Source organism: Coffea arabica, chromosome 4c (genome assembly GCF_036785885.1).
Source record: "Coffea arabica cultivar ET-39 chromosome 4c, Coffea Arabica ET-39 HiFi, whole genome shotgun sequence".
NCBI lineage: Eukaryota > Viridiplantae > Streptophyta > Magnoliopsida > Gentianales > Rubiaceae > Coffea > Coffea arabica.
In genome coordinates, this window is record NC_092316.1 from 50,061,254 (window position 1) to 50,133,342 (window position 72,089).

The window sequence follows — 72,089 nt, forward strand, 5'->3', positions numbered from 1 at the left end:
AGGAAGTCTACGAATAATCAAGACGTTCGTACATTTATTCTCCAATTGAAACAGCGGAAACAAAAAAAAAAGTAAATAAGACTAACAACTAGAAGTAGTTAGCCTGCTAACTTCTACTCATCTAAAGCCAGTAAAAGTCATCCTCAGGGTCTTCTACGTAAACCAATTCATACTCTTCCGAATCTGCAAAAATGGTAAGAAGTGGATTGAGCAACACATCACTCAGTAGGTAATATTTACCCCTCTGTTGGACCATGTACTCGTAACTTTATAGATACATACATATATAAGTACAACTCAAATCATTTGCATATTCTTCACATCCATAATTTTGAAAATAACGACATTTATAAAACAATCAATAGTAAAGAATGGCAAGGAATACAAAAGCACTTTATTGACAATCATCTTGGGAAATCGTAATGTCATAAATCACTTTGCAACAATTCGTATGTATCTTCATATCCAATCATGAATCATCCCATAAAACTTTATACATGAGAAATCGTAAAGTCATAAATCATTTCGTCTCAAGTCACAAATCTCTTCATATTCATTCGTAAATTAACTCATATCAGTTCATAAGTCTCATTTCAAATCAGTTCATAAATCATTCCGTCAGATCAGCTCATAACAAGTACATGTAATGACCGGCTACTGAGTACTCAGTCTAGAGATTTTACCCCTTCTAGGTGGGCGACCAATATGTTTCATGACTACAAATTGGTCTCATTTCATTCTTGGGTCAATCGGCTAGGCTTTATACCAGACTACCATGATTTTATCCATTGGTCAATCGGCTAGGCTTTATACCAGACTACCATGACTTTATCAATCGGTCAATCGGTTGGGCTCTATACCAGGCTATCATGACCTCACCAATCGGCTGGGCTTTATACCAGACTACCATGGCGATTAGACAGGACTATAGCCCCTATCGTCTATTCCATGACTGCTCTGAGCTTTACTTGTCAAACTTCATTTAATATACCGTATACATAAATCTTTGCTTTCATAAAAGATTCAACTCATTTTGTATATAAGAAACATATCAAAACATTTCAAATAAGTCACATGGTCCATTCTTGTATAGCAAAATATAACTTTCATAAATATCCAACCAAAGCATTTAATCAAACACCTTTCGAGTCAGCACAACAAAATACGGTTGAAAACAAGAATTTCACTTTGCACATTTGAAATCTCAGAAAGGTAAGTACCACCTACCTCTGTTTGGCTGCTCAAGCGGAACTACCTTAAATCCTTGTATCGCACCTATCAAATGCATAGGTTCACTAATTAGTTGTTACTTCTTATAAATGCATAAATATACAGCCTCTAAACAAGTCAAGGATTCGTGTCTAGTCCATTAAATGAACCCTAATAGCTTCTTCCTTAAATTGATGATTTCTATTTTTTGGAAAGTTTCTTAATTTGAAAAGTTTCTAGTTTTAGAAAGTTTCTTAATTTGGAAAGTGCTCATTTTGTAAAGTTTCCTAATTTAACAGAAAATAATTATTCACAATCCTGGTTATTATCCTCACTACTATCTTACTATATTTATTTATAATTTATGATTATCCATTATTATTATCACCATCCCCGTCATCGCTAATTTATTTTATTATCACTTATATATATATTAGATAGTCACTATTACCTTCCCCTTTATTTTCACTTTTAGGCGTGTGTAGGTGTTATTATTATTTGTATATATATCTACCCATACACTTATACATACTGACTTTCTATAATTGTTTTAGTTTATTCCACTCGTAATTATATCTTATTTTTTGTTTGTATTCTTCATTTATTTCCCCCACGTCCACATTATTGTTATTCTCACTATCATTGTTTTATTAATTATTATTTACTATTACTACTACCACTAGTATTATTATTATATTTATCTCCATATATATATATTTTATTATATATATTTATTATTATTATTGTTATTATTATTATTATTATTATTATTACTATTTTAAGCATTTCGTTTAGCAATTTAGCACTTACCTTACCTTGTTTGATGTGGCTTAAGACGGCTAGATTAAGATGTTTTAGATTTTCATTTAAGTATCTTATACGTAATTAACTAAGTATAAATTTATATGGCTAACCTTTCAATTCTAACAATTATTTTAAATTGGGTCCTGAATTTTAATACCTATGATAAACTATAAAGATGGACTAGTTATTTTCTAAAATTTATTTACTGCATATTTACTAAACCCGTACTGTATCTTTAACCCACGCATACTTGCCAATATATATATATATATATATATATATTTATATATGTTTACTTATTTACTATAGTCATTACTATTGATTAAAAAAAGATTTTTTTTTCGTAGGGTTACTCCACTGGCATTGCTTTGCCAAAGCTTTTGTCAAGCTTTGGTAGCCGCCATTCTTGACTGCTACTTGTTTGGTTGTTGCTGTCCTCTTTTTTTTTTTGCTCCGGTCTTGGGTTGGCCGAAAGGCCAACCTTTGCAAAATTCTTTCTTAGTCGCTAGAGATGGCGGCCCCCCACTCTTTTCTGTTTGTGCGCGTGGCATTGCAGAAGCAACGCCTAGCCATAACAGAGCAGCGGCCGCTGCCACTGCCTTTCTTTTCCCTTATCATTTTTTTTTTCAACAGATTCCAAATACCCTCTAATCTCAAGATTAAAATCAATCTCCTCTATTTCTATTAACCCAGATACGAATCTTATCAAACATATATCTATACCTATATAGCAACAATACCTGTCCATAAAATTCTTAGACCAATTAATACATCTACTAAAACTTAAAAGAGGGGTTTTCTTGCATGAACTCGAGACTTACAGGTTTAGGTGCCTAGTCGTTGGATCGATTGCCGGTGTTGTCTGCTTCTCCTTCTCTCCTCTCTGACGGCTCTTGTTCTAAGGAGGCAGACGAAAGAAAAGTAAGGCTAGGGTTATTTTCCTGTTTAGGGTTTTAATAAAATCCTAAACTTAGCACTATTTAATAGTAGGTGGCTTGGGTAAGAGTTTTTTTTTTATTAGACCCTTTACCCCATACTACAATTACCTTATGTTATTTCATTTCTTTCTTTTACCTAGCAAATTTAGTTTTTTAATTAATTGGAAAAATAAAATAATAAAATCGGTGCCAAAAATCGTGGGTTTTACACTACTAATTGCAACTCTCTCATTTTGCTTTCATAGTGACAGGGTAAATAAGCCCTGGCTGCCCCCCACATTAAATCTCTTAGGTGCTTATCCTTGAATTTCAGTTTGAAGTTAGCATACATGTGTCTAACACAGAATCGATGCTCCACTCCAGGATACTTATTCTCAATGCAATCAATTAATCCCTGACATAAAAACATAAATAATAGAATTAGTGAAAGGAGTGAGTGAGGAATAAAGGAAAGTAAATCAGATTGTAGTGTGCTGACCTTTTGTCTATCTGATAGAAATACCTAACCCCTTTCAATTGGAGTCCCAATGGCATCAGTAAGGCTGTCCAAAAACCACCCCCAACTATCTTTGCACTCAAATTCAACAAAAGCCATAGCAATTGGGAACATCTGGTTATTAGCATCCCTACCAATTGCAGACATAAGCTGCCTTCCCATGATCCCCTTAAGGTGACATGCATCCAGCCCTATTACAGGCCTATATGCATTTATAAAACCTTCTTTTTACAAAGTTGGGATTTTTCAATTAGAATAAATGCCACTGAACCTGAATTTCTTTGTAGAAGTGTAGCACAATAGTCTCTTAATCTTGCATACTGCTTTGCACATGACCATTTCACTGCTTCCTCTGCTTTCTCTCTTGCTCAATACATTTGAGAGTTTGTACAGTTCAGGTTATATTTCCTTTTTATGCTCTTCTTGAACCCTTTTACTTTCATATCCGGATGGTCAGCAATCTCCTCCATAAACATCCTAGACAGCCATCTAGAATTTGCACTCTTGTTCTTGAAAGACCATGGACATATATGAGGTACGCCTTTAATGGACTTCACTTGTAGTGTAACTTTGCTTCTATTATAGCCACTAGCATATATTCTCCATCCACATTTATTTGCACATATAACCACAGCTTTATCTTTGTCATTCTTAGTGAAGGTAACTTCAAACCCATTCAAAATTGAATACATTCTAACAGCAGCTCTAAAATAATAAATGTTGGTGTAAATTCTGCCTACAGTCAACTCAGGATTTTTTAGATCCCTTTCCATGTTAAACTCAGAAAATTCATGCTCCATGCCTTCATCATTTGAATCATGAACCGGTTTTAAGTATTTCATCATCACTAACATCTTCATCATCGACTAGTTTTCCATTCCCTTTGGAGTTAAGGTATGCATTATATTCTTCACTAATCAGTTCCACATACTTAGCATAATCAGGCTGTTTTAGGTGACAATCTACTTCACCACCATCCCTCTCTACATCATCTATAGGGTCACATGCATCATTTAAATCATCCCCATCTAGGAAAAAATCAAAGTCAGGGTGATATTCAACTTCCCTACAACCATCCCTATCACCTTCTTGTGAAGCATCTGAAGCATCACTTTCGGCCTCATCATTTTGGGGTTGTTCAGCATTAGGATTTAGATTTTGTTCACCATTAACCTCAATATTATCCTCTACAACAGTTCCATCAATATGCAAATCTTCTTCAGGGATCTCACCAACATAAAGTTGTATGATACTTTGAGTTCTATTTGCCTCAAACGTTTCTAGAATTATCTGTTCACTGTTTAACAGTTTAAGACCAATCTGAAGGTCAAGATTCCTAACCCTATAGTACACCTCTGTTTCATGTGAAATTTCAGCGTCTTTAAAAGCATCTCTTAACTCAAAAATTGACATCAAATCAGGGTCAACATCATCAAAATTAGCAACTTCTCCCCCCACATACTGTAAATTTGGGACATGGGCAAAATGGCCTCCCTAGTGAACCTCTAAAACATAGGTTTTAAAATCCATTCTTCTGTAATCACACAAAGGCAACTTTTTTAGTGCATGCATAGGTAATATAGAGCAGGCATCTTTTATTGTCCCAAAAAAATAAAAAAAATCCTAGTTTGTCTATGTAACAGCCGACATATAACCATCCAAAGTAAACAAAGAATCCAGCAAATTAATAATTAAAAAAGACAAAAGTTGCTAAAAACCCATCGTTTTCATCCTAACCTGATAATGACTTGTTATGAACTTCAAGGGACTGTAGACAAAGAAATTTTATTTAATTTATTTAGTCGAGATTTATTAAATTGATCTTGACTAAGTTAAATTAAATTATAGAAGTCCATTATGTTTTGGACCGTCGAATTGGGCCAATATTATTTGGGCTATTAAATCAAATTAAATCCATAATGTCCACTTAAGTTGGAGTGAATTAATTGATTTATTAATTCATAATGGACTATCTGGGTTGGCCCATTATTTAATCCCAAGTTAAATGGGTTTTTTGGGTAACAAGTGATCCAAAAAACAGGAAGATTCTAAGGGTTTTCTTGAAGACCTAGCCTATATATTTTGGCTATAAATAGAGGTCTTCCCCCAAGGCAAAGAGATAGAAAAATCCCTAACATTCGGAGAAGCTCTGTCAAATTTCCTCAAGAGCTTTCTTCCTCAAATCCAAGTCCAAGTCAAGTCAAACAAATCCTCCTGCTGTCGGTGTTGGAGACTCGAAGTTTCAAGTGTTTGACGCCATCATCAAATCAATCGTTTTCTACGCCGAAATTGTAGGAAACACCCTTTCGATTGGAGAACAAGTCTTTTCGGCCCTTCAATTGAAGCTATTCGAAGAAAAGAATCAGGGGATTAATTTCTTTGATTCAAGAATTTTCAGAGATTGTAACCCGCTTATTATTTGATTTAATCAATTTGATATTTGTGCAAGTTTTCTTGTCTTTTATTTCAGACAACAAAATTTGTGCTTACAAATTTCTGGCACGCCCGGTGGGACTATCTCTGCCTCTCATCTCTTTTCTTCCAACAACTTACCAGTCTCAAAATTCAATGGAGTTCAAGAAGGTGAACTTTTCTCTCGAAGGTTTAGTTGCTGATGTCTCAACCACTCAAGAGACGCAGTATACTGCACCTCTGACAAGGAGTAAGGCCAAGAAGTTAGCAGAGAAGGCCAAGGCGAACGTTGTGACTGAAGAAGCAAACCTCAAGATGCTTCTCAATAAGAAAGGAGCCCATGATGAATCTATTGATAGGCCAAGTGATTCGGCTGCCTCTGTGGTGATGCCCGTCATGATGACTAACACCACTACTGTGGAAGATCAGATCTCGAATCTAGTCAAAATTGTCGAAGGGCTAGTAGTGCATGCTCAAAGTCAAGATGCTAAAATAGTCAAACTAATGGCTATGGTGGAAAATATAGGTGAAAGTAGCCTTAGTATGTCCAAACAGAAATCCAAAGTGTCAGATGAAGGTGACTCATCATCAAGGGAGAAGGAGAAAGAGGATGCGAAGTCACAAGCCACGAAGGAATTTTCAATCTCCCCTGATGGCACTATTCATGTTGATAATCTGAAGGAGTTTATCGAGGGTACAATCAAGGACAAGATTGGTGGAGGTACCAAGTCATATAATGGTTACACCAAACCTTACACCGCTAGAGTGGAAAGTTTGAAAATACCTGTGGGGTATCAACCTCCAAAATTAGAACAATTTGATGGCAAGGGCAACCCTAAGCAACATATAACACATTTCGTGGAAACTTGTAACAATGCGGGCACTGATGGTGACTTGCTCGTTAAGCAGTTTGTTCGCTCGCTGAAGGGTAATGCCTTTGATTGGTACATGGATCTGGAGTCTGGAACCATTGACAGTTGGGAACAGCTAGAGCATGAATTCCTTAGTCGCTTCTATAGCACAAAGAGAACTGTCAGCATGACTGAACTCTCTAATACACGTCAATGGAAGAGTGAACCTGTCATTGATTTTATCGACCGTTGGAGGAATCTAAGCTTAAATTGCAAAGATCGTATTTCTGAATCTTCTGCGATCGAGATGTGCATTCAAGGTATGCACTGGGGACTTAGATACATCTTACAAGGTGTACAACCAGAAATATTTGATGAATTGTCCACAAAAGTCCATAAGTTGGAGATTAATCTTGATGGACAAGAACCGCCAGTTCCTGACCCTCACAAGGCCAAAGAGAGACAAGAAGCGAGGAAAGGGGGCAAGCCACCATTTAAGAATGAAAAGAAGGAGGCTATGGCTACAAGTGTAACGCCCTTTAAGGTTGTTCCCAAAACTGCCAGGAGAGAAGACAACAAGATCAATGCACATCAAGAACAAGGAAAGAGGAAACCAACTCTCAAGGAGATGCAGGATAAGGAGTACCCTTTTCTTGATTCTGATATCCCTGGTATATTTGATGATCTGTTAAGTATAAACTTGATCACGCTTCCTGAGATGAAGCGACCCAATGAGGCTAGGAATACTGACGATCCAAATTACTGTAAGTATCACCGATTGGTTGGGCATCCCATTCAAAAATGCTTTGTCTTCAAGGACAAAGTAATGGAGTTGGCAAGACAAGGAAAAATTCTCCTTGAAAAAGACAAGGCGAGTGTGAATCAAACGTCCATTGGTTCCCTGCAGTCCATGGAGGATAAAAGGGTCATGGTGCCTGTATTGCCAACAATTCAATTTGGATCACTTGATCCTATAGAAATCAAACAAGAAGGTGCTTATTCAACTCTTCAGGAACATGTATATAAAGATGAAAATGCGCTACAGCCTGATGTGGATGATGAAGGGTGGACTCTACTCACGCGAAGAAGGAGGCGAAAGTCTTATCCATCCAATAAGGCGAGCAAGGTCTTAACAAGAAGTATGGTGACCTGGAAGGAAAAAGAGAAGGACGGGAAGAAAACTAATGACTGTCATAATCTTCAAGGAGGTCGAATCTTCAAGCAAAAGTCGCGAACTCCTATCACTTTAAAAGAATTTTTGCCAAAAGAATTCTTTGATGTTGATGTGGTCGCAAGTCACACAACGCGAGTAGATCATATCGAGAAACAAAAAGATAATGCTCGCGAATCTCTCTGTGAGATGGCCCGTGCGTCCATTGGCAATGAAGAAGGTCGTGTGCTTACCAGCAATGAAGAGGTGAATGTCACAAGTATCACTTTTACTAGTGAAGACTTGTTGCTTGGGTCAACACCGCATAACCGTCCTTTGTTTGTGACTGGTTATGCAAAGGAGCAAAAAGTGAATAGAATGTTGATAGATGGAGGTTCCGCAGTCAATATTCTCCCTTTAAAAACTCTGAAGGAGCTTGGTATCCCGGTTGATGAACTCTCCAATAGCCGACTGATGATTCAAGGCTTCAATCAAGGAGGGCAAAGAGCTCTTGGGTCACTAAATTTGGAAATAGTCATTGATGACATGACGTCCAGAGCACTGTTGTATGTGATAGATGCTAAAACAACATACAATGTATTGTTGGGAAGGCCCTGGATTCATGAAAATGGAGTTGTACCTTCAACTCTTCATCAATGCTTCAAGTACTGGCAAAACGGGGTGGCAAGAAGTGTGAAAGCTGATGATAATCCTTTCACTGAGGCGGAAGCATATATCGCAGATCCCAAATTTTACATCAAAAGGCACATTGCGAAGGATAAAACTGAACAACCTCTATCTGGGGATAAAATCCAGAACCCCGAATCTCCAAATGCAAAAGGGGAGAAAGTGATGACTTCGAAATCAAAAGAGGAAGTTCATGAAGAAACTGATGTTTCATTGCCAAACAATGAATCAGTTGTCTTTCGCTGCCCTCCCAAATCAAGAGTGGAACATGGACAGTCACCTGCAATTCAGCATGAAACTCTAAAAGATTTGACTCTTCCGATAGCTCATCTTGATACAAAAAGGGCGTCATCTTCTCAACTTAAAATGTCTAACTTTTTAAGCAAAAAATCTGAAGTTGAACAAGACGCCGTACCAAAGTCAAGAACTAAAGAAGGTTTTGATCCTATCGCTTATAAGCTTCTCGCTAAGGCTGGATACGATCTCAAAGAATCTGCAGTGTTAAATGTTTTATCCCGTCAATCTACCAGTGACATGATTCATGGGTTGAATCCTACCCAAAAGATGTTGAAGGAAAAGGGATACGCCGTTGAAAATCCCAAATTTGGCCTTGGCTACTCCTCTCCTACACCAATCCGCATCAAGATCAATAGAGTTAGTAGCCAATATATTGCTGTAGAGGATGAGTCTTCTCAAATAGTTGGTAAATCTCAAGCTTTTCATGAAAAGGAGAATAAAATTCCACGGGTATCAGTTTTTAAGAGATTAGGACCACAAAAAAAGATAAAAATCTCAAAACTCTCATAAGAGTAAAGGAAAAATGGCAAAGTCATTGCAAAATCTTGAAGAACCTTCTGATTGGTCTCATAAATTTGGTAGCATCATTCCTTCGAGAATGAGAAGATGCACAGACCTTGTAATAAAGTGTGGGACTGAATTGAGGGTCAGGGAGCATACCGTGGTGTACACAACACCAAAAGAGGATGATGAAGAGAGTGTTGCTTCATGCAATCATATAACCATAATTGACGGTGACTCGCCTGAAGAAGAAGATGATGCTGAAGACGCTCCACCTGAATTGGAGGAAGGTGTTAAGGCTACGGTGGATGATCTAAAGGAGATCAATCTTGGTACTTCAGAGGACCCGCGTCCAATATACATAAGTGCTTCATTGAGTCCTGACGAAGAGAAGGCATATATTGAACTCTTGCGGGAATATCAAGATGTTTTTGCATGGGCTTATAAAGAAATGCCGGGTTTAGATCCAAAAGTGGCCGTCCACCATTTGGCTGTTAAAAAGGGAGTTCGACCCGTGAAACAAGCACAACGGCGATTTAGACCTGATTTGATTCCGTTGATCGAAATGGAAGTCAATAAACTCATTGAAGCCGGGTTTATTCGTGAAGTTAAATATCCCACATGGATTTCGAGTATCGTGCCTGTGCGAAAGAAAAATGGACAAATCCGCATCTGCGTCGATTTCAGGGATGTTAACAATGATTGTCCCAAAGATGACTTTCCTTTACTGATCACTGAACTCATGATTGATGCAACTACTGGGCATGAAGTTCTGTCATTTATGGATGGCTCTTCTGGATATAATCAAATTCGATTGGCACCGGAGGATGAGGAGCTCACTGCATTTCGTACTCCTAAGGGTATTTATTGTTATAAAGTGATGCCCTTTGGTCTCAAAAATGCTGGTGCCACATATCAAAGAGCAATGCAAAGTATCTTTGACGACATGCTTCATAAGAATATCGAGTGCTATGTGGATGATTTAGTTGTGAAATCAAAGAAAAGGAGTAATCACTTGGAGGATTTGAGACAAGTTTTCAATCGGTTGAGAAGGTATCAACTCAAAATGAACCCTCTCAAGTGTGCATTTGGAGTCATGTCGGAAAAATTTCTTGATTTTGTGGTTCGCCATCGAGGCATTGAAATTGATCAGGCCAAAATTGATGCTATATTAAGGATGCCTGAACCTCGTGACATTCATGAATTGAAAAGTCTTCAAGGGCGATTAGCTTATCTGAGGAGATTTATCTCAAATTTAGCAGGAAGGTGTCAACCATTTAGTCGCTTGATGAAAAAAGATGTGTCATTTCAATGGGATGAGACATGTAGTAATGCATTCAATAGCATTAAGTCTTATCTTATGAAAGCACCCGTGTTGGCTGCACCTATTCATGGTAAGCCATTACTCCTTTATATTGCTGCTCAAGAACGTTCGGTGGGGACATTGCTCGCTCAAGAAAATAATGAAGGAAAGGAGGTTGCACTTTATTATTTAAGCAGAATGATGACCCCCAACGAACTGAATTACTCGCCAATTGAAAAGTTGTGTTTAGCCCTTATTTTTGCAATACAGAAGTTAAAGCACTACTTTCAAGCGCATAGTGTGAGGCTCATTTCCAAGGCGAATCCTATAAAATATGTGATGAGCAGGCCAGTGCTGTCTGACCGTCTAGCTAGATGGTATCTTCAGCTACAACAGTTTGAGATTATTTATGTGCCTCAGAAAGCTGTGAAAGGACAAGTTCTGGCAGATTTTCTTGCTGATCACCCTATACCTGCTGAATGGGAACTAAGTGATGACCTACCAGATGAGGATGTACTCCTTATTGAGATTCGTCCACCATGAAAGATGTATTTTGATGGTGCGGCTCATCGTCATGGAGTTGGAGCAGGGATTGTATTCATAACTCCTGATGGAGGGATATTGCTATACTCCTTTACTCTAAGTCAACATTGTTCAAACAATGTCGCTGAGTACCAAGCGCTCATACTCGGACTTGAAATAGCTGTCGACATGGAACAGTTGGACATTCAAATCTATGGTGATTCTCTATTGGTGGTCAACCAACTCTTGGGGAGTTATGAAGTCAAAAAGTCCGAGTTAATTCCGTATCACAAATATGCAACGCGACTTATGAAGCGGCTTGGAGGTGCAAGTATTAAGCATGTTCCTAGAAGGGAAAATAAGCAAGCTGATGCATTAGCTGTGCTAGCCTCTTCACTTGCCATGCCGGATCATGAGATACAAGTTCGTGTATGCCAAAAGTGGGTAGTCCCATCATTAATTGATGATGAAGGTATTGAAGGAGGCGACGCTCTTGTGGTCTCAACCTATGAAATTGACAAAGAAGATTGGAGACAACCCCTCGTTGATTATCTCAAGTATCAAAAATTACCTGAGGAGCAACGTAGGAGAACTGACATCCGTCGCCGTGCCCCTCGTTTTATCTTGTACAAGGACACACTGTACCGAAGATCATTTGAAGGTGTACTGTTGCGCTGTTTGAGCGAAGACGAGGCATATCGGGCGATACACGAGGCACATTCTGGAATATGTGGAGCTCACCAGTCTGGTCCCAAGTTGTATTTTCGGATTAAAAGGATGGGCTACTATTGACCTACTATGGTCAAAGATTGCATAAAATATGCTCAAAGATGTCAAGCTTGCCAGTTTCATGCAAATTACATCCATCAACCACCTGAGCCGTTACATCCGACCGTTGCTTCTTGGCATTTCGATGCTTGGGGTCTTGATGTTGTGGGGCCATTACCAAAGTCGTCCGGTCAACATTTATATATATTGGCTGCGACCGACTACTTTTCTAAATGGGCTGAAGCCATACCGCTCAAACAAGTTAGAAAAGAAGATGTGGTGAACTTTATTCGTGTGAATATTATTTACCGTTATGGAGTTCCCCGATACATTATAACTGATAACGGGAAATCCTTCTCCAATAGCTTGATGGATAAGTTGTGTGAGAAGTTTCATCTCAAACAACGCAAGTCATCCATGTATAATGCCCCCGCCAATGGTCTCGCCGAGGCATTCAACAAAATTTTGTGCAACTTGTTGAAGAAAGTGGTGGCCAAATCAAAGAAAGATTGGCACGAAAAGATAGGCGAAACTCTTTGGGCTTACCGCACCACATATCGAACTCCAACGCAAGCCACACCATATGCCTTAGTCTATGGCGTAGAAGCTGTTCTGCCCCTTGAGCAACAAATTCCTTCTTTGAGAATTGCTATCTAAGAAGGGCTCACGGAGGAAGAAAATGTTCGCCTGCGCCTTGAAGAATTGGAAGCCTTGGATGAAAAGAGATTGGAGGCCCAACAAAATTTGGAATGCTATCAAGCCCGTCTCTCTAGAGCTTTCAATAAGAAAGTCCGGCGTCGCTCCTTTCAAGTCGGGGACATGGTACTTGCCGTTCGAAGGCCAATAGTTATGACTCATCGCACTAAAGACAAATTCGTCTCTAAATGGGATGGGCCGTACATCGTTCGAGAAGTCTACACGAATGGCACGTACAAATTGGTGGACAAAGATGGCGTAAAAGTTGGTCCTATAAATGAAAAATTCGTGAAGCTATACATGCCATAAAAAAAAAAAGTGAAGTACTCCGCGACGCATGAGTCTAAACTGCCTGTTGCTCCAGACCCGCATGAGCTAAAACTGTGGATAACAACCACCAATAGTGTAGCACGTGGTTAAACTGTTGAAACACTCCACCAAATCTAAGGTGGTAAACAAAAGGATACTCCTGACCCGCAAGAGTTTAAACTGTGAACGGTAGGAACTACGTGTGACTTGATTCCCATTTGGGATACGTAGGCAGCTTAGAGGACAACTTCTAAGTTCAGTTACAACCCTATAAAACTAAAGTATTTGTCCGGATGATTCTTTTGACAAAAAAAAAAAAAAGAGAACGTTCATCTTTAAGACAATTCGAATTATTTTGTGACATATACTTGAAAGTGTATTATTCAGATTACCAAATTATTTGGATAATTATCTTTTCAAGTATGATCAAAATTATGCAAAGATAGAATTGTTCATACTATGGTTGATAGCCTAAAATGGTGACTATCGAAAGAGCAAGTAAAGACGAGGACGTCTGCAAGAATGTGATGAAAAGAAAAAAAGTTTCATTATGAAGTGCTTGTACTCATAGCTGCACGCTTTGAGTAATTAACAAGAGATGAAATTTGAAACAAAATAAAAGATGACAACTATTCCTAGAATTCAAATGACGACAGCTCCTTTCGGTTGTTTTCAAGTAATGCTTGCATCTTGTCCAAAGTTTGACTCTCCTCAGCAAGTAGGGGCGGGGAATTCTCAATCTTTCAAACTTCGCTTTGTAAGTCGACCATCACGCCTTGCACTCGGGTAAAATCATCTTGTTCTTCTCGTAACAGTGAAAGCGTCTCCTTCCTGTGAGTATCCAAGAACTCAAGTCACTTCCTCAACTCTACTTCCTCGCGATCGATCTCCTTAAGCTTCAACATGTGTGTTAAGATCTTCTCCGCATGTTGTCTCTCCTTACTCTGAGCGTCTCTAAGATGTTGGGTGGCCGTAGAAAGCAACTCATCATATGATTCAGCTGGAATTTTATTTGAAAGAGAAGATTTCACTGCAACGTAACGAGCTGCATTTGCAAAGAAAACCTTTAAAAGGCCTTGCAAATTTGAGATATCTGTGGCATTGAAGCTTTGCATTTCCTCCATGATCTCGTTGGCTTTCATTTCAAGAGCTGGCATGCGCTCCAAGGCTGTTTGAGATATCATCACCCTCAAGTTATTCCACAACATTTGGATGTAGTCTCGGCGGCATGTTGAGATCACATTTTGGGGGCAAAATTCAGATACTCGAGGTGCCCTTGGCCACGATGGTGGATCAAAAACTTTGAGTTTCCTTTTGGCCGGTGGAGTCATATGCTCCGCCTTCTGTGCCATGATTTGCTGAGTCACATTTTCATCATCTACTGCCTTTTTGGAATTCTCACTAGCACCCTTTTGTTGGGTAGAACTGACTACTTGTTTGGCCAAAAGTTCAAATGCAGTAGGTCCTTCAACTGATACTTGACTTGGTTCTCCATCATCAATGAAGATCAAGTCTTGATCATCCAACTGTAGGCAAAAAAACGTTGTGAGACAAAGCATGAATATGAAATTAACAAGCAAGTTTCAAATGCTAGATTAAAGAAGGCAAGGAGGGTCCTTACAATATTGGCACGGCTTATACCGGGCACGGATATATCTGGAATGTCTTTAAAAAGTTCTTTAGGATCTAAACCAATGTCATCCAAGGGGAGAGTCATTACCTTGGACTTCTTGCGCTTCCAATGCTGGTCCGTACTGGTGGATTGCTCATCCTCCTCATTAAAAGGTTCGTTCTTCTTCTTCTCATGTGAATCGCAAGAATCATGATCAACAGCTTCCACAATGTTTGAAGGAAGATGAAATGAAGTACCCTTCGAAAATCCTTCATTAGGAGTAAGGTCCTCAGGGGAAGTAGTCTTGTTGTTTGAATTCGTCAAAATCTCCTTCTCGCTTCTCATAGTCTTTTGCTTCATCTCAAGACTATTGCCAACCTTGGAAGCATTGTTCAGATTTGCAAGTTCCTTCTCTTTCGACTTCTTCTGCTCCCCATTTGATTGGACACTCTTAATCAAAACATTACGCCCTTTGAGGAGATGATCATCATGCACCATAGCCCACCATGTTTGAAAGCCTGAAGATGTGTGTTTGCTAGCATTCAAGGGATAGCTAGGAAAAAGTACCTTTGACTCTGTTTTACTACGAATGGCAGTGCGCCAGAGTATTCTGCTCAAGTCATGACTTGTGGAACGAACACCTGCTCCGAGTTCCTGTGGAGGAACTTGATAAAATCCGAATTGTCGCGCAAATCTGTATGGACTGTATGGCTCAACAAGGAAATCCCCTTCAGCAAGCGAAACTAAGTAATTTGAGCAGGCGCTTACAAAATAACTTAGTTCGAAATTCGCTAATTTGCCATTGTCAATAAAAAGTTCATTGCGATTCTTCACAAGAGAAGTGATTCCCCAAGTTGCTTTGTCTCCCTGATGAATGAGGTCGCGAGCACTATTTTCATCAAAGTATCGTGCGCCACCCTCTCCAGAATAGTTGGCCATGGTGGGTCCAGGCATGGTATTTGGAGTCGAATAATGGGTAGAGAAATAACTCGCTAACCAAGCATATACGTAGTGCACCGGAAAAGCCGCACGTGCACACCCTGGGGTAGCTGAGTTTGAAATCTTGCCAAGCCCACGGTATATATTTAGCAGGACAGGAACAGCAAGGCAAGTCTTACGACTGGCAGCCATCATACTAGCCATTTTGAAAGTAGATGGTCTAATATAATGGAGGTCCTCATCTGGTAAAGCAAAGACACAGAGCCAACAAGATATAAATGCTGCAAGATAAGTCTCTTCCCGCAAGTGAAGTTTAACTCCGATGGTGTCAAATACGCCATTGTCTTGACTTGAAAATTTGCGTGGTTGTCCAATTTTGCCATCCGGATTTTGGGTCGCTTGAGCACGAGATGCCCTCTTTATCCTTCTCTGCTTTGGCTTTGAGTACCTGCTTTTGCCTTTAAACCAGAACTTAATCCATTGGGCAGCAGAAACTCCAGCCTTGTTGGATTCTCCATGTTGAAGATGATGTAAGGCTGCGAACAAATACTCACAACTTTGTGGAATATGCCTTAATTTCTTTTCATTTACTCCAGTCAACTCCTCCGCGCATGGAATTACCTCTTCATAGATACCCCCGATGATTGGAAGTCCTCCTAACTTGTGCAAGTCCCAAAGTGAGAGAGACAATTCCCCGACAGATGTATGCAAGGTATTGGTATCCGAACACCACGCCTCGCAGAATGCCCTAAGTACATGGGGATTCCTGTCATATGTGAAAAGTGAAGCATATAAGGCGTCAAACAAATAATTTTCACGGAGCACTTGTTTGCTTCTGCCGAGGATATCCTCCAACCACTCCCAGTAATTCTCGATGTAACCAAATGCACCATTGAGTCTCAAGGAAGGACCCCAGTGTGCATCTCCGTCTATGATCCGCCTGCCAAGGGTCTGAAAGGGAGTTGTCCTTGGCTCCTTACTGTGAATAAGGGATCTCAAGGAGTGGACTTTCGTGCCGTCATCCTGAGAAAGTTCAAGTGACCAGTCCTTCAATTCTGGGTACTGGTGAGAAGGCCACTTACCAGAGTAAGATCCTTGTATAGGGGGATGCACTAATAATTTCGTTCCTTTATCACCAGAGTCACCATCGCTGTCGGCGATAAGGAGATACTTTTCGTCTGAAGACGTGACTTCCTTGAAAATCACCATCGTATCAAGATCAACCTGCAGCGAAAGCAAGAAAAGGAAAATTTGGTTAAAATAGCAGGAGTGAAAGTAGTAAAAAGGCTTCTTGAATTTTGGGGAATTTTCATTGAATTAGGTAATCGTGTCTCCTTCATGTACTCCTCAAGCCATAATAGGCTTTCGTGGGAGTTTGCGGTTGCACCTTCTTCAAATTTTGGCTGCGCCATCTCCTTCATGTACTCCTCAAGCCATAATAGGCTCTCGTGGGAGTTTGCGGTTGCGCCTTCTTCAAATTTTGGTCGCGCCATCTCCTTCACGTACTCCTCAAGCCATAATATGACTCTCGTGGGAGTTTGCGGTTGCGCCTTCTTCAAATTGAGTGTCCACCGTGCATGTTGTAACGAGGGATCCTTCCTTCGTGGCAAAAAAAAAAAAAAAAAGTGGCATTGACAAGAAATAAAAGCCATAAGGTATGTGAATTACCTTAGCTTTTTGAACTCCAAGAGCTATGGTCCTAAAATTGTGGACACAATTGGAACGTCAATTTGCTTCAAACAAGCTATGCCAACGTCAGCTGAAAAAAAATAAAAATTTCAGCCATAATTTTGTTTTAAAAAAAAAAAAAAGCGACGTGTGGCATGCAATGGCGGGACAAGTTCTTATGGTGGGCCATGCTTATCTTTAATATCAAGTACGGCATTATTTAGTCACCATGGTGGGTGATGTCCCTTCTTATCACACGAAGTAAAAAAAAAAAATGGGAGGGAGAAAAATCATCAACGACAAATCTTGCCTTGCTTCGCAAGAACAAACATTCAAGAAAAAGACGTGGCGCGGGCATGCGTTGCTCTAGTCAGCTACCATCAACAAAATTGCATGCAAACTACTTGAATTGCAATTTGAATAAAGAAGCAGTATGGACCTGGCTGTGAATCAAGAAGGCCATGGTATGCAGCAATGGAAAGAAAACACGTGCACTTTGCATGCAAGAGAGTAATCAGATGCTTAAAGTTTCTTGGCCCCGAATTCAATTGTTAATCTATGCCCATTAAATTTCAAAAGAGCATTCAGATGTCAACGATTCGGGGACACTAATAAACCCGAGTTTGAAAATTTCAATCCTACAAGCATAGCAATCACTGATTATTTCATGAAAGTTTGCCCGTTCAATTTGAGATAACAAACCATCATCCAGTTTCACTGGGAGGCAAATTTTCAGTTTGGTTCATGACTTAATCCAGTGAGTTTTGATTCGATAAAGTGGGTTATCAATCCAGTCAGCAGCGACAAGTGCAAGAAAAAATTAAAATCCCAGCAATGACAAACGTGAGAAAATTGAATCTCTTAGCAAGAAAGTTTCCAGATGAGATTGTCAATTACCTGGTGTGAAGCTGACGGCTTGTAGTTCTTCAAGAAAGCTGGAAAATTTCGGTCTAAACGAAAGCTGGAAAACGGCACGAGCTAGAAGACTTCGCAAATTGTAATTCTCCAAGCAAGCTGAAAAAAAAAAACCTCGCAAGTTGTGTTGTGCAGGTTGTGTCTCTTCATATAGAAGAAAGGAAATCAATATCTTATACAAGGTTGCTTGGAAAACTTTGGCAGTATTCAAATTAGGAAGCTATTAAGATTTGGAGGGTGCGCGTTGGCCGAGAAGCTCGTGCATGCCACAAGTTCGTTTTAAGCGCTTTCTGGTTTTAATGCTTTGCTGGGTACGTGAGAAGCTTGGAAAGTGAGGCAATACATGCTTACTTGAGCAAATTGTCCAAAAGCTTTGTTGCCTAAAGATTCGTGACTAGTCTTTTGGAACATTTGGTATTCTAAGAGTCAACAAGGCTACCATCCGGGCAACAAATTTGTCTTTGGAAACTAACAAGGCGCTGCAATGATACAACTCCAATAGCTTGGATTTGATTTCCAAAAAGGGCTACGCTTAAAATATGAGGAAGTCCGTGCATGTGGTTGTTTATAGTAATTGGGATGTTAAACTTACTACTGATGCTTCATTCAAGATTTGGCAAGTTCTAGCTATTTTAGAAATCATGCGACTTGGAAATATAGGTCCAATAGCTAATTTAGAAGTTACATATTCACTTCAAAGGATTTATATTGGAGTTGGAAGGCTATTGGAATCTGCGAACCTACATTGTCTAATTGGTTTGGGCAATTCCCAAGTTGATGAACACTGATTGCGCGGCAAAGGCAATTGCCTAGCATTGTTTTTAGCAATTACCTTTTCTTAGCAACATTCGGATTGGATGTCTAATGGTTTGCCGTATCATGGAATATGGAAATGATTGAGAGTGGTACATTTCTAATTCTCTAGGAATCAATTGCAAATAAAAGGGAAAGTGGGCTCGTGATTCTTTAAAGCATTGAAGCCACGGCAGTATGATTCTATACATGAATCAATTGAAAGCTACAAGTTTCGGCAATTGTGCTTCTTTAAATCAAGCTTAAGAAATCAATTCCAATTTGGAAGCTACAAGTTTCGGCAATGGTACCTCTTTAAATCAAGTTTAAGAAATCAATTCCAATTTGGAAGCTACAGGTTTCGGCAATGGCATTTCTTTAAATCAAGTTTTAGAAATCAATTCCAATTTGCTTGTGAATAGGATTCGGCAGCCATCGATTTTGCTTCCTGGTTTGAAACCTCATGTAAGGTACCAATGGCCGGCTGGAATTTGCAAAGGCTGATTATAACAAGATCATGAACTTGGAAAGCTGCTAAATTCGAGTAACTTCCAATTAGCTGAGATGCGAATTGGAAATTATCTAGCAAGTCTGCCGCATCTAATTTTGAGTCCTGAAGTGTGAAGACATTTCCTAATCCTTGCACCACGTCTCGGCTCTCTAAGGTGGAAGTTTCATGATAAGTATTCCACCGAACAAAGTGATAGCCATGCTTTGATTATTAGATGTTGGGCGGTGCAATGGTCATAGAAGTTTCACGAGACTAATTGCAAGCAACAGATTCATTGTAATCACTTGGGTAATGATCCTACGCATTGCATTTTGGCGTAGACCACACGTGGTTCTTATTGCTCGTTACCAAATTGGCAAAGAAATCAGCTTCCTTTTATTAAAAAAAAAAAGAAAAAAAAGAAATGAAGTACTTCAAATCTCAATTTCAATCCTTGACAAGCAAGTCTCAATTGAGTCTTGAAGTGGGGGCATTTGTAGACAAAGAAATTTTATTTAATTTATTTAGTCGAGATTTATTAAATTGATCTTGACTAAGTTAAATTAAATTATAGAAGTCCATTATGTTTTGGACCGTCGAATTGGGCCAATATTATTTGGGCTATTAAATCAAATTAAATCCATAATGTCCACTTAAGTTGGAGTGAATTAATTGATTTATTAATTCATAATGGACTATCTGGGTTGGCCCATTATTTAAGCCCAAGTTAAATGGGTTTCTTGGGTAACAAGTGATCCAAAAAGCAGGAAGATTCTAAGGGCTTTCTTGAAGACCTAGCCTACATATTTTGGCTATAAATAGAGGTCTTCCCCCAAGGCAAAGAGATAGAAAAATCCCTAACATTCGGAGAAGCTCTGTCAAATTCCCTCAAGAGCTTTCTTCCTCAAATCCAAGTCCAAGTCAAGTCAAACAAATCCTCCTGCTGTCGGTGTTGGAGACTCAAAGTTCCAAGTGTTTGACGCCATCATCAAATCAATCGTTTTTTACGCCGAAATTGTAGGAAACACCCTTTCGATTGGAGAACAAGTCTTTTCGACCCTTCAATTGAAGCTATTCGAAGAAAAGAATCAGGGGATTAATTTCTTTGATTCAAGAATTTTCAGAGATTGTAACCCGCTTATTATTTGATTTAATCAATTTGATATTTGTGCAAGTTTTCTTGTCTTTTATTTCAGGCAACAAAATTTGTGCTTACAGGGACCACACCAACAGATTTCAAACAAATAATTGTCTACACATTAAAGCCCATGCAGCCATTAAAAAAACCCATACCGTTGTTTCTGTGCAATACAATTGATTAAAAATTAGAAATTTCTAAAATCGAGAAAAAATTGCAAAATCTAACCTTAAGGGCTGTCCAAGCTCTCAGAATCTCCTTTCACAATCTTCAAATTCAATTCTGCCGTCTGTTAACAACTTCATCGATTGCCCGTTTTTCCATTCAAGATGCTGGTGAATTTTCAAGTTTTTTAATGGAGGTTTTGCTAAGGCTTCGGGCACAAGTGAAGAGAAAGTGACCCGACAATGGCAAAAAGGAAGAGAAAGTGACCTGACAATGACAATAACAAAAGGGAACCTTTTGTCTGTTCCTTTTGTGTTCCTTAATTTCTTTTTCTTTTTCTATCCCGTGCCAGATGGAGGGAAATTTTCCTCCATTATTCCAGGGTAATTTTGGAAAGTTGCGTTTCATAAACCAGCATTTATGGGCATTTTGGGTTGTTCAATATTTTCATAAGGATATTATTGTCTTTTCAATATTCTGTTTATGTCCATTAGAGTTGACCGTTAGTTTTTGGGGTAGACTGACGAAAATCAAAAGTTAGGGGGTAAAGTGAGAAATGGTCTATACTTAAAGGGGATAAAGTGCAATTAACCCTAACGAAAATGTCAAAAACAAATTGATACGTCTAAGAGTTAATTACAATAAATCCTCTTAAGGTATAGCCATTTTACATTTTACCCTCTAATATCATATTTCTCTTAATTTTTAAATTTTCTCCTAAAATTATTAGTCAACTCCAATAAATAATGTTTAAAAAATTAATATCCCTAATATAATAATAAAAATTATTTTATATTTATGGATTTATGTCTTGTTAAATTTTATACCCATAATTACAACTTTTTAAGATAAAGAAAAATATATTGATCATTTCACGTGATAAGTGAAAAAATAAACTATGAAAATATTATTAAAGGTCTATGTATTTTGTTAAACTCCCAAGCTTGCTGTTAATTTGAAATCCAAATTTGTGAATTCGGTCCTGATTTTAGTACGATCCTAGAGTTTATAAAAATATAACTAAATTAATAGAGTTTTGTAGATTAAATACATATTATATAAACTAAGAGATGCCTTAATAATTTAGAATTGAAAATCTTATATTTCACAAATATAGAACAATACATTTGATTTTCAAATTTTTTTACCCCAAAAATGAAATAATGTTTGGAGTCATTTAAACTTTTATATATTGGGATGTAATACTAGAAATTACACATTTTAGTTCAAGAACTTTACTTTTTTTGGCTAACATTGAGTTTTCTACATCTTTTTGTATACGTTTTAATGAATAATAAGTTTATTAATAAATACAATTTTGATTTTCTTTTTTGTATTTTTTGGTAGGATCTTATGATTCTACAATTCTATGCACGATTTGTATGACTTTGAAAATGATCCAAGTTACAAAAACCTTGGTTCATATTGAATTAAAATATGAAATCACATTTTATGAATTTGTTGTTAGGAAATAGACAACTTGTTAATGACATTTCCCTTAAACAACTAAACATAATCAACAAATGAATGATTACTGTCAAGGGTTCAGCAGAGCCCGAGTTTGCCATTGTTAGTGAGGCTATTCTTTTTCATACGAAAGAAACAATAAAATACTAGCGCATGGTCATTTTGCGAGTGATTAGTGAAGCAATAATGTCAGCGGTTTGATATGGAAAATATTTTCCTCTTGTTTATTTATTTATTTATTTGCTTTGTGATGATATATTTCGCATAGTCATTACTTATACTAACTAAAACACAATAATAAATCTAAAAGCTAACGGAAAATTATGTAATTACCTTTCTCATCTACATCTCATCCACATAATATATAATTGAAAATGAGTTACTAGAATTTATCAACCACAGCATAAAACTTGATAATACCACAGCATAAAACTTGATAATACATTGCTCCAAGGCATCCGACTCTGGTATTTTTGATGCCAAGAGCATTGTTCAAAAGAGCTCTTCTGTAAGTAATATGCAGTCACATAGAGAATATAGTCATATCTCATAGCTATCTAGCAAAGTACATGCTATTAGATAGCAATACAAGTTAATAACATCAGAAGGGCATGATTCAAAAGAGGTTTTTATCAAAATTCCCTCCATTTAAGAACTTCGACCACTAAGGGTACATTTGATAAAACTAAAATTTGAAATTTGAGTTCATTAAATTATTACATTATTAAATCTGATACATTTCAGTATATATCACATCAAGTGATAAGTGAATAGCTCATCACTTATTTTGGGAGCAAGTTTTACCTGAAAATTCAGTGCTACTTAATTAATTCAGATATTCAATTTTTTATTATCAAACATGTCTGAACGTTTTAAGGTCTGAATCCATTGGATTTAAGTGTTGAATTGGATTATGAAACAAGGTCTAACACTATGATAACACAGCCACAAAATTAATTCCTGGATATGTATCCAGACATTGTCTATACTGCCACAATGAGTTCTGAAAATACAATGTATTCCTTGAATTACAATTACATTCCATAGCTATCCAGCAAATTACAACATAATAAGTGGCAAACAGGTAACAATGGAAACATAACATCAGCCAATATTCACTGCTAGATAAACAGTAACCAACTGAAGCAATCCTATGAGTTGTAAAAGGTTATGAGCAGCAATTGTGGTACAGAATTTGGCATGGCTCTGTCATTGATTGCCTATTCAATTTAAAGATTTTTCTGGATACTCCACAATTCTGGATAATCCAAAATAAGACCACGCCACAGGCTTCTTAAGGAGACCATTTGACAGTAGTTGGCCACCAAACAGACAATACTTTCTGAGCTCAGTGAATACCAACAAAAATTTTGAAAGTTGCAAAGAAGAAAACTCAAAAAATTATCTACGTACTTGGTGCTGGGTTAGCAAACAATTATAGCCGTTCAAGTATTTTTGGCTTGAAATCCAAAATGTTTAGGGGGACAAAATGGCAAAACAGAAGTTAAAGAGAAAAATAACAGCATAGCGATCAAACAAACATTCAAAACTTTAATGAGGGTAGTTGTCTCTCTCCTGTCCTGGACCGTCCACCGTCTCACACCACTGCAATGGCTAACCAAGCAATAATTTATGCAGTATAGTATTGAAGGAAAGGGAAATTAGACAGAGATGGCAATTCTGCATCCATCCACAGAGGAACAGAAGTTCATTTGAGAGAATGGTTCCTACACAGCATGATCCAATAAAATCTCTTTATCATCAGAATTACTAAACACTGGAGCCATTATATGGAAGCTATATATAATTGAGTGACTAGCCATGTACAAACTATCCGTTCAAGGACTTGATAAAAGTATCAACCTTTTCAGATTAGTTGGCCACAATCACTTCGGATTTCTGAATGTACAATGCAGGCATTCAATGAAAACATATCACCAGGTTTTCAGCAGAGCAAATCACAAACTCCTAGATAGAAATTAGTACCAAATTAAGCATGAAGCATAACATCAACCAACATTCACTACCAAGTAAACAAATGCAACCAATTGAAGCAAAATAAAGCAAAGAAATTACGTTTTCTCTTCAAGACTCAAGTATTCCTGAACTTGATAACTTCTAAGATTAAGTATAACCAATCGATGACCAACCAACCACGAGTCAGTGTAAGCTGCAACAATCTATATCTCCAATTTTCTAGAAAAAAAGCATATGCCCAACACTGATCCATTTACTCTTCAACAGAAGAAGGTTAGCCCAAGTCCCAAAAGATCAGCCAATTTCAATTCGATCACTCTTGTTTCTTTAGACACAACAACACTCTAAACTAACAAAATGAAAAAAAGCTACCAAAATTGCTTAGGAACTGCTCCATTTCCCGCTCTATAGCCTTTCTTATTTCATTTCGTATGCACAATATAATTCCTTCTATCAGTGTCTTCAACCACTCTTGCATGTCTCCTTCCAACATTGTAGGTGCATCTTTTCCCCATTCTCTAAAAGTCAATCTCACTTCATTCACCTGCCTTATGGTTTGCCAAATGGTTACAACGCCTAGTGCAGCCCCAACTCCACCAATTATCCATTCTGGATTATCACATGTATAACTGACTATCTTGCCTAAAAACTGAGATGCATTTCCACCCTGCGTTTCTTGCCCTCCCACCACCACTGCCGCAGCTCTTCGTGGCTGGACACGCCGAGTTTGCAAATTCGGTATCGATAGGACAGCATAAATTCCCCTCATCTCTTCCTCAATCTCAGTACTAAGCCCTCTACCAAAGCCCTGTTTTAAATGTTCAATTTCTTCCTCGAACTTTCTATTTTTCCTTCCCTCCATAGTTTCCATCAAAATCTGGACAAAAATACGAAATTCCTAATCATTATCTGCTCGGAGAGAAAATGCAAATAACCAAAAACAAAAAAAAAAAAACCATCAGACACTACTGTAATTAATTGCTCGATTACAACAATTTCAAGATTTAAAACTTCGAAACCCATGCGGCAATTATCATTATACGCAAAAATATTTGACTCCTCTTTGAGAAATTAAATCAAGAGAAAAACCCTAAAACTATCTAATTGGGAAAACTGAAACAAAAAGAAGCGGAAAATATTAAATATCATCCAAATGAAAATTTTACAACCTATTAACAATTAATTAGAGTATTGGAATGTATCTGATAAACAAAAATTACAATAAGGGATAATTTCAGAAACCTCCCCTGAGGTTTCTGATATTTATACTTACCTCCCCTATAGTTTGAATAATTACACTGACCTCCCCTGAAGCTACTAATTCTTTATAAATTCAGTCCAAATGATTAAAATATTATTTTGGAATAATTTCAGAAACCTCCCCTGAGGTTTCTGACATTTACACTTACCTCCCCTGTGGTTTGAGCAATTACACTAACCTCCCCTGAAGTTACTAATCCTTTACAAATTCAGTCCAAATGATTAAAATATTATTTTAGAGAGTGAAATTAGAATTTTGTACCTGATTTATCCTTTGTGCCACATGTCCAATGAATGGCAAAGTATTACAAATTAATTAACAATTAATAAACTTTAACGAGCGTAGTTTATAAGCAAATACGTATTACCTATTTAAAGTACCAGCTCTTTACATGAATTTTATTTTCAAACATTTACTTTATCACAAATATTTATTCTCAAATACAGATTTGTATTTACTCTCAAATATTTAATTTTTGTTAAATACAAAACCTACCAGTTTTTCTTCCGTAGAAATATTAATATAACATTTTTTCAATTTCAATTACAAATATTTATGTATTTAACATAAATTAAATGATTCAGAATAAAATACTCATAAAGAGCTAATACTATACTCATGTAATGGATGAAAGCCATAAAAATTAACATTTTATAGGCCATTTCTTTTTTTTTTTTTAAATTTTAATTTATATTAAATAGATAACCTATCGATTTTCTTTTTGCAAAAATATTATTGTAATACCTTTTAATTTTTAATTACAAATATTGATATATTTATTGTAAATTAAATATTTAAAAATAAAATACCTGTAAAGAGTCGGTACTTTAAATAAGTTATGCGTGTTTGCCTATAAACTACACTCCTTACTTAAATCAATAAACTACACTCCTTAACTTAAATCAATAAACTATACTCCTTACTTTAAATAGTGTAGTTTATAGGCAAATACGCATATTCTATTTAAAGTATCGATTCTTCACAGATATTTTATTTTCAAATATTTAATTTATGATAAATATATTAACATTGTAATTAAAAATAAAAAAGTGTTAAAGTAATATTCTTGCAAAAAAAATTAGTAGGTTATCTATTTAATATAAATTAAATATTTTTTAAAAAATAAACGGCCTCATAAACTATTAATTTTTTATTACTTTCATCCATTACATGAGTAAAGTATTGGCTCTTTATGGATATTTTATCCTGAATCATTTAATTTATGTTAAATACATAAATATTTATAACTAAAATTGAAAAAGTGTTATATTAATATTTCTACGGAAGAAAAACTGGTAGGTTTTGTGTTTAACAAAAATTAAATATTTGAGAGTAAATACAAATCTGTATTTGAGAATAAATATTTGTGATAAAGTAAATGTTTGAAAATAAAATTCATGTAAAGAGCTGGCACTTTAAATAGGCAATACGTATTTGCCTATAAACTACGCTCGTTAAAGTTTATTAATTGTTAATTAATTTGTAATACTTTGCCATTCATTGGACATGTGGCACAAAGGACAAATCAGGTACAAAATTCTAATTTCACTCTCTAAAATAATATTTTAATCATTTGGACTGAATTTGTAAAGGATTAGTAATCTCAGGGGAGGTCAGTGTAATTGTTCAAACTACAGGGGAGGTAAGTGTAAATGTCAAAAACCTCAGGGGAGGTTTCTGAAATTATCCCAATAAAAATATAAGGTAGGCCCAGACTTGCACGAAAAGAGCGCCTAAATTTGGGATTTTGAATTTCGAGTTTACTCTCCGCGTTACCCTCACCGCCACACGATGCCTGCTTGGAAAAAAAATTTTAGTATCATGGTTGGTTTTTTGTGATTTTATCAACTCCGTCACATAAAATTTGTCATATTTGTTACTTTTTTCTTATTCCAAATTAATTGTCATTTTAAAAAAGTCAATCCACTTTTTTCAATGAAATTTTATCTTCATCCTTCGTGTGGTAAATCACTCATTCCTCATAATTATCAATATATCAAATAAAAGATGGTATGCCACTAAGGATATAAAAGAAAATTAAAATTTCTCTTTCCTATTGATATCATTATACATAAATTACATGTTCTCTAAAAAATGACAAATTTGATGAGGCAAAAGGAATATTGGCTTGATGTAGTTGGTTTTTTAAATCAATGAAATAGTGCTACTTAGACAACTAAGAATCACACAAATTTTACTTTTCCATGACACCACACCATGGTCTCCCACCTATGAATCTCGTTGCATTTTGTTTTGATTTTTCTAATAAAGCGTCTCATAAATTTTCTATTTTTTCTGGGGATTTTAGTAAGAATTTTCTATTCTCCTAAGAATTCCTATGGAGTTTTTTGTTAGATTTGAATTTATTTTAGATCTAATTGTAAGATTTGAAATTCTTTTGGGTATTAGATCTATTTTGACAGAACTTATCATCACAATAAGATTTTAAAACTGTTGATTAGTAGATTTAGCGATTGTAATATGCATAGAAAGGAACTACAGTGATTTATCTATTAGAAAAAAACTTGATTTTTTTCTTATATTTTTCAGATTTGTTCATAATTTTTTTGGATCTATTGTATTTGTTTGTTAAATTACATAACTATAATTTCTAGTACATGTTTAACTAGTCATTAAAACAATGATGTAAATTAAATTGTGCTGGATGATTTTCTAGCAATTTGTTAATGAAATTTACTTTTTATATAAAAAAAAATTGTAAAGTTGATGAACTCCACAATCTTGTCTAGAGTGTTTTTATTTCAAAAACTAAATACTAAACTTGTCAAGTAATTTGTACGAAATGTGATAAAATTTCTCATGTCCTTCTATTAAATATCAATAAGGATTATTGATTTACCAACCATAAGTGTGTTTTTATTCTAATACGAGGTGCTATAGGATGTGTAATTTTATTTGAATCTAATCAATGATAATTTTAGCAAAATTAATTGCATGGGCTTATAAAATCAATAATAATGTACCAAAATAAGGATAATGTGCTGATAGTAGTCAAAAGGTGCCAAAATATCATAACAAAATAAAATAATAAAATCATTAATTTGCACCATCTTTTATCTAGTTAATTTTGCTAACAATATTAGTAATTGGGACCTTATAAATCAATGATAATGTAGTAAAAGTGGTCAAAAAATTAATGAATCATAGTTAGAACAAAACGATACATAGTCATTAATTTTCACTACTCTTTATCTCATTAATTTTGCAAATGTATTCATTGATTGGACTTAAATTAGATAAACTTGAGACTTTAGGGTGCAAAGTATCCAAAATTAAGTGCTTAGTGTGTAAAGTGTGTAAAATTGAAGTTTAAGACACAAAATGGGGAAACGATACATGTTTGGAGGTGCAAAGTGGAATTTGTCCTTTGTAAAGTCAATTTTGCCTACAACTGCATCAAAAACTAAGCTTGTTTATTTTATAAAGTTCTAGCAGCACTACACAAGTTGTAAATTTACATACACACAGAAATTCAAATAGTTAGTCCCCATCATGAGATTTTAGATAAACTATTGAGTATGAACCTGCTTAAGAATACGAGAGATTTTGCAGTTGTTTAGTCATACAAAATAATAATAATAGTAATCAATGATTGAAAAGGTGTCTAAGATCATAAGATTTAGAAGTTATATAACTTTTCTACTGGCCTTATTGATTATGATGCACTAAAATAGAATGAATAACAGCAAAAAACCTAGCGGAGGCAACGCGACAATGGCTACAACAGAAAGCACAGCTATGACTGCCATAAAGAGCGCAGCCACGGTTACAACAGCAATCGCAACAGGCACAACAACATGATTGCAGATCAAGCTCAACAACTCCATATCTAAAAAATGAGTTTGGGTTGAATTCGATTCTAAAATTTCAGCATGGATTCCCCTCATCTCGTCCTCCAACTCCTGAATTCGGCTCATATTGCCTTTGATTTGTTTAATTTCTTCTTCGAGTTTTCTGAATCTTTTATCCACCATAGTTTTTATCGATACCAGGAGAAAATTAGAGGATTCTTCTTTTTTTTTCTGCTAGGTTTTAATACTGCTAAGCTTAAGGGATGGGGTGGAAACTTGGGAAAAAATAGGCAAAGTCACTGTGTTTAATACCTTGATTTATAGCTTTTGCCGCAAGCAATCATCAATTTTGCCCTAGATGCCACATACAAGTTTTTTTTTTTTTTATTTTATAAATTTTATCGTTCAAATTTAGGAATTCAAAAAAAGAAAGTTTTCGCGAGTGAATAGGATTTGAACCTATACCAAAGGTTTAGAAGACCTTCATCCTATCCATTAGGGGTGAGCGCGGATCGGGTACCCGCTTCTTCCATCATTTGGTAGATTCAACCCGCACATTGTGAGTTAGTCATTTTCCAACCCTTACTCGTCTCGCGTATCAGTGGGTATTTGATTATAGGGTACCCGCTGAGATACGGTTGGGTCAACGGGTACTTGCTCAATCCCACTTATCATTCAATTTTTTTAAAAATAATAATTTATACTAATTTAATTTTATATTTTACACATTCATCTAATATTTAATAAAGATTTTTTTCTCAAAAAAAGTTTCCCAACAAGAAAGAAACATGCGAAGAGAATACAAGATAAAGGAAAAAAATTAAAAGAATTCAAAATCAATAAAAGTTTGAAATAAGTAGCACATTTTTTTTAAATATATGTTCCACATTAATTAAACTCTTTTCCACAAAATGTAAGATCATAACCTCTACAAATGAATATTGTAATTAAACTATAATATCTCATATTTGTAATGCAATTTATTCAATGAAATTACTTATTTATGTCTAAAATTATTATTTTATAGTATGTGTATAAAAATAAAAAATATATATATGCAGATGGGTCGGGTACCCGCGAGATTTTTAATTATGTGATCCTAACGCACCCTGCATCTTAGTGGGTACCAGACACTCTTTTGACCTGATCAAATAATACAAATTGGGTATCATAATTTTCGGATCGGATATGGTGGATTTTCGGGTTAGCGGATAATTTTGCCCACCTCTACTGTCCATTAGACAATGGACGCGTTTCATTCTATTTTTTTTCATATTTTGATTCTTGGTTAAAAAAAATAATTGGATTGTAGGTAAGTTTTTATTTTTTTAATTGGACTTACAATCTCATCCACCTTATTATCTAACCCAACCCTTCCCTCATCAATATATTGATTTTGAAAAATGATATATTCATGCCCTTAATGAAAATTAAGGGCATGAAGATATATAGATATAAAATAAGAGAGCCTAGATATTATTTCCTTAATAGTTCAAAAATATATTGAATTAGAAAATGACCAAATATGAGAGGAACAATGAATGAGACTGTGTTATCACAAGAAATTCAATTTACAAACAAGTTGAACATTCATATATATAGAAAACTTTAGAATAAATCAAATAAAATTAGTTAATTTAATCACTACACAGTATGATGCAGAGAGCGATGGATATCATTTAATCTTACCTTTTTCAAGCACCTTAATCATCCGTGACAAGTTAAGAAAGCACACAAGCCAATTTGTTCCAAGATGCCGAGTATAAAAGTTATCTTTTTTTTTTTTTTCGAAACGATAGATGATTGTATTGCTGGACAAAAGCTGTACAAGTGCGAGCAAAGGCTCGATTGAACTTTACAAGTGGCAATGCTACCACTAAGGACACCAATGTTCCTCATCAAAAATAATGTCCAAGGCATGAATGCTAAGCTTAGAGTTTAGTTGAGTCTTATCCTTTTTAATTAAACAAAAGGAGCACATAGGAAACAGCTCTCTCAAATGAACAATGTCATCCACAACAGTAGCTAATCTAATGTCACCTACGCTGTTTGTGCGAATTTGGCTGAGAAGTTGTGGGTTTTGCACTTGGAACTGCACTTCCCTGATGTGTGTCCGGACTGGCATAGAGGCAATCTTACACATGGCCAGCTAAAGTGCACTAGCTTCATCCAGCAGTGCTGAACCAGAATTTCTTGCTCGAAGTGCCCACCCTCTGTGTAATCTTTGATCAGGCTGATTAATAACAATTCCAATACCCATGTTGTGATTGTTCATGTTCAAAGTTGCCCCTACCATCACTTCCAGTGTCCCAAATGCTGAATGTAACTGCGGTATGGGTGCATGAAGGGTTGCTGTTTCGTTTGTACTCATTCCACATTCCTTTGTATCAAGTTCTACCAATTCTAACCATTCCTGATGTGCCCTCTGTACTATCTTCCAAGGCTGTTTTTCCTTACCATTGAATTCCATTTCATTCCTAGCTTTCCAAATTTGCCAAAGAATATTGACAGACAAAGAAATATGTAACCAACCTTCTGTTCTGTGCTTGGCTTCCAAGATTAATAACCACCATCTACGGAAACTCCCATGGTGTTCCTTAATTCCATTCCATTGGACAGGAGCTAACTTCCAAATCATTTCAGATTCGCGGTAGTTCAAAAGCATATGTTCGATAGTTTCCCTATCCTCTCCACATCTACTGCAAATGGGATCCCCAACTTTAAGTCTGCCGTATATCGGATCTTTCACTGGGAGCGCATCATTTAGGCATTTCCAAAGGAAGACATTCAGTTTGTGTTTCACCTTTAGTCTCCACAAGTCCTTCCATGTCTTCTCGGTTTGGTCCCTCCCAACTTGTCGAACCCTCTGTGTTGTTTCCATTGTGACTAAATTCTGCACAGTTAACCAGTAATTTATACCCCGATTTGACCGAATAGTGTCCATCAGTCCCATAAATCCAAAAATGACTATCTTCCTTCCCTGCTAGACTTATAGGAATATTCAGGATCCTTTCAGCATCTAGGGTATTGAAATGCTTGAAGACCAGATTAGAATTCCATGATTTATGGTGTATCAGCTCGTGAACTTTCTGGAGGCCATTGTCTCTAACTCTTCTGGTAGTCACTCTGCCGTCTCTATTCCTTGGAATCCATCCATCATCCCAAATGTTGGTAGTGTTGCCATTTCCAATCCTTCTTCTTGTTCCTTGTTCCACTAAACCTCTAGCTCCCATAAGACTCCTCCATAGCCAAGATGCATTGTTAGGGACTTTGCATCGAAGAATAGACGTTCTTGGGAAATATTTAGCCCTCATAACTTGACTGATTAATAAATTAGGTTGGGTTATCAATCTCCAAACCTGTTTGCCGAGAAGAGCTACATTGAAAGCCATCAAATCTTTGAAGCCTAGTCCTCCCTTATTCTTGCTTAGCATAAGCTTCCTCCAGGAGCACCAATGAACCTTATTCTTCCCGTTAGACTCTCCCCACCAGAAATTTGACAATAATGAGCTCAGTTCCTTACATAATCTGGATGGGAGCTTAAAGCAGGACATGGTGTACGTTGGCATAGCTAGAGCTATAGATTTAAGTAAGATTTCCTTACCTGCTGTACTCAGTAACCTATTTGTTCACCTACTCATTCTTTGTTGTACATTAGACTTGACATAGCCAAATAGCTGCTGTTTTGATCTTGATACTACCATTGGTAGGCCAAGATATTTCCCTTGGGTAACACTTTGCATGTTCCCCATAGCTTGACAAATCTCTTGCTTCAGCTGTATCCTTACATTCTTACTAAAAAGAATGGACGACTTTTCCAGATTGATCACTTGACCAGACCCCAATGCATATCCTGCAACACCCTCATCAGTTCCATTGCTTGATCCTTAGTTGCTTTGCAAAAGATTAAGGAGTCGTCTGCGAAGAAGAGTTGTGTTATACTTGGACCATTTCTACTTATCTTTAAACCAGAAATTTTCCTAGAAGCTGCTGCCTGCCGAATGAGGTTGGAAAATCCTTCGGAGCAAAGAAGAAACAAGTAAGGGGAAAGAGAGTCCCCTTGTCTAATACCTCTGGTGGGTGTCACATACTCTTTGACCTCGCCATTAATATTGAATGAAAAAGAAACCGTTCTCACACACTCCATAATCCAGTTGCACCATTTATGATGAAATCCCATCTTCTGCATAATGGCCTTTAGGAACCTCCATTCCACACGGTCGTAGGCTTTAGACATGTCCAACTTCACTGCCATAAACCCATCCTTCCCTTGTCTCTTATGATTTAGATAATGCAAATATTCATGGGAAATCATAATGTTGTCTAAAATTTGCCTACCAGGAATGAAAGCTGACTGGTTTTTGCAAATGCAACAATGTAACACACTTTTGAGCCTATTTGCTAGAATTTTAGCAATGACTTTATATATGGTAGTGCACAGACTAATGGGTCTAAAATGCTGCAAAGATATGGGATTTTACACTTTAGGAATGAGAGTAATTATAGTATGATTAACACTCTTCAATAAGTGTCCCGTATGAAAGAAAGTTTGAATTGCATTTACCACATCATGCTTGATAGTAGTTCAGAATTTTTGGAAAAAAAGAGGTGACATACCATCAATCCTAGGAGCTTTGTCTGGGTTCATAGAGAAAATTACAGCTTTAATTTCATCTTCCAGAACTAGTTTCATCAGGTTTCCATTAAGATCATCCGTGATAATATGTGGAATTCCCTCTAGTACCGCAGATAAATCCCCTACATCACAGCTTTTCAACAGATTTGAGTAGTATTCTGCAATTTCCTTACTCAATGCCTGCTCACTCTCAGTCCACGTCCCATCCACTCGCTGAAGTTTATGCAACCGATTTCTCTTTCTTCTGCCTTGTACATATGTATGGAAAAATTTCGTATTCTTGTCACCTTCCCTAAGCCATTGTATCCTCGATTTCTGAAGCCAGTAGAGCTCTTCCTCCTTATATGTATTCTGGAGCTATTTTTTTTAGAGATTCCTTGCTTCCCTTGCTGGAGGCACCTTTCGATTGTTGCAACTCACTAATCTCATTCTTTAACTGCTCAATTGCCTTTCTTGAGTTAGCTTGGAAACTATTTCTCCACTTTAGAAGATCTAGTCGGCAGTTCTTGACCTTCCTAACCACTTGAAACATTCTAGAACCCTCAACCTCTTTCTCCCAAGTAGTTCGGATTACATCTCTTATATCATCTTTTTGGAGCCACCTCTTGTCAAAGTAGAAGCGTTGTTTCTTTCTATTATGGTTCATCATGGTATCAAACAAGAGTATACTGTGATCAGATGCAAAAGAGGTTATGTGGGAACATTGAACTTTCTCAAAAACCTGTGACCAGGAATGAGTACTTAAACCTCTGTCCAATCTTTGTTTTATTAAGCCTCCTTGTTCCCAATTGTTACACCAAGTCCAAGGCTGCCCAATAAACCCAATATCCAGCAACTGATTCCCATTTATGAATTGCCGAAAGTCTTGAAAACTACTTTCCTGTCTAGAATTGCCTTCCTATTTTTCTTCATTAGACACAATATCATTAAAGTCACTAGCTATGAACCATCTTTCTCCCCACAGTCTTTTCCTATTTCCTATAACCTTCCACTGTTGATGTCTAATTTGTTGCTCACAACTCGCGTAAATACCTACAAACCACCAATCACAGTTAGCCTCCAAATCCTCCACATGCGCTTCTATGGTAAAGGCAGTCGTAAGCACCTCTAATATTTTCACCTCATCTTTCCAAAGGAGAGCCATTCCTCCTGCCTTGTTCATTGCCTCCACTACCACCAAATCGTCAAATCTTAAAATATTTTTAACTTTCTCCATATATTTTGTTCTATTCTTGGTCTCACTCAAGAAAACCATACTTGGAGAGAAGAGGTTATTAACCTCTCTCAGCTGGGGAATTGTTAAGGGGCTGCCCACACCTTGACAATTCCACACCTGGACTCTCATTGGACACTTGGGGTCCTCTTAGGGATGGACCCTTCCCCCTCAGCCTCTTGTTTGTGCCATTTCATCTCATGTACTTCAGTGGTAGCATCCACCAATTCCATTTTCACTTCATTAATTTTTCTCTTACCTTGGTCTTTAACATTCCCCAAGTTGATGCTTATGCCTTTTAGGGCCTGCCTTCTTTTGCTAGGAGACCTCAAAGGCTGCTAGACCCTTCTGAAAAATGATATATTCTAACCCAACCCTTCCCTCATCAATATATTGATTTTGAAAAATGATATACTCATGCCCTTAATGAAAATTAAGGGCATGAAGATATATAGATATAAAATAAGAGAGCCTAGATATTATTTCCTTAATAGTTCAAAAATATATTGAATTAGAAAATGACCAAATATGAGGGGAACAATGAATGAGACTGTGTTATCACAAGAAATTCAATTTACAAACAAGTTGAACATTCATATATATAGAAAACTTTAGAATAAATCAAATAAAATTAGTTAATTTAATCACTACACAGTATGATGCAGAGAGCGATGGATATCATTTAATCTTACCTTTTTCAAGCACCTTAATCATCCGTGACAAGTTAAGAAAGCACACAAGCCAATTTGTTCCAAGATGCCGAGTATAAAAGTTATCTTTTTTTTTTTTTCGAAACGATAGATGATTGTATTGCTGGACAAAAGCTGTACAAGTGCGAGCAAAGGCTCGATTGAACTTTACAAGTGGCAATGCTACCACTAAGGAAACCAATGTTCCTCATCAAAAATAATGCCCAAGGCATGAATGCTAAGCTTGGAGCTTAGTTGAGTCTTATCCTTTTTAATTAAACAAAAGGAGCACATAGGAAACAGCTCTCTCAAATGAACAATGTCATCCACAACAGTAGCTAATCTAATGTCACCTACGCTGTTTGTGCGAATTTGGCTGAGAAGTTATGGGTTTTGCACTTGGAACTGCACTTCCCTGATGTGTGTCCGGACTGGCATAGAGGCAATCTTACACATGGCCAGCTTAAGTTATCAATACCTCTGTTTTCAAACTCGGACCGGACCGGCCGGTCGAACCGGTCGAACCGGGAACCGGCCAGGTAGCCGGTCCGAGTCAACTTAGAAAACCGGAAATTTTAAAACTCGGTCAAAGCCGGTCAAAATCCGGGTTTGACCGGGAAAAAACCGGTTTTTCCGGTTCAACAGTAATTTTTAAAAAAAAAAATTCAAACTTTATAATATTATGTTTTGGCCCCCTAAATTGTTAAAACTTATTCGTATACCTCAAATATTTGATACTTTATAAATATTGTCCTACAATTTGATGTTATTTTTCAATTAAATTCATAATTTTAATTCTAAACTTGTTAATATTTATTAAATAATATAAATTGCTACTTGATTGTTCTAATTTCTTTGTATTTTCTTGTTAAATATATTTGAAACATCAAATATATATGAATATACCTTTATTAATATCAATATATTATTAGATATGATATATATAATATTTTAATTTTTAAATAATTTTTATTTATGACGTCATCCGGTTCGACCCCTATCGACCCCCGGTCGAACCCATTGACCCCTGACCCCTGACCTTGGCCGAGTCGCTATCCGGTCCGGTTCTGAAAACATAGATCAATATATCACAATTTCAGTGTAGGAGTCATGGTCAAACTAAAATCTGAAACTAAAATTTAAGAGCTGAAATTTTAATTTGCTAAATCACAAAGCTGAATCTTTATGACTAATTTAAATACAAAATAGCATGTGTTTATTGGTGAAATTCTATGCGTCTTTGAGTGAAGAAAGATTTTGTGTACGTATTAGACAGGAAACATAGTATTTTTCCCCCTTTTTTCTCTCAAAAGAGATGGTGTTTAGTTTGCCATCGCAATTCAATGTTCTATCGCACATATTTGCAATCATTTGCAATAATGAATGCTAATTAAACTTCTCCTCAAACTCAGGAAGCAATAAATTGAAACTTTGATTAATGCTTAACAATCTAAACCAAATGGCAAATGCTTAACAAACTTCTAAACTTTGTTTCTGTACTTATTGATGGAAGTGTCTACTCCTTTTTCAAGATTAATAAGACCATGGTTTATGTTAACACAATCAAATCTGGAAGTACTAAAATGTAATCCAACGAATTGCATAAAGATATCCAACAAACAAGTTCGATGCTAACCGTTAAAATTAAATGAAATGTACTTCATTTGTTTTCCTGTTTTTGGACTTCTGTGGAGGGGCAAGAGGCTCCCTGACAACGTCAAATCACCAGTGCATTTGCAGTACTAAGTACTATATTTTATAATTAACTGCAGCAAAATGAAGCAAAGATTTTACCTGGATCCAATAAATTTGTAAAATTAAATTTACCTTTCTATTGTAGCAACAATGAATCTTGTTTATTTGGCCTTATTACTAATGATGCACTAGAAAAGAAAGAAATAACAACAGAACACCTAGAAGAGGCACCGCAGCGATGGCTACAACAGAAAGCACAACGATGATTATGACAGAGGCCATAGTAATGGTTGCAACAGACACCACAACAACGATGGCGACAAGAACCAAAACATGAATGATTAAATTTAAGAAATCCAAATCTAAAAACTGAGATGTATTTTGCCTCCTTTGCTGTTGGCGAATTTTGGATGAGTTTGATTTTGAAAATGCGGCATGAAATTCCCTCATCTCTTCCTCCAATTCTTGTATTCGACTCATATTGCATTTGGTTTGTTTAATTTCTTTTTCAAGCTTTCGGATTCATCTTTCCTCCATAGTTTTCATTAATAACTGGAGAAAGTAAAAAAAATTCTGGTCGAAAAAATTACACCATGAACCATTAGGGGTGTGCATTCGGTGCAAATTCAGTAATTTGGTTATTTGAATTCGATTTTTCCGGTTATTTCACTTGTAAAACTCTAAACCGCTTTCAATTTCGAATTGGAATTAACCGAATTCATTCGGTTACCGAATTGAATTCGGAAACGGTTATGAAATCGGTTATAACCAAATTGGATAGTAATTTTCACATAATTAAATGGGACTCACTTGTGTAGTTGTATATACATTTAGTCACTTATAATTTACTAATGATGTATTGCATTACATTTACATTTATTTTTGTAATATAGTTTAAATGTTTCATTTGCAAATACCTTGATTGCTTTCAACGGTGAATGCTAATATACTAATATGTTGATATGCAATTCATATATATTCGCTTAAATTGTTTAATCATACTGTTTAGTTGTTTTTGTTTAAACAATATTAGTGATTAAAGAATATAAATTCACATATTGTATATGTAATGTAAATTTAGAATATACTAATACTTGCAAGTTAAACATTACACATTCAAATATTTAATAATCTAAACACGAATGATGAACTAATGTGTAAATTCTAATTACTAATTATGTTTAATATTTAGTACTATACTTATACTTATTATCTAATTCTAGTTATGTATAAAGGGGTAAGTATTATAGTTATATATTATTGTATATTTGTATTATTATAATCATATAACAAATACTAAAATAGTATATTTTACATCATTATATATTTTTATTATTATAGGTACATGATAATACTATATATTATCTATTATTAATAGCCTTACCTATATAATGTATGAATAGTATATAGCATTTATCTATATAATATATAAATTTATAAACTAATTTGGTATTCGAATGCGGTAATACGGTACTCTATTTTGTTTTACCGAATTTGAATTCGAAATCGGTTATTACCAAATTGATAATCCCATTACCTATTTCATACCACATTAGAATTCGGTGAATTTGGTAAATACCGCTTTTGTACCAAATTACCAAATATCCGATTTCAAATTACCAAATTGAATTTGAAATCGAATATGAATTCGGTTTTTACCAAATTTGCTCACCCCTATTGAACCATCTTATATAGATACCATGATCTCTCTTTATTAGCTTTTCCAGCAAGCAAGCAGTCATCCTGTCCAATATACCACGTATAACTTAGACCCAATATAACATGTATAACTTAGAAGTTTTTTTCCCCTTCCTAGTTTGGTAATCCAAGAGAAAATAATGAAAAAAAATGGTAAACTTACTATTGAAATATGCAAACATACAATACCAAAACGGCTGAAGAGCCTTACTCTAGTAATTTAGATAGAGATCCCAGAAAGTAGAGGTCTGGGTTTTGATCTCTTTCCTCCCTTTTTAAATTTCATCCCTCTTCTGCTAAAAAACGAATTAAAAGAAAAGCATACAGTATCACAAAAGAAATGATGTGATGACCGCTCCTAAACTGTTCACGGCCAGATTTTGGCCAAAAAAAAATGTGTGGTCCAGATCATTAGTTGTACATCGATTTCCACAACGTGTGTGGGGCCCGCAAAATTTTGTACTAAAGTTACACGTTATGCAAACAAAATTACACCGTGTGCAACCAAAGTTACGCGCTGTTAATAATGATCAAAACTGTCCCAAAAGAAAAGTTACCCTTCCTTAAAGTCATATCAAAGCCGACTTTACGTTCATAAACCCAATGAACCAATACCTAAGTTCCAATCCACAGACTAGCCTGTTAGATTCGAGCACATAAATCGAATAATGTACTTGCAGACAATAATAATAATATTTCTCTGAATTCGAAGACTTCATCTAAAATGACTTGAAAATGAATAATTAGATTATCAACATCAAGAGGCCTATTGTGCTACTTGAGATGAGACGGCTAATCAAAGGCAACTCTTGGGGACAAAAACTAGATCATTTGAAATTATACCCCAAAAGAAAACCAAACTTTTTGCTCATGTCTTTGTTAGTGATCAAGGCCCAGGACAATACCATTGGTAAAAGTAACTTGATGAGCCTGTTGGAGAAGTTACAAGTCCCACTTTGCTAAATGAGAATAGAAGATGGATAGCAGAAAATTAGTCATCATCATTTACATTTGAAGCCACTAGTACTAACTACATAATGTAGGAACTACATCCTTTTTTTTTTTGTCAAAATGTCACTAGCTTTAGTATTAATTAATTTTATACCTATACAGCATTGTACAAAAGGGAGCAACTGCTCCATCAGGACTGTGATGCTCGTTTGAGCCACAGGGGGAAAGTTCTTTCCCACTTAACATCATATATCAGTTTGGTTGCAAATTTCGCAAGCTTAAAACTAACTCTATCTTCATGCTGACTAACTAAGGAGAATTTACACTTCCAAAAGGATGCTTTGAGTTGCTTTGTATCTCTGATGATGACTGCTAGCTGGGATTCATCTTCAACTTCTTCATTTAGTCTAACTATCAAGGCTTTACATTCAGATTGGATCTCTAAAGAAGCCCACTGTTGTTCCATTGCAAATAACAAACCTGTACGAATTGCTAGAGCTTCTGTTAAGATCCTATCTCCGCTGAAAGTTAATGGGATCGCCTTTGTTGCTGTTAGCTTCCTACTGTTATCTCTGACTACTATTCCTATTCCTGCCTCTTTCCTTGTTCTATCTACAGCTCCACAGGTGGCCACACACATTGCTCCTGGGACTTCCACCGTGGGTAGCCTGGTCAAACTTGTGGGGCTTGAGTCCAAGATTTGACTCCTTCCTTCTTTCCCTATCTCTTCATATATGAGTGTATGTACTTGAGCTCATTGAATTTTTTTCTTTCTTTTGGACTCCACAGTTCAATTACTATAACCAAGAAGTATGCTATCAGAAATAGAATGCACTAAAGGTAGGTAATGCAGAAATTTAAGTCTTGTACTTCTTGTTTGATTATGTTCTTAGCGTGTGAGTTTTCAAAATAATAGATAAAAGGCACTTCTCCAAAACATTTGTCTAGGATCATCGTCAACTTGTTCTTTGCCTACATACAGGCAAAACATTTGATAGTATATGGAACCTCTTTCTCTGGTTCTGGGTTTTGATCCCTAGTAGGATGACAGCTGAGAATGAATATTACAAATCCAGATAGTACACCTTCAGATACACCAGATTCCTCAAACTAATGGGGAAAAGATGTCTGCTTTGCTTGCTTTATTTTCAATAATGGTCAGATAGGTGTGCCGATGGCCAGTTGTAAATCTGTAAGAGTCAAGTTACTATTAAAATAGTAATGGACAAGCTACTATTCAAATAGTAAAGGTCAAGTTACTATTGAAATAGTAAAGTCAAGTTACTATCGAAATGTATATTCAAAATAAATTAGACTATTTGTATGAGCTTTCTGTGGAACCAGAACAAGTGAATCCTACATCTCTACCTTTGTTGGATCCATGCTCTTCGTTTCCAAGATTAAATACTTCTCCTCTTGCTGCTATCAAATCTCTGATTAAACATCGTTCTAAACGAGTAAAAGAGTATGTTCAATCAAAACCAAATCCTAGCAATAGGTAAAGAACAGTTTATAACTTTGCATATTTCCATTGATTTGGAAAATCATATGGAATATGTAAAGTTATGAACTATTCTTTACCTGTTGCTGGGATGTGGTATTGATCCAACTTGGAAGATTGAACATACTCTTTTACTCCTTTAGGACGATGTTTATTAGAGATTTGATAGCACCAAGAGGAGAAGTATTTATTCTTGAAAATGAAAAGTATGGATCCAACAAAGGTAGAGATGTAGGATTCACCTGTTCTGATTCCACAGAAACCTCATACAAATAGTCTAATTTATTTTGAATATACATTTTGGCTCCATTCGAAAGAACTTTAGGTAAGGAGGTTAAGAAAACTTGTTTCAGATTAATATTTGATCCAAGAACATAGAACAATTATGCATTCTTTTAAAATGTTTGTTCAAATCTTTTCAGTCATGAGAATGACACTTCATTTGGAAAAACTCTTTTCTTTTCAACTCTTTGTTTTCTTTGGAATCACCTAAGAAAACTAAATGAAGAGTTACAATTGTTTCAAAAAAATCTTGTCTTATTAAAAAGATTGTTTTATCCTGTTCTCCAATTGATATCCACCAATCATTTAACGTTCCTGTAAGATGAGCAGTGAATTCAGTAAGAATTTCAAAGCAAGTGTCAACTGTTAAATGTCTAATAGTTATCCATGCATGAACTTCATGCAATTTTTTTCCCATTGAGATGCAGGTATACCATCAATTGTGAAGATTTGAGTACTTTCCTTAAAATTTGAAGACTTTTGTTTCGATGAGAAGTTTTTGCCTCTTCTTCTTTATCTTTAGGAAATACAACTTCACCTTCATTATTTCTTGCCATATGAATTTTAGGAATTTCGTCGCTTGATTCTTTTGAACTAGAAAATAATGATTCTAAGTTAGACTCGTTATTACTATTATTTGGATCACATGAAACTTCTGAATTGCTTGAAATTTCTGATTTTTGATCCAAATTTTCCATTGTAGAGATCTGTGGGATTTTCTCCTGAATTGTATCCTGCAAAAATGAAAAAATGGAGGCAGTTTTATGAGAAAACATTAAAACTTCATTCTTCTCTTCTTCCCAAACATTTCATTCTTGAACACTCTATTCTTCAACTTTTTTCTGAAAACCTTGGACCTTTTAAACTTTTTCTTTTTCTTCCTTTTCTTGCAATCTATACATGAACCTTTTATCTCCTATTCAGGTTTCTTACATGCTTGATCAATGCAAACATTTTCCTTGAGATAGTCATGAATAACATCTCTTTTGTTGCATTTATCTTCAAAGGTTAGGAATACAGCCTGCATGATCTGTTTTGGAGTAAGATTCAAAATAGATCCAAATTTATTTTGAATATCTTCCTTTCTTCTTCTCAATGTTTGTTCTCTTCCCCACTTTCAATATTTTCCTAGCCTTTGAATCTATATGCAACAAAAGAGGTGTTATTTGTGACTATTTCAAGGAAAATGTTTGCATTGATCAAGCATGTAAGAAGCCTAAATTGGAGATAAAAGGTTCATGTAGAATCTTGTTATACACTTCTTCTAATCTTTTTTCCAACACTTGAATTATTTTCAAAACTTTTGAGCTTTGAGTCCTATTCTTTACCAGTTGTTGGGATGTGGTATTGATTCAACTTGGAAGATTGAACATACTCTTTTACTCCTTTAGGATGATGTTTAATCAGAGATTTGATAGCACCAAGAGGAGAAGTATTTAATCTTGAAAACGAAAAGTATGGATCCAACAAAAGTAGAGATGTAGGATTCACCTGTTCTGGTTCCACAGAAACCTCATACAAATGATCTAATTTATTTGAACTAGATCTGGATAAATTTAAACTACTTGAATTCATGATTTAAATTCTAGTACTGGAGCAGTGAATCTAGATGTGCTATGGGTTGCTTAATTCACCCTGTCTCCAAAGAGTATGTTTAATCCGATATACCAGAATTTATCTCAAAAATTCTTTGCCACAACAAATCTAATAAAAAAACGCTTACAAGTTATAATTATTGATGCTTCCAAATAGCCTTTATCTAATAACTCAAAAATTCTATTTCAACTAAAGAAATATATGCATAAGTATCTTCTCAAGTTAAATGTTCAAACCGGAAACATTTTTGACCTCGACATATAGTATCTAGACTATCAGAATAGTGAACAGCAGGAATATTTATACTAAAATTCATATAACTCTTAGAAAAAATTTGTACTCGAAAAACTATCAAATTTGTTACCAACCTCAAGTGTTTAAGATGGCTCTGATACCATCTTTGCAATTTTTCTTTTTGCGCATAGCTATCTTCAAAATTTTTTTAGAGTTTTGCTCAGCCTTTCGTTTTGCCATTCTCCTCTCGACTACTTTTTTTGACTTTACTCGTGGAAGAACTTTGCAAATTTAGTTTAAAAAGAGGATCCTAAAGAATCATTCAGAGTACTTTGAATTCATCTTGAGGATTGGATAGAAATTTGATAAGGGAATTATTTAGAATATTATAGAAACACACGAAAAGGATTTTTTATTTCAAGCTTTTCTTACAAACACCTTCTCTAATTTTCGAATGCCCCAACTGTTTGGGGAAACTCCTACTTATAGAGAGACAAAACAACTCTTCAGAAAAGTAAGGGGCTGTTACTATTTGCACAGTAGCCTGCCCTTTACTATTTGCACAGTAACTTGACCTTTACTATTTCAATAGTAACTTGACATTTACGATGTGCAATGGGTTACTTAATTCACCATGTCTCTAAAGAGTATGCTTAATCCGATATATCAGAATTTATCTCAAAAATGAAGTCTCAAACATAGTTCACAATTTCTAAGAACTGTTGAACTTGTTTTCATGAAAGATTTCTTCAGAAAAATGTTGACTCGAATCACATCAAAGGTGTGCCAACAAAAGAAGAAACAAAAGAGCCCATAAAAACTGGATAGAAAGAATGAATATTACAGATCCAAACAGTACTCCTTTAGATACACCAGATTCCTCAGACTAATGGGCAAAAGATGTCTGCTTTGTTTGCTTTATTTTCAATAATGATCAGATAGGTGTGCCAATGGCCAGTTGTAAATCTGTAAGAGTCAAGTTGCTATTAAAATAGTAAAGGACAAGTTACTATTGAAATAATAAAGGTCATGTTACTGTGCAAATAGTCAAAGTCTGGCTACTGTGCAAATAGTAAGGGTTAGGTTACCATGTACCCCTTACTTTTTTGAAGAGTCGTTTTGTTTCTCTATAAGTAGGAGTTTCCCTAGATAGCTGGGGCATCTGAAAATTAGAGAAGGAGTCTATAAGAAAAGTTTGAAATAAAAAACCCTTTTCGTGTGTTTCTATAATGTTCTAAATAATTCCCTTATCAAATTTCTGTCCAATCCTCACGACGAATTCAAAGTACTCTGAATGATTCTTTAGGATCCTCTTTTTAAACTAAAATTCTGCAAAATTCTTCCACGAGTAGAGTAAAGTCGAAGAAAGTAGCCGAGAGAAGAAGGGTGAAATGAAAGGCTAAGCAAAAAAATTTTGAAGATAGCTGTGCACAAAAAGAAGAACCACAAAGATGGTATCAGAGCTAGGTTTCGATCCTGGGACCTATGGGTTCTGATACCATCTTTGCGGTTCTTCTTTTTGCGTACAGCTATCTTCAAAATTTTTTCAGAGTTTTGCTCAGCCTTTCTTTTCGCCATTCTCCCCTCGACTACTTTTGTTGGCTTTACTCTACTCATGGAAGAACTTTGCAGAAGTTTAGTTTAAAAAGATGATCCTAAAGAATCATTCAGAGTACTTTGAATTCGTCTTGAGGATTAAATAGAAATTTGATAAGGAAATTATTTAGAACATTATAGAAACATGACGGGTATTTTACATATACGTACAAGTTAAAAAACAAAATTACACCCGTTCACTGCAAGTATACAGGTGAACTAGTAGTTTAGGGTATATCGGGTCAATCCCACAGGGAAGAGTGAACAATTACCGGTATTATTAAAGCTTCTCTATTATTTAGACTATCAATGAATTATAACAAATTTATCCTATTGAAATTATACAAAATAACAAATAAAAACTCCTTAGGTTGTGGTATCCCTAACTACTCATGCAAGTGCTATATTTGGATCATTGAGTACTACATCTAGGCTAGTTATGGTGTAATTTCCTTAAACATGTGAAACCTACTTTCGTAGTGAATCAACTATACTCATAACTAATTCATACCTATTTTCATGGTTATGAAATTAGCTACTAGTTCATTTCTTCAATGAAATTACATGAAATGAATCACTAAAAACCACATAGGTGCACCTCTACTTTCGTGAGTGTACTCCCTATGTTTAGCACTTCTTGAACTAGTGTTAAATCTTAATTTTCATTGCAGAAACAACACCTTAGATAATCACAATCAATGGTACCAGATTAATCATGATTTAAAGAGCCAAAGTGCTAAATAACTTGCTCAAATCATAGCAATCAAATAACCAAATAATAAACACTAACAATTATAGAAAGTTCAACCAAACCCAAGGCATAAACTTTAGAGACACATATTGAACACAAAATCCAGAACTTGTATATTAACTAAACTTGGAATCAAGTACAAAAGATAAAGAGTTTGGAAGGAATGTAACCCTTGTCACATGAGTTCATCTCCTTGCCTTCTTCATCCTCCATCTTCTTCTTCATCTAGCTAATAAACAAGAATGGATAACACTCTACTCTATACTAACCTATTGCTACTACTCAGAAAATGCAAGAGCTACATCTCTGCACTCCAAATTTCTCCCGTATGTCTCGCCATTCCTTCTATCTTGCAAGATTTTTGCTATATAAAGATGAAAGATTGGTCAAAACTTGAGGTTTACACCTCCCTTTTACAGCGGGGAATGTTTCTCACATGTCTAGCATCACATGTGAATTGGTGGAGGTGAAGTTGAGTTTTACACGTACATAGCAGTCTTTTCTGACCATAATCCGGCCAGAAATCCGGCCACAAATCCTGCCAAATTCCGGCCGGATTGCTACAGTGACCATTTGGTCACTTCTGGTTCAATTTTCAGCTATGCTCCGATTTTGCATCAACTTCCACTGAACTTTTCTTGATGATAAAAGCTGATTTAGCTCTTGACCAAAACATGAAACTTGTAGCCCTTTGAGTTATCTTTCCAATGCATCAAGAATCATATCATTTGGATTTGTGTGGGCTAAGAAATGACCGAAATACCCTTGCCTGCTCATTGCCTTGTTTCAGCTTCGACCGATAGAAATTAGCTACTGTAATTCAGTTTTTTGACTTTGAAAACCTTCAAACTGGATTCAGATGTCTTCACCAAAGTTGTAGATCTATCTCTTATCTTCAAATTGGTTCAAGAATCATCTCAATCCGATCACTGTAACTCAAGTTATAGCCGAAATACGAAAATGTGTCAAAACTGTCAAAATACACAAAATCCCAATAAAAAGTGATAAAAACCTCATTTAATCACTTAAAAGCATTTTTCACCAATTATAGCTAAAATGATTCATTTTCTTCCAATAATATAACTAAAGTGACTAAAAATAATATAAAATATCATACAATTATTACGTAAATTATTCACTTATCAAAACACACGAAAAAGATTTTTAATTTCAAACTTTTCTTATAGATACCTTCTCTAATTTTCAGATGCCCCAACTGTCTAGGGAAACTCTTACTTATAGAGAAACAAAACGACTCTTCAAAAAAGTAAGGGGTACATAATAACCTAACCCTTACTATTTGCACAGTAGCCTGACTTTGACTATTTGCACAGTAACTTGACCTTTATTATTTCAATAGTGACACATGCAATATGCTCATGCTTGGATACTTTGCCGGATTTCCCTAGGACACAAATTGGTTTTATGACCTTTAACAGCAGAATACACTTTTACAATATGAAGGTAAGACTTTTTTCTCTCTCTCTTCTATTGCTGAAAATAAAACAGAATTTCTCCTTTGACAGTTCAATATCCATACTTCTCAATGACCTCTGTGATTTTCTGCTTTAGTCATCCTTGATGCAACGTCAAATGTTGGTGGTCTTAGACTTAGATGACGCGTTTGTTCTATTACCGTATGATCTCCTTGCCAACTTGTTTGAATCAAGAACTATGGTGGATGCTTTCTTAGATGGCTTGCCGTCAATGTTTGAGAATACTTCACACGCGGAATCTGCTTTTTGTCCAGCAGTCAAGGTAGCCACTATGGTCATGGTATATCAGTAGACAAGAATGCTCTTTGTACTCTTACTTTTGTCATCCTTGAATAATAATCTAGTATCTATCACTTTTCAATTATTTATTTTCTTATCTCTCGCTAAATTATTTCTATGCAGATGAGTTGTAAGATGCCTTGTTTGTTGTTTTGTAGAGTCAAATAAATGAAAACTTGATGATTTTCTATAATACATTGCCATCACTGGGCGTTTGGTAGGATGAAGTTGCGGCATGATGATCATCATGTGTATGGAACAGATAAATAGCATGTATTAAGACTACCAGAAGATCCATTCTATGGAAAGATGGTTGCTGAACTGACAGAAAACTAGATAGCTGTTGATGTTTATGTTTTCAGTGGCAAATAGGCTAACATAGCTTCTCTAGGTTTGCGCTAATGATATTAACCATTGGCTCTCGGTGAAAAATTCGTTTCTTTATTATATACAATGGGTTTTTTTCTTTTTTCCCTTGTCATGTTTTGGATTGTGATCCTTATAGTTTCAAAACCCAAGCATATTTACAGGAACTCATTCAGAATATGAACTACGCATGGACTGTCTCAGCAGTCCATTTATTTTTTTGAAAAAATGAAATATTGTGACTTTTAATAAATTAATCATGGGTTAAAAGTAGTCCTTCAACTAATGAGGAGGTCAAATAAATTTTTGTATTGCATAATAGCTGTCTTTCTGGTTGACGTCTAAGAAGCATGTAATAGTTATTCTGACATCCCCCTTACGGTGTTTGTCGACGTCTATGCTGGAATTTACCAAATACATATAGCCTAAAATTTTCTGTGCAATGCTTGGTATCAAGCTTAAATAAATGGCGTTTTTCCTATTAAACTTTTATTAGAAGAGTGCGTCTATCTACCATTATGTTGAATGTATAGGATACTTGGAGTCACAATAATATTGAGCTTTTACAGTAAATGTAGGTACTCTATCAAAATATACTGGTGGACAGGTATATAATTATCGAAATTTCCAGTCTGCTTGTCAGGGAGAGAAATTGAGGCATTAACTAAGAATAGATCTTTCAAGAGAAACTGCCTGGGAAGGGTTGATGCGTCTTAGATGCAGAAGAGGCAAGTAATTGTGGATTTATGTTATATCCCCATAATCTGTGAAATTTTCCCTAGATTATCCAAGTGGAGACTTCTTGTTTCCAAGCTGTTTTCTAGGCTTGGAGTCATTAGAGGAAGTGACAGTTTCAATTCCTTGGACGATTGAAGTTTATCTAGTTACTTCATTCAGAAACCTATACATCTTTTGTCTCACCAGAATGAAGTTTGAGAAAATGAATTATCCTCACTCGACCGAACTGTTCTTCAGCTTCCCAGCCTTGCATACATTTTGCATCCGCCCTTGCACCTGGATAGGTATAAATGTCATTAAGATCGAAACTCCTTATCTTTCAATCTTTGAGATATCCCGGTGCAAGTATGGGAAAGGAGATGAGCTGTGAAATCCAGCTCTTGGAAGGAGCCCGCATCTCACATATGTGAAATGGGCTAGTGAAGATTTCCTGGAAAACTTCATTCTGCCAAGCCCTTCATCAGTTTCTAAAGCGGTACTTGACCATTTTATTGGACTCGAAGATTTCTGGGTAGCTGGAATTGGAGCTGTGAAGCTTTTGATACAAGTATCTAATATCACCCGTCTTGAGCTTCCCATTGACATAGTTGAGGTAATTTATTATCTTTACTTGGATCAATGAGGCTTTAGATTTCTTTAAATGAGACAGTATCTCAGCATTAATGCATCTTTTAGTTTCAAAAATTTGAATGCAAACTTGGGAATTTTTACTTTAACTCATTAGACCAGTAACCTTAATAACAAATTAACAACAAAAAAAGAAAATATGTACATTCATCGCATAATTTCAATTGTATAGAGATACAAATTATACTAATTACATCTCCTATCGATAATGCTTATTTAATTAATATTGTTCAGTTTATAATACTTCTCTTCTCTTGAATAATGTAGCTATTTTGGAACATCTACATATAATGATGCTTGTGTGTCATTTAATTTTGTGAAGGCACTGGACCGATCTGGAACAATGCTTTACATCCCCATGCTTAATCAGGTTATCTATCGAAAATTGGATTCACGTTATTCGAGCAGTATCAGAGTTCTGATGAGTTTGCTAAGAAAGACACCAAATCTGTTGTTTTTGGACATAGATGTAATCAGACTCCAAATCCCTTCTCTACATTCCTTTATGTTATTCTTTAACTAGGAAAAATTTTCCTCACTATCTAATACACATTGCTCTTGCTACCAATTAATCTTCTTGGCTTCCTATTCTAAATTGTGATTATGAATTGATAGGGAGATTGCCTCCGTGTGTTATATGTCGCCTTAGAAAAATTTATCTCACCTATTGTTATGGGGCTGCAATATGGTTTTATTTGATGAAACTTCTACTTCAAAATGGGCATGTTCTTCAGCTGATGAGTGTCCATCTTCCTAAACTTTCAATAGAAGCGGCAATTTGGATTGAAATCCATTTATCCATCCATATAATCCATAATTAAATGGATAATGGATTATCCATTTATAGTATTGGTTTTAAAGGGTTGATCAAAGTAAAACCATTAAATTAAATGGATTTATATGGATTATCCACTAAAACCATATATATCCATTTACTTAAAAACCAAATAAAAGAGAGGGAAAGGAAATGACTAAAAAAGGAGCCATCCTAAAATTGCAATTGGGGTGTGAAAATTTTGCTTACATGAACTAGTAACTAGAACAAGAAAAATATAGTTATTCATTTAAATGCATTTTTGAATAAGGTGAGTTACTAGTTTATTTTAATTCTTCACTTAGTGAAATCTAATTCATTTGCTAAGAAAGTGGGTCAACATCAGACCATGAGAGGATTTTGAATTAGGAGGGGTAAATTTGATCATTTTCTTTTTGGTAACAAACACATTAATAAGTTTACAAATCGGTTAATTAATCCACTTGAATCATATATCTATGAACTTTTACTTGTTCTAAGATCTCTCTTATTTTTTAAAGTACAACAGAAAACTGGTATCTGTTTTTGGACTTAATTAATTGAGAGGGAAATGCCGAATTTGAGATAAATTTAAATGCAGTCAAGGCTAAAAGTAGAAGATAATATGGGCCATAATTAAATTCCATGGATGCCGAATTTGTAGATATCCTACGCACGGTCTATGCAGGACTTCTATTGTTTGGACTAGTTTGCAATATATGGCTACTCTGTAATATGTAATATATATATATACATATATAATAATAAAAATAAAAAAAATAATAATAATAATTTCAGATGGTTTTTTAGTGAAATGAAGGTTCATTTTGCTTGAATTTAGATCCGTGGTATTTTGTGGCTTGAATTTACAAGAAATGGTAATACAAAAAAAAAGTAACAAAAATATTTAAATGGATTATAAATGGATAATTGGTTTTTATTTAATCCATTTAGATCCATCCATTTAGATCCATTTATTAAATGGATCTAAATGGATTGGATAAATTCTATCCACCATCCATTAAGTCAAAACCAATTATGAACCATTTATCCATATTGCCACCTCTAACTTTCAAGATGTGCCAAGACTAAGATCACGCTGGAGTTGCTCATGGCACCCCGAGCATCTCCATATGTATTCACACAGGTCTCACAGATGATGATGTTTTCATTCATGATGTTTGTAATCGACAGCAATTCTACCAATCTGACTCCTTTTTTAGGTGTTTTGTCTTCTTTTGAACTACTGTGTTCTTCATAAATATATATAAATATTTCTCTTGTTTGTGTGAGGATTTGAACGTAAACTTCAAGATCGGGTTTTGTTAGTTAATGTAGTATTATTGTTTGTGAGAACAAATATATTGACAAGTCGATTATCAGCATATCCTATACAGAAGTAGGTGGTGACTTGAGCTACTTAATAGGTAAAAATTCTAATGGAGTATTTATACTTTGTACATGATTTACGCATCAAGCAAAAAGTAAGGTTAACAAGGGAAATTTTATGCGGTTGGAGAGTAGCTTATTTAATCTTCCAACTTGACTATCATATTCTTCTCTTGATTAATATCATAATTATGTGTTTAGTTTTATTATTATTTTTTATGTAGCATGGATTATCCTTCTTGTTAACTAAACAAACCCAAGTAGTAATATTTTACTTGGATTTTGCAAGTCTCTTGCTCAAAAAAAAGCTTTCATATATTGAAACTCTAAGGCTTTCAAAATCATGTTTTTTCCTCATTATTCTTGATTTCAAAGTTTCTCGTTAACAAACTCCAAGGTGAATTCGTTGCTTGTGCTACAATCAGAACCAAATGTGGAACTAGGGATTCTAATGGTCTTAACAGATCAAAAGTTAAAAACCAAGAACCAAATCAGGACAGGGACACGCATCTAATTCCACCTTATCGAATGCAATTTGAATATGATTAGATTGAAGTAGTAACAAACAACAGAATACAAATAAATAAATAAATAAATACACGACTGCAAAATCACTGGCCAATTAGTTCAGTCAGGGTTTTGCTGCAGAATACTTCAAGATGCATTCATAAGTTTAGTCAACATGCAGCAGCGATAAAAATAAGGATAAAATACCCAAAAACTCCTTGTGATTTGCTAAATATTCAATTTAACCCCCTCTAGTTTGAAAACCTACACTATAACCCCCTGTGGTTTCAACTAAATTGAAATTGGACGGAAAGCATATAATCTAACGGTTATACGTGAAATATCAATATTGCTCTTATATAAATAAATTCTCTATGATTTATTGAATGTTTAATTTAACTTCCTCTGATTTGAAAAATTACACTATGACTCCCTACGATTTCGACTAAATTGAAAATTGAATGAAAAGCATCTCACGTATAATAGGGGCAATATTGACATTTCACACACATTCGTTAGATTTGATACTTTCTATCCAATTTCAATTTAGTCAAAATCACAGGGAGTTATAGTGTAGGTTTTCAAATCAGAAGGAGTTAAATTGAATATTTGTCAAACCACAGGGAGTTTTTTGGTATTTTACCCTAAAAATAAACCTTAAAGATGAGGAGGGGAGAATGGTAGAGACTCAGTAACAATGCAGATCTAAAGTCAAATTGTCTTTTAAAAGATTAACCAACATTCTCATCATCACTGAGACGAACGTGGAAATAACCAAAAAATAATGGAAAAACCGGCCCCAGCATGGCTAAAGAGTCCAAGACACTAGTTTTCTCAATACATATTAGGACTAAATTTGATTACACACAAGCTGTAAGAAACTAAGTTTGGGCTCTCCAGTTCGTTGTTGTTAATCATGAAACTTCGTGACCGCCGTAGCTTCAGTTAGGGAATTTATCGAAAGATATGCATCTAGGCATTGTTTACACTACCCCAATAATTTCTGAAAGTACAAATTTTGTCATTGTATCTCATAGCTATCCAGCAAAGTGTATACTATTAGATGGCAATACAAATTAAAATAATAATGCAGTAAAATAGTAATAACAACAATAATAAATTCAACATATATGCGCTTAAATTTTTCCAATACTTCCACCATCACAAGAAATAACGATTATCAATTGGATGAAGAGAGTACAATAAATCTGAATTATCGATCGAAAATTTTTTTTCGTTATGCGAATTGCTCTAGTGATTATATACTAACGAGCTCCCACTGTAGTATCATTTGGACCAATATTGAATATGCAAGTTGCACAATTTCACGCTTTTGCAATTTCAAATGAATTAAATTTCATGGCGTTAAACGGTAAAAACCACCGTTAAGCCAGGAAATGCAGACTGTCGACTGGGGCTGGTTGCTAGTGGATCTTTATCCCTCCATAGCAAAACCGCCATTCTCTCCTTTCTGTTTCTCCTTTAGCCAGTTTCTTCCATTTTTTTTTCACTTGGGATCCTCGGTGACATGTTTTCTATGCCAACCCAATGCCACCAATAGTATTGCGCCAAGTGTCATGTTATTATTTACACTTTAATTTTCTAATAATTCAATTTGGCTTGGTTTAACACAAGTATAAATAATAACATGACACTTGGCACAACACTAGTGGTGGCATTGGATTGACATAGAAAATATGTCACCGAGGATCTCAAGTGTTTTTTTTTTGGGTAAATCTTATACAAGGTGTGGGATGTCAGCCCGTTATTTTATTAAAATACTTGAAAAAAAGGAACGGAGGGGGTAAATACCTAACCTCCCTTACATGGACACGAGTGAACAGGAACATTAAATGAAATGAATTCCTGCCAAACTAGAGTTATCTAAATTGACTAAAGCTTTTGGGTGTGGAGGTAGCCAGTTTTATCCATTTTGTTTCTCACTTAGGCACTTCTCTCCTTTTTTGTTTCTGCTTTAGGCATTTCTCTCTTTGAAACCTCTTTGTTGCATGAGGCATGTTGGATGTCTCGAATTCTCTGAGCAAGCGAAACAATCTTACATATCCTGAAGAATGTGTTGGAGAAATCGGGTATTTTCCCACTCAAAATTACAACTAGTGATTAAACCGATTCAGTAATTCCCAGGAAAGATCGTCAAAACAATCTCCTTAAACAGAATTACCATTCCAAGTAAATTCCCAGGAAAGGCTGGAGGGGTCACAAGCGGTCCCACTTAAAACCCAGTCTCCTAGACAGAACTTACGTGCACGGTGTATTATCACAACTATACCCGTGTATACACGAATAAGAAAATACACCCAAGAGAATCGTATAATGCACTATAAATAAACCCGACAAATATAGACAAATATATTGAATACTATATTACAATAGAAAAGAAACTACTAAATAAATGCGGAACAAATAAAAGAGATATGGAAAGAACGCACCCGAAAAATTGATAACGGAGTTCGGCCAATTTTGCCTACTCTCCGAGCACCACTCAAGCAGCCTGCTTTTATAATTTAGGAGAGAAGAAAAAATACAAAGAATTACAAAATCCTTGTGGGTAATTCTTTGTTGTTCTTGGTCACTCAATTGGAAAGACTTGAGAGCTATTTATAGCTCTCAAGCTAAGTTTCTTCCAATAACCCAACCGATGTGGGATTAAATTGTGCCAAAGAGAAGTCAACAATGTTGGCTTCCAAATTCAAGAATTGAGGCTGCCAACATTTGTTGAAATTTAACAAATCTCCACCTTGGCATAATTTCTAATCCCACAAAAAATACAAATCTTTTCACCCAAAATAACAAACGGTCCTTGTGGTGCTTCCAAATTTTACGCCCTCAGGCGCCAACTCAAATATGCAGGCTATTGGCCAAGTCTAAATAATGTTCAAATTTGGACCTTGTAACCACCTTGGTCAGCATATCTGCAGGATTCTCCGTAGTCCGAATCTTCTGGAGAAAAATCTCCTATTTTTCGAGAATTTCCCGCACAAAGTGATAGCGAACATCAATGTGCTTCGTTCTTGCGTGCAAGACCTGGTTCTTTGCTAAGTGAATAGCACTCTGACTGTCACAAAACATATCAATGTGTTTTTCACCAACTCCCAAGTCTTCAAGCAATCCTTGAAGCCAAATTGCCTCCTTCACAGCTTCTGTAATCGCCATGTACTCTGCCTCCGTTGTTGACAAAGCCACCGTTGACTGCAAAGTAGACTTCCAACTGATTGGCGCCTTGGCAAATGTGAACAAGTAGCCAGTTGTAGAACGTCGCTTATCCAAATCACCTGCATAGTCAGAATCACAATATCCAACTACACATTGACCAAGTGATTTATCCTGCTCAAATACTAATCCAACATCTACAGCATTTTGGATATACCGTAGAATCCATTTCACAGCTTGCCAATGACCCTTGCCTGGATCATGCATAAACCTGCTTACCACACTAACTGCCTGTGAAATGTCGGGTCTCGTACACACCATTGCATACATCAAACTACCAACTGCATTAGCATACGGGACTTTCGCCATGTATGCTCGCTCTTCATCCGTCTTTGGAGATAATAGGCTACTAAGTTTCAAATGAGGAGCAAGTGGAGTACTTACAGGTTTTGAATCTTCATTCATGCCAAAACGTTGTAGTACCTTCTTCAAATACTGTTTCTGTGTCAGACAAAGCTTGCCTCTCGTTCTATCCCTGCTTATCTCCATGCCGAGAATCTTCTTGGCTTCTCCCAAATCCTTCATCTCGAACTCTTTACTCAACTAAACCTTTAATTTATCAATTTCAACTTGGCTCTTTGATGCTATCAGCATATCATCAACGTACAAGAGTAAGTAGATGTAGAAATCATCTCGTAGCTTGCGCAAATACACACAGTGATCGTATTTGCTTCTTGTGTACTTCTGACTCATCATGAATTGGTCAAATCGTTTGTACCATTGTCTCGGTGATTGTTTCAATCCGTACAACGATTTGCTCAGTTTACAAACCCAATTTTCTTTACCAGCAATTTTAAATCCATCTGGTTGAGACATATAGATTTCCTCCTTCAAGTCACCGTGAAGGAACGCAGTTTTCACATCAAGTTGAGCTAGCTCCAAATTCAACTGCGCTACCAAGGCCAACAAAATTTTAATAGAGGAATGTTTAACAACTGGAGAAAATACCTCATTATAATCAACTCCCTCCTTTTGAGCGTAGCCTTTAGCCACCAATCTTGCCTTGTAGCGAACATCAATCTTGTCAGGAAATCCTTCTTTCTTTGCAAATATCCATTTGCATCCAATTGCCTTCTTGTCCTTCGGTAGTTGTATCAACTTCCACGTCTTGTTCTTCTGAAGAGATTGCATCTCTTCCTCCATAGAATCTTTCCATCTATCATTTTCTGTACTTCGAATTGCTTCAGAAAATGTGGATGGAACATCATCAATAACTGGAAGTGCATAAGCCACCATGTCAACAAAACGAGCAGGTTTATGAATTTCTCGTCTTGCCCTATTGACGGCAATTGACTCTTGCTGCTGTTGAGGTTCTTGGGTTGAAACCTCTTCCTCATCTGACTCCTCTTCTGCCATAGGAGAGTCACTAATGGTGCTGTTGGTTGGGCTCACCATTATCTGCTCAAACTCCACCTGTTTCGGCGTACATTCCACCTGTTGCGGAGTACCACTGGTTCCATCTTATGTTACCTTATTCAACATGACAGATTCATCAAAGGTAACATCTCTGCTGATAATGGTTTTCTTTGCTTCTAGACACTACAACCGATATCTCTTAACTCCAGCACTAAAGCCCATAAAGAGAGCCTTCTTTGCACGTGGATCCAATTTTGATTCATTTATATGATAATATGCAGTAGAACCAAAAATACGCAAAGAATCATAATCTGTTACAGGTTTTTCAGACCATACCTCTAATGGAGTCTTGCCACCGATTGCAGATGATGGCAAGCGATTGATGAGATGTTGAGCGTATGTCACAGCCTCAGCCCAAAACTTTCTGCCTAACCCAGCATTAGACAGCATGCAACGTACTTTCTCCACTAGTGTCTTATTCATACGTTCTGACACCCCATTCTGCTGTGGTGTTTTTCTAACTGTGAAGTGCCGAACTATGCCACATTCTTGGCATATCTTCTGGAAGGGATCACTCTTGTATTCTCCACCATTGTCTGTTCGGAGAATCTTGATCTTTCTTCCCGTCTGGTTTTCAACCTGAGCTTTCCATTTAAGGAAAATTTCTAGCACCTCATCCTTGCTTTTCATAGTAAACACCCAAACTCTTCTGGAAAAATCATCAATAAAAAGTGACAAAATAATACCTGCCACCAAGGGATGGAGTTTTGGCAGGTCCCCACACATCTGAGTGCACATAATCCAAAATGCCCTTGGTATTATGGATACCAGTGCCAAATTTCACTTTTCTTTATTTTCCCATAACACAATGCTCACAAAATTCTAATTTGTAAACTTTCGTACCTTTCAATAATCCTTGTTTGGCAAGATTTTGCAAGGATTTTTCACCAGCATGTCCCAATCGCATGTGCCACAACTTTGTTGCCTCTGCATCTTTCTTGCTACTGGAAGATGTTGCTGCTACTACTGTCCCAACAACTGTACTACCTTGGTTGTAATACAGATTATTCTTCCTCACACCTTTCAACATCACAAGTGCTCCCGAAGTTACTTTAAGAATTCCATCTCTCATCTTCACTTCCAGGCCTTTTGACTCCAAGAGTCCCAAGGAGATGAGATTTCTCTTCAAATTCGGCACGTACCGAACATCCTTCAGGATTCTGGTGGATCCATCATGATTACGCAGCTTGATTGAACCTATCCCAACTGTTTTACATGGATTGTCATTTCCCATGTACACAACTCCACCATCAAATTCTTCAAATTCAAAGAACCACTCCCGCATGGGAGACATATGGTAGGTACAAGCTGAATCCAAAATCCATTCATCTGGATGGGATGTTAAAGGTGATACAGCCAAAGAGAAATCTGATTCCGCATCACTTTTGCATTCTGCAATATTTACGTCTTGCGGAGCTTTCCTTTTTTCTTCAATTTTGGACAGTCTTTCTTCCAATGCCCTTTCTCACGACAGAAAGCACACTCATCTTTGGCAACTCTGCTTTTCGATTTGGACCTTCCTCTTCTCCCCTTTGATTGGCTTTGTTGACGACCTCTTGCCACTAACGCTTCATCTGCTGCAACTACTTTCTTTTTCATTTTATCCTACTTTCTCAATTCACGACTATACAAAGCAGAACATACAGCATCTAAAGACACATTTTCCTTCCCATGAAGTAACATAGTTTCCAAATGTTCAAATTCATCAGGAAGGGATGATAACAACATCAAAGCCAAATCTTCATCTTCAAAATTTATATCTAAATTAAACAGGTCTGCTACTAATTGATTAAACATAGTGATGTGTTCATTCATAGTAGTACCTGGTTGGTAATCGAAACGGAACAATCTTTTCTTCATTAGGAGTTTATTCTGACCACTCTTCTTCAGAAATTTCCCCTCCAATGCCTTCCACAATTTCCATGCAGAAGTCTCATTCTTGAAAGCATATTTTTGCTCTTTGGATAAACACGATCGAATAGTTCCGCATGCCAACCGATTTATGGTACTCCACTCCTTTTCTTCTATGTCATCTGGTTTCTTTTCTTCAATGGCAATGTCAAGACCCTGTTGGAAAAGGGAGTCCATGACTTCGCCTTGCCACATGCCGAAATGGCCAGTACCGTCAAATGTGTCCACCGCCACCTTCAAACTTGACATTGGAATCCTCGACCATGTGGACGAGGAAGCCGATGCCCCAGATATAATTCTTGACGTGGAATTGTCAGATGCTATTACAGACTCAAATGATAGTATTCAATATAACAAATTACAAACAAGCCAAAGGACGAACCTTCGGCTCTGATACCACTTGTTGGGGAAACCGGGTATTTTCCCACTCAAAATTACAACTAGTGATTAAACCGATTCAGTAATTCCCAGGAAAGATCGTCAAAACAATTTCCTTAAACAGAATTACCATTCCAAGTAAATTTCCAAGAAAGGCTGGAGGGGTCACAAGCGGTCCCACTTAAAACCCAGTCTCCTAGACAGAACTTACGTGCACGGTGTATTATCACAACTATACCCGTGTATACACGAATAAGAAAATACACCCAAGAGAATCGTATAATGCACTATAAATAAACCCGGCAAATATAGACAAATATATTGAATACTATATTACAATAGAAAAGAAACTACTAAATAAATGCGGAACAAATAAAAGAGATATGGAAAGAACGCACCCGAAAAATTGATAACGGAGTTCGGCCAATTTTGCCTACTCTCCGAGCACCACTCAAGCAGCCTGCTTTTATAATTTAGGAGAGAAGAAAAAATACAAAGAATTACAAAATCCTTATGGGTAATTCTTTGTTGTTCTTGGTCACTCAATTGGAAAGACTTGAGAGCTATTTATAGCTCTCAAGCTAAGTTTCTTCCAATAACCCAACCGATGTGGGATTAAATTGTGCCAAAGAGAAGTCAACAATGTTGGCTTCCAAATTCAAGAATTGAGGCTGCCAACATTTGTTGAAATTTAACAGAATGTTGATGTTGTTGTGGTGGTTGTTGTTGTTGCTTCACCGCCTCTGGTAGTTGGATTAATTCATCAATTCCAATCATCTCTTCCTCCACCTGTTTCTGGATAGGCCCTCTACTGAAGTTATTTTTTACCCCTTTTTTCCCTTCCCCAAGCTTTTCCATTCTTGTTTCCTCCGTAGTGGTAACTGAAAAACACAGAAAATTCTAATCAAAAGTTACTGCCAAAAAAGGAGAAGAAGGACTGCAAAAGTTCATGGTATTCAATAAAACATGAACAACAATTTTTTTTAAACATACAGAAAATTCTAATCAAAAGTTACTGCCAAAAAAGGAGAAGAAGGACTGCAAAAGTTCATGGTATTCAAGAAAACATGAACAACAGTTTTTTTTAAAAAAAATTGGCTCCTACCATGTTTATGGTGCACTTTAAATATGTTTCAAATCACTTTTTTATTTCACAACAATCACGTTAATCAACAAACCGAACAAATCATATTTACACCTCAAAAGATAACCAATATTAAAATGTATAGCAAGCTATCCACAAATTATCAACCAGTCAAAAATACAATAAATTGCTAAGCTCATATAAATTTGATGTGAGGTATACACAAATCTAGCCATACAAGCGGTATTGGTCTATTGCCTCTGTTTTCAGGGCAAATTTTTTGCGAAAGAAATTGTGTTTGCTTCGGAATTTACAGGGCCTGCTTTTGCATAAGAAAACATAAGGCCTTTTAGTATGTATATTTTTTCTAATACAGGTACATTAAATTCGCTATAAGAGTTTATTGAAAAATTACTTTTTCATCTTATGATAATAATGCAGAGTGTCACATCCTATTTGGGTAGGCATATTACTACAAAATAATAGAACCTGGAAATTTAAAAATATACAAAGACCTGCTTGAAATACAAAAAACAATGTTATACATATATAAAGATTTGGGCACCGAAATGGTATCAGAGCCTATAAATGATCCCATAATCCCCATAAATGATCTCACACTTCCCAAAAAAAATACCTTAAATAATAATGATGATTATATTTCTGATGAAGAATTTGATGCAAATCTAGTACCTATTAGGTACTTTAATAATGGAATAGAATTAGACGATTCAGATTGGCACTATCCATATCCTTAAAATAGAGGAATGTCAAATATGTGATTCGATGTTATTTCTTATTAAAGAATATGCATATTAGTTATAGCAATTAAATGAAAGAATTGCATATTATCAAGAAAGGTGGATACATGTCACTTTGTATAATTGTAATCCGGTTATCTACCATGATAGATACAAGATCTTAAGAGATGCAGGACATGAAAATTTCTTAATTGCAGACGTCATTTAATGACGTAATGGATATTGTAAATTATTAGATATAAGTAAAAAACCCCTATTAGATAAGCCAAATACGTTGTTATCCAGATTATCTTATATAGGAAATATGGTTAGAAGTAGTTCTCACCGTGTTCCAAATAGGAATACTAATAAAAAAATAGCAACAAATTATAAAATAGAAGCTAGATATTGGAATAAAAATTATGACAAACTGTAATATTTAATAGATACAGGAGTTAATGAAAATTATATATCTCACAGATTGGTTGAACACCCACCCATTTTTCAATTAGAAGATCCTTATCAATACACAAATTTTAATGGAGAAACTCATGAAATAGAGGATGTCATAAATTTTACTACTTTTTATTACCCAAGAAATTAAGTTGCGAATGGATAATTCTGAAGTAAAAACATTTATTAAAAATAATATTAAACCTTTGCCTCAAAATAAAAGATTAATTAGATGGCAAATGGCATTATCTGATCTATATGTGGTTGCATTTTTATTCCTTCACCATTTATTTCTAATCCTAAAAATTCAATTTCTTTTAATCCTATTTTTGCTTTCTTTTCTGATAATCCAATTCCATGTTTTAGACATAGATCATAAAATATATTTAAATGCTCTAAATGTTCTTCTATTGAATTTGAAGCTATAAATATATCATCAACATATACATATAAGAAAGGATAATCTTTGAAGATTTTATCCATTTTTCTTTGATATATTTGAGGGGTATTTTTTAATCCAAACAGCACAACTAACCATTCATATTGTCCTTGAGGAGTACTAAATTATGTATATTTAATACTATTAGGATGCATTTTTATTTGCCAAAATGCACTTTTACAATCAAATTTAGAATATATTTTCTTTCTTTTACTCATATTTATGAAGGTTTCTTTATGTGGTAAAAAGTATCCATCAAATATAGTTTCATTATTTAATTGTTTATAATTAACAACCATTTTAGTTTTATTTTTTACTATTTTAGTATGGTTTCTTACCATAAATGCGGGTGAAGAATGGGGAGCATTACTTTCTCTTATTAAAAGAATTTCTAATAATTCTTTAATTTATTTTTTGAATTCACCTTGATCAATAGGATTATATCTCATGTTTATATAAGTTTCTGAACCAACTTGGGGCTTCCCCAAAACAATTCTGTTAGAATAAATTCTTCTAGGACTGAGAGATTTGATGAAAGATTTGAAATTCTCTTATATTGCTTTGATTGTTTAGATTATTTAGAAAGTATTAGAATTCATAAATTATAAATTATTATAATGTATCAAATATATTTTGATAATCGATAAATTATAAAAGTCGGATATCTCTCTTATAATCCAAACAACTAGAGTGATTTAGCTGAACTTCAATTTTTTTGTTTTATCAAATTTCTCAATCCAAATGAAGCGTGAATATAATGTTAAATTAAAGACAAAAAGAAAGAAAATAGTTACATTAGTATATGTTGACAAAATTAAACCAAACGGATTCCGAATTTTAGAAGTTATAAATTTGATTATTAAACTTAGATTAGGAAATAAAGTTGGATTGTATCTTGGCCTTAGAACTAAAATAGGATTCACTTAAGAATGACCATCTTATGTCTTCGGTGGTTGCCTCTCCAACTGTAAACTTGTTTAATTGTTAAGGCTTTCATGTGATTAATCAAAGCCTTGTGGCTTGTATAGATTCTTGGTTTGTTATGATTCGATATATCATTTACTTCCTTGCTAATAATATCAATATTAGCAAGCTAAGATATGATCTCTTCATGATTGTTCATTACAATTGAAACCTAAAAGATTTTGTCTCGTAAAAGGTCTATGTGGATTTTGTTTCTCTAAATCTTTCACAATTAGAAAAATGATGCAAGAAGAATATGTGTCTCAAGAAACTCAATTACAAACAATTGAACAATAAATAGAAAATATGTCGTAATGCAAATATTTATCCAAACAATTTCTCTTAGATCCATCCTATGGGAAACTGGATCTCTGAATTCAAATCGATCAATGCTTTTTTATGGTGTTTTTGTGAACTAATACAATTTTGAGTTCAAATCGGCCAATGTACTTTTTTTTTTATTACTGTTAGGTTCATGAGTACAAGATTATGTTTCACATTGGTCCGAAAGATAAAGAAAAAGCGGTTACTATGTAAGTAAAGACCTGAGACCTAATGGCTTAAGTTTTTGGGTCAGAATTAGGTTTCTGACTTACATATTGGGTTTTTTGGTGGACTCTCTCAAGGTATTTCTTCCTATCAAATTGGTATCAAAACTTTAGGTTGGGAGACCGGGCTACTCATAGGCAAGTGGATCCTTTTCAGAGTTAGACTAGTGAAAATTCTCTTCTTGATAGTAGACCGAAATGCCAAGGAGTTTGGTCAGTGTTGGATCAGGTGCGCTATGAGTTTAGCAAGTGGTCCAATATTGGCAGGGGTCCAAAATGCAGTTTGGATGTTAAAAAAGAGTGGATCCATATTTGGGAGAAGAGATGACATTAGGTAATAAAGTGGGCTTGCGTTGAGTATTAAAGTGAAATCGAAGAAGGGTTTGTAAATTTGAATTTAATGTGGGAGTTACTCATGAAGGGAAAAATTTGTTAGATTCATAGATAAAGAGTTATATCCCACGTTGGTTCGAGAGATAGAAAAACAGCGGTTAATATGTAAGTAAGGGTCCGAGACCTAATGACTTAAATTTTTGGGTCAAAATTGAATTTCTAACTTACATATTGGATTTTTTTTGGGTGAACTCTCTAGGTGTTTCTCCCCTATCAATTACTTCTAATGCGAATTAGTACAATTTGGATGTAGTTGCATGAAAATTGCACGACAAAACTCCATTTGTAAAAGCTTGAATCCCAGTTCTCTATGCATTTGGTCATTATTAAGAATACGCCCTTAACGAATTAATAAGTCAACCATATTTGTAGTTAGTGTGAAAAGGGTGTAGGAAGAGGTGGAAGGTTAAAAAAACAAAGATTAATCTCACATTTGTTAATCATCTGCAGTTTGTTTTTCCTAGTAACTGCTGGATCAGAGAAAGCGGCCCATTTCATCAACTTCTATTACATAATCTCCATTATCGTTTGGCTGTTTTCAGCAAAGATAAGGAGAATAATAAGTATGCTGTTGCCTGGACGGGAGCGGCTTGTAAATCAATGGAGATTGAACTAGTTTTGTAATGGAATTTTCGTGCGTTTGGTCATATTATTAAGAATATGTCCTTAAGAATTGATAAACCAACCACTTTTGTACGACCAAAAATTTGAAATAATAAATCAGTTCTGGACAAATTGAACTTCGCATAACTGACCCAATTTAAAGAAAAACTCACTTTATAACTCAAGGAAATGGGACAATAACTCAATTCAGAACAAAAGATGCTCGAAACTTTAAGAACCTAATAACAACCAAAACTCCATCTTCCCAAGTCTAAACCAAAAGCTAGAAAACCTACTTGGTCATATATACCTAGCTAAACTTCCGCCAACTGGTATTAATTTCAAGTGCTTCCTGCCTTCTGATTGAGTCTGGCAGCAGCAGCCGTAGAAGCAGCCACACCTCCTGGATGAGGACTAGCATTTGGATCATTCCTCACCTCTGCAGCCACAACTCTTTTTGCATCTTCTCTTGTCACTGTCTTATCATCCGGAAGCCTATCAGTTGCATCCTAGTACAACCCCAAAAAAGAAGCATATCAAACAAAAGTATTATGTTTTAGTTGGTAACAAAACTGTAAACAATCAATGGAAATCTTTGGTGGATTTAAGATTGACCCCCAAAACATCTCCAAGCTTGGTTTTGTCTTCATCTCTCCAGATTCCGGGATTAAGATTGGCAGCAGCTTGAGCTTCAGCTCCTATCCCTCCAGGCATCACTTGGCCTCGCCCGGTTGCTTTTACTTCAGCTGCCTGTATTGCTGCTGCATCGCTCATGTCCACTGGCTTGTTGCCGCTCGTAAGAGCCGTAGCTTCGAGTGCCTCTCCGATTGTTATTCCACCTCCAGCAACAATGGCTGGGGAAGACGATATATCTTGTCCTTGTCCAGCTCGGCCGCCAGCAGCAGCACCACCCCCGCGTGTGGCATACCCTCCTACAACCTGGTTGTAGTTCGAGAACAATGGTGAAATGAACGTAGTTAGAATTTACAGCAGGCCGGTGGCAAAATAATTTTATATATACCTGCCCTCCAACAGCTTCAGCAATTACACGGCGGCCGTCAGCGGCTCTTTCAGCCACGTTGACGCCCTGATATCTGGTGATATCAGTTATATCATCATGGCCTACAACACCGAGGCTCTGATTCACATCAGCAGCAGATTGCATGACAGACGCAGGACCGCCTCTAGGTGTCTGGCCAAGAACCCTGTTTTCAGCGGCTTGCATGGCAGCTGCATCCCTCGGTGCAATGTTCTTTGATGCTAGATCCTCTTTGACGTCGAAAACATCACCATATTTGATGCCATAATGTTGGTCTCCCCCTTGTGGCCTTCTTGGCTGGTCTTGGCTCATCTTGATTTCTTCTCTTTTTTCTCTTGGCTTTTGAATGACAGTATTGATTGGTGGAACCAAATCTCAAGGGATCATAAAACAGGAAAATGGGGACCTTTGTTAGCCAAGGAGGCCAGGGACTTGTTCCTCTTATGGTACTGAGATGAAGTGATCAAGGTCAGGTTGAGTTGACAGCACCGATTACAGGTGTCATGCTTAGTAATGGAACGCATCAATCTTATGATAAGTGTCATGCTTAGAAATGGAACACATCAATCTTATGATACAGCCATACAGGAGGTGGCAATTGTTAAATCTTGGCATGATGGTCGGATAATGAGGCAGATACGGCTATGTATGGTGCAAGTATGTATAATTTTTGGTGTACATTTCGTAAATTGTATGTTTTTTTAGTAAAAAAATATATATTCCCTCCATCCCATTTTAATAGTTTTAATTTATTTTTTTTACATAGTTTAATAAAATTAGTAAAGAAGAATCAATCTAATATATTATTTTCTTAAAATACCCTTATATTAATATTAAGAATATGACTAATCATTATATCTTTACATTAATTACAATAATAATACTAATAGAAAGTTGCACCATTCAAAACATGAATCAAAGAATTAGTGAATAAAGTAGGTTATAATCACTTATGACAAAGTACATTAAATAAGAATATTTAAAAAAAAATTAAAAGTTGACTATATTTTCAATTAGAAAGTGAATTATAATTTAGAATAAATGAAAAAGAAAACAAAAACTATCAAAATAGAATGGAGGGTGTAATTATATATTTGATACTATTTGGTGTATATAAACAAAGTTTATACTTTTGACAAATAGCCAAAAAAGAAGAGTCAATTAAAAAAGATTTTTTTTTGTTTTTTTTGGGGGCTTCTTAAAAGATGAGGGGGGGGGGGGTTCTGTCTGAGCATCGTTTTGAAGTTTGAACAGAAAGCCCACCGTTTGACTTTTGGCTGACGCGATGAAATCATGTTGCCACATGTCGTATCTCCAAAACTGATCAATTATCGACTTGGTTTTTCATTTCGGTTGTTCATTCCCGATGATTTCTTTATTAAAACAAGGTGCAGGGGGAAAAAGCTATAGGACATAGGTACTTCACCACCAAATTTTTTAAGTCAACCATATATGGTGTGTTTCTATCGGAAATCATTTGAAAAAAATTGTTTAGAATTGTGCTATAACATTCTTTTATGACGTAACGTATGTAAGATAAAAAAAAAAGTTAAAAGTTATATTTATAATATATGTTGAATAATATTTAAAAAGTTTTTTACAAATCATGCTAACCAAACAGAAGAAATATCTTATTTCTTTATTACTCCGTACTATATTTTAGGTATTTCCACCCTCCAACTTCTGAGTTGTAGATACTTTTTTCGATTATTTGATATCCCCAAGGATGAGTATTTCTACCTTCGCCTTCTGATTTGTAAATACTTTCCATATTATTTAAATGGCATTGGAGGGAGTGTTATATTGCTCCAACAGTGTCACTTGACACTCTCAAACTTTAAAAATAATAATTAGACTTAAAAATTTTTTTTTATAACATTTGAAATCCATTTCAAAATATAGTATTAAAAAACTCATTTTGGGAGAGAGAATTCAATTTCCTTCCAATATTGCCCTTTTCTTGTGATTTCTTAATTGTCATAACACATCAAATTTATCTTTTAATGTTTATAAATTGATCGATGTAGTTCTTTAATAAAAATTTAAAAGTTAATAAAAAGATCAAAAAACTCGTTAATAGTTTTTGTGTCATTGGTTCGGACAAAAAAATGTTAAATTACGTAAAATTATGAATGATTTATAATACTCTTAAAAATAACTTGCAATAATTTACAACCATGATAATACCTTTTTGCACTAGTTTAAAAAAATTATAAACAAATTTATATATAATTTTTAGTGTGTTGAATCTTTTTAGTTTTCAAGCCATCAATTTGGAAAAAAAAAATTGAAAACTCAAAAACATGTATATGATTTATAAAACTCCTTAAATTAACTCAAAACATTTTAAGTAAAGAAAATATTATCCTTGTAACTTACAGAATTTTCAAATAAACTTTCAAATATTAACTCTTGGTAATTAAAAAACATGCTATATTTTTTCCAATAAGAATAAACCTTCATATTTTTGTTTGTATTTTTCAATACCTTCATATTTTTTGTTTGTATTTTGCAATATTCTTACATTTTTGGTAATAAAAAGTATGACAAGAAAAGGGTAATTTTAGAATGAGATTAAATTTATTATCCTAAAATGGATTTTTTCATATTATATTTTAAAATGGGCTGTAAATGACACAAAAAACTTAAAGTAAGGGAGGCAAGTCAGATTTTTCAAAACTGAAAGGTACCAAGTGAAAATAATAGAAATCTCAAGGGAGGTTTTGAAATTATCCCAAAAAAATGATCAAGTTCAAATCAGATTTATATGAAAGGGACTACACAAAGATTCATATGCAAGGGTTGAAATTAAATAAGTGTACCATACAAAAAAAAAAGAAAAAAAAAGTAGCTATGTTGATTGTTCATACACCGTACTTAATAGATTTCAAGCAAAATTAACATTTCACACTTAAACAATCCATAATTTCGCAAATACATTTTCCAAGAGAATTCATGAAAACTTTTGATATCTTGCATTAAACAGGGGAACTAGCCTTAGGAATCATCAAACAAAATATATGAAGCATAATAGCAATTAAAAACGGGTGAGGATATTGGTCCTAACACTACAAGAAAAAACTGAATTAGTGGCACCAATTTAATGGCACTTTTTTTTTTTAAATGCCACGATTAAGACTTTTAATGACACCTTTTGGAAAAAATATCACTTCTTTCACTTCATAAAAATGCTGCCTTAGTGGCACTTGTCATTAAATACAAATTTAGTCACACTTTACTGGCATTTCACCTAAAGTGTCATTGTGTCACAAGTTTTATTGGCATTTTTTTGGAAAAAATAAAATAAAATAAATAAATAATAAAATATAGTTGCCTAATTGATGAGGGTTTCTTCCCCAATTTTTTCTTCTTTCTACTGATAAGTCTTGGCGTAATTCTTCAAACATTAAAATTCAGTCTTTTTTTTTTCTGAATCTAGCATTCCCTTGGAATCTTTATCCACAACCCTATAATCTCGGTCTTGCTATCATCTGTCATCACAAAGAATCATTAGAAGGTACTACTTTTCTCTGCGGACAAAATAATCGTTATAGATTTTTGTTTGCCTTTCAATTCTATATTGTGTGACTAGTGTTGAATCTTAAGGTGGAAGATTATCATATTTTTGTTTGAATTGAGTGGTAAGCATAATTGGCAATTGGACGGGTTGGACGGGTTTTGGGCGGGTTGATTTTGGGTTTTCATTTAAATGGATTACACCTAACTCGCCCAACTTTAGGTTGGGTTAATTTTGGGTTGGGTCATATTGAGTTATCTCAAACCATTGACCCAAATATATTAAATAATAGATTTTGATACATAAACTCTCTCAAATATATTTTCATATACAAAAAAAAAAAATTCACACACATAAATACATTTTCACATAGATAGATATATTTTCACACACTAAAACACTCATAGATACAAACACACACTCACTTTTTAAGTTCTTTTGAAATACATTATTTTTACACGTACAAACACACTATTATACTTTCACAAATACACATACATACTAACTGTTTAAACTACTTGGACCCAATCACACTTTAAAGAAAATTATAAACTGAAATTTTGACCCAAAAAATAAACACAAAAGAATCATGCATGATAACACATCTAAGCTGTTGTAAATGGAGAAATTAGAAATTAGAAATAAACACAAAATGAATCATGTTGCATCCTAAAAGATAACTTCCAAATTTGCATCTGAAATTTATTTTGGATATCTCACGAGTAGAATTTGGCATTTGATCCTCCGTTCAACATTTTTGTGTTATACTCCATATTACGCCATATATCCTTCACGATTAGTTGGTCATTCCTATGATCCTTATTGTGGGTGTCACCTAATTCATAGCGTAACATGAAATATAATTCTAGTAAAAGTTTAACAAAGAATGCCAAGACTTAAATTATTCTTCTCTTATTCAAGAAAAACTTTAATCCGCTTGAGAGTCAAATTTGATGCTAACCAGAAATCTGGGTAGTAATATTTATAAAAAAAAATGAAAACTAAAACCCAATGAAAGTTGGCTCTTAAAAGAAAAAATGCTTTTTTATTTACGAACTGGACAGAGTCAGGTAGAAGAACGAAGGCCGCCTAAACTCCGTCCGATAACATACTAGAACAGTGCGTGTTGAAATAATAATACTTGGCAGCGAAGCGTTGAAAGCTTATATTATAAATTTCGTTTTCATTTCAAGAAAAGTGCTAAATTTTCAAGGAACATAATTAATACTGGGCTAGACCAGCAACAGCATGTAACAATTAAGGAAAATTCTATGGTGATTTCAAATCCAATACTTGTCATTCAGTAATTGATACAACATATTGTTGGAAAAATGGAAAAATCCATTGTAGAGTGAATGAGAAAATCGTTCTCACACTCTTGATAGAATCCAAGGATAATTATCTATCATTCATGTACCTAGGATTCATGTACTTAGGAATTAGTATTTATGTACTTAATTGTTAATACATGAATTTGGAGTTTTCTTATCGAGAATACATGTATGTACATGAATGTGGTACTTTGATAAATGTGAAGTTAATTAAATGGAATTTAACATTTGTTTCCAATTTCTACAATCACCCTTGGCCAGTATCTATAAATAGATAACTCTTTTTTTTTTTTTTTTTAAAAACAGAGCTCTCTCTCCATTTTTTATTCTTTTGCATCTTCATCTTTTATAATGTTCCATATTGCTCTAATTCGAGTTCGCTGCGGTGAAGAAGTTTGGTGCTAACATATTCACCTTTAATCCGTTGTATCCTGGGAGACAGACGCGTACTTAACCTCGAGCACTCTACCTGTAGGGGGCGAATCTGTTTTAAGGAAATTGTGCTCACAAGCCTCGGATTGTTATTTTCAATCTCCACCTATTTCTTTCTTTTCAGTTTATATTTATTCTTTCCTATATTGTACCAGCCTAATTTTACTAACACATATTACGCAGCTAACTCTTACCTAAATGCTTGACAACCTGCTATAATAGGTTGCGGTTATCATTTATATGAGAAATCTATGTGGTATCATATAAGATATTAAATTAGAAAATAAACTACTAATTTGTTTGTTAAATTTTTATTATATTTTAAATATTATTTTAACAACACGATATCATTGGAATTAAAGGGAAGTACCATAAGAGAACCATACATTATTGTTTCATAAAAAAAAATGGTAGTACCAATTCCATTTGGCAAATGCCAAATAAAAATTAAAAATGAAATAAGACTTAAGAAAAACCATATGATAAGCTATTGATTGTGGCCATAATAAATCAAAATTATAATCGAAAATCAAGAGCTGTTATGTAAGACAAAAAATAGTAGTTGTATCATGAAATAGTTGTAAAAGACAAATAAAGGTAGTATGAAAATAAAACATAGTATTGTCAAAATTAATAAAAGCTATTGTTCAATGGGTTGACTGATACTACTATCAAATATGGGGAAAACCACATCTTATCTAAATAATCTTTGCAATTTTCATCGCTATTGGTTGTAATAATGATCATAAAATAGTTATAAAATACAAATATTTAAGTGATGTGTATGCGGCATTCTCTTACAAACTGTGGTGGCAGTTTAGGACGGACTCATCGCTTTGGGCAAGTTTTCTACGGGCTAAATACTGCAGAGATCTTCACCCATGTGTAATGTCTCGGGGGGAGGGTTGAAGAAATAGAAAAGGGAGAAGAAGAAATTGGGGGGAGAAAAGAGAGAATTTTATTGAGAGGATGAGAATTGTTTACAACAAAAATCAACTCCCCGTCACTTCTCTGATTTCCCTTATTTATACAAAGCAAATGGCGGTTACTAACGAGATTCTCCATATCTATACAATTGCTTACGTGGAAACGCTCCCTGACTGACCACCGACTCAACAATCTTGTAATGTTTACTAATTGGGATATTACAACTACCTCCCCCTAAGACAATCCTAGTCTCTAGGATTGGCCTTAGCAAATTCTGGAAATTGAGTATTGAAAGTGGTCCAATCTTCCCAGGTAGAATCCTCTGCGGCCATCCCATCCCAATGCACCAACACTTGTTTTGCGGAACGTCCCCTCTTGTTAATCACCCTCTGATCGAGAATAGCTAAGGGTAACACCTTCCTAGCACCTTCATCTATTACTTGAGGTAGCTGGCCCTCTACTACCGCT

At 35.3% G+C, this 72,089-nt stretch overlaps 4 protein-coding genes and 2 long non-coding RNA genes across 8 annotated transcripts; 2 read left to right on the forward strand and 4 right to left on the reverse strand.

The window, feature by feature from the left end:
- The first annotated feature begins 11,194 nt into the window (after nt 1-11,194).
- On the forward strand, nt 11,195-11,962 carry LOC140004851 (uncharacterized). The gene has a single exon (XM_072045005.1). The coding sequence runs from the start codon at nt 11,195-11,197 to the stop codon at nt 11,960-11,962; it is 768 nt and encodes a 255-aa protein (XP_071901106.1).
- Nucleotides 11,963-20,017: 8,055 nt separating this feature from the next.
- Nucleotides 20,018-20,996, reverse strand: LOC140005004 (uncharacterized). The gene is made up of 2 exons (XR_011812829.1): nt 20,726-20,996; nt 20,018-20,430 (listed from the first exon to the last, which is right to left on the reverse strand). It is a non-coding gene; the product is annotated as an uncharacterized lncRNA (long non-coding RNA).
- A 10,332-nt stretch (nt 20,997-31,328) lies between these two features.
- On the reverse strand, nt 31,329-32,733 carry LOC113739302 (uncharacterized). Its single transcript, XM_027266531.1, has 2 exons — nt 31,983-32,733; nt 31,329-31,927 (listed from the first exon to the last, which is right to left on the reverse strand). The coding sequence occupies exons 1-2, from the start codon at nt 32,731-32,733 to the stop codon at nt 31,329-31,331; spliced, it is 1,350 nt and encodes a 449-aa protein (XP_027122332.1).
- Nucleotides 32,734-40,251: 7,518 nt separating this feature from the next.
- Nucleotides 40,252-40,701, reverse strand: LOC140004852 (uncharacterized). Its single transcript, XM_072045006.1, has one exon. The coding sequence runs from the start codon at nt 40,699-40,701 to the stop codon at nt 40,252-40,254; it is 450 nt and encodes a 149-aa protein (XP_071901107.1).
- Nucleotides 40,702-47,417: 6,716 nt separating this feature from the next.
- LOC113738461 (uncharacterized) lies at nt 47,418-50,279 on the forward strand. 3 transcript variants are annotated; one of them, XR_011812832.1, is made up of 4 exons: nt 47,418-47,485; nt 47,594-47,779; nt 48,732-49,492; nt 49,850-50,279. It is a non-coding gene; the product is annotated as an uncharacterized lncRNA (long non-coding RNA). The 3 variants fall into 3 exon arrangements; XR_011812830.1 differs by lacking the exon at nt 47,418-47,485 and having other exon boundaries at nt 47,498-47,779; XR_011812831.1 differs by lacking the exon at nt 47,418-47,485 and having other exon boundaries at nt 47,498-47,779; nt 48,741-49,492.
- A 14,252-nt stretch (nt 50,280-64,531) lies between these two features.
- LOC113739511 (late embryogenesis abundant protein D-34-like) lies at nt 64,532-65,847 on the reverse strand. The gene is made up of 3 exons (XM_027266733.2): nt 65,397-65,847; nt 64,991-65,314; nt 64,532-64,884 (listed from the first exon to the last, which is right to left on the reverse strand). Exons 1-3 carry the CDS (start codon nt 65,724-65,726, stop codon nt 64,717-64,719), a joined length of 822 nt encoding a protein of 273 aa, XP_027122534.1. The 5' UTR covers nt 65,727-65,847; the 3' UTR covers nt 64,532-64,716.
- Nucleotides 65,848-72,089: the final 6,242 nt, after the last annotated feature.

Coding starts and splice junctions, on each gene's coding strand:
- LOC140004851 (XM_072045005.1), top strand. CDS start 11,195: ATGTATTTTGATGGTGCGGCTCATCGTCATGGAGTTGGAGCAGGGATT.
- LOC113739302 (XM_027266531.1), bottom strand. CDS start 32,733: ATGTCCTGCTTTAAGCTCCCATCCAGATTATGTAAGGAACTGAGCTCA. Junction 31,928..31,982: donor AGGACTTGTGGAGACTAAAG/GTGAAACACAAA, acceptor ATGCGCTCCCAG/TGAAAGATCCGATATACGGC.
- LOC140004852 (XM_072045006.1), bottom strand. CDS start 40,701: ATGTGTGTGGCCACCTGTGGAGCTGTAGATAGAACAAGGAAAGAGGCA.
- LOC113739511 (XM_027266733.2), bottom strand. CDS start 65,726: ATGAGCCAAGACCAGCCAAGAAGGCCACAAGGGGGAGACCAACATTAT. Junction 65,315..65,396: donor CTGAAGCTGTTGGAGGGCAG/GTATATATAAAA, acceptor AACTACAACCAG/GTTGTAGGAGGGTATGCCAC. Junction 64,885..64,990: donor AGCTTGGAGATGTTTTGGGG/GTCAATCTTAAA, acceptor GGGTTGTACTAG/GATGCAACTGATAGGCTTCC.